Source organism: Anabrus simplex, chromosome 10 (genome assembly GCF_040414725.1).
Source record: "Anabrus simplex isolate iqAnaSimp1 chromosome 10, ASM4041472v1, whole genome shotgun sequence".
NCBI classification, from domain to species: domain Eukaryota; kingdom Metazoa; phylum Arthropoda; class Insecta; order Orthoptera; family Tettigoniidae; genus Anabrus; species Anabrus simplex.
Genome location: NC_090274.1, coordinates 118,060,994 through 118,133,082, shown reverse-complemented (window position 1 = coordinate 118,133,082; position 72,089 = coordinate 118,060,994). Strand labels below are relative to the sequence as shown.

At 39.1% G+C, this 72,089-nt stretch overlaps 2 long non-coding RNA genes across 2 annotated transcripts; one reads left to right on the top strand and one right to left on the bottom strand.

Moving 5' to 3' along the window:
• Positions 1–40,286: 40,286 nt before the first annotated feature.
• Positions 40,287–43,291, bottom strand: LOC137502435 (uncharacterized). Its single transcript, XR_011018796.1, has 2 exons — positions 43,165–43,291; positions 40,287–40,505 (listed from the first exon to the last, which is right to left on the bottom strand). It is a non-coding gene; the product is annotated as an uncharacterized lncRNA (long non-coding RNA).
• A 323-nt stretch (positions 43,292–43,614) lies between these two features.
• Positions 43,615–53,809, top strand: LOC136881930 (uncharacterized). The gene is made up of 3 exons (XR_010861048.1): positions 43,615–43,745; positions 50,418–50,547; positions 53,713–53,809. It is a non-coding gene; the product is annotated as an uncharacterized lncRNA (long non-coding RNA).
• The last annotated feature ends 18,280 nt before the right edge of the window (positions 53,810–72,089 follow it).

Here is a 72,089-nt window from a genome sequence, read left to right as displayed (position 1 = left end):
ACCGGAACACTTGTAGGAACAGCGCAGCAAGCAAGAATTCAAGAATGGCGCGCCAGGAGTCAACAAACGAGTATCCGTCAATGGATGACCCCATAAGAGGAACTCCCTCCTGGCCATGTTACCGATTGGGTGAATTGTAGAGCACTGAATAGACTGCGCTCTGGTGTTACGCGGTGCAGGATCAACCAGAAGAAATGGGATTTCGAAGTGGACAGTACCTTGTGTGTTTATGGAGAAGAGCAGACCACAGACCGTTTGCTGCAATGTAGTTCATGCCCATTCAGTTGCACAACAGAAGACCTGGTTAAAGCGAAGCCAAATGCACTTGATGTCGTATGGTTTTGGACCCACATGTAAATGTGGTTCTTCGCCACTGAATAATTTATATTATGTTTTCTGTTCTTTACTCATATTTAAGACTTATGTATGCTTCTGACGCGATATAAATAAATACCACGCTGCCAGGAACAACATGGGTTGACGCTACTTACGATTAGTATCACCGTGCGGCGAACAACATGGGTCTAAGTTGCCTGTGATCAGTACCACTATGTGAGGAACACCATGGGTCTTGGTTGCCTGTGATCAGTACCACTATGTGAGGAACACCATGGGTCTAGGTTGCCTGTGATCAGTACTACTATGTTAGGAACACCATGGGTCTTGGTTGCCTGTGATCAGTACCACTATGTGAGGAACACCATGGGTCTTGGTTGCCTGTGATCAGTACCACTATGTGAGGAACACCACGGGTCTTGGTTGCCTGTGATCAGTACCACTATGTGAGGAACACCACGGGTCTAAGTTGCCTGTGATCAGTACTACTATGTGAGGAACACCACGGGTCTAAGTTGCCTGTGATCAGTACTACTATGTGAGGAACACCACGGGTCTAAGTTGTCTGTGATCAGGACTACTATGTGAGGAACACCACGGCTCTAGCGTGCCTGTGATCAGTACTACTATGTGAGGAACACCACGGGTCTAAGTTGTCTGTGATCAGTACTACTATGTGAGGAACACCACGGGTCTAAGTTGTCTGTGATCAGTACTACTATGTTAGGAACACCATGGGTCTAGGTTGCCTGTGATCAGTACTACTATGTGAGGAACACCACGGGTCTAAGTTGTCTGTGATCAGTACTACTATGTTAGGAACACCATGGGTCTAGGTTGCCTGTGATCAGTACTACTATGTGAGGAACACCACGGGTCTAAGTTGTCTGTGATCAGTACTACTATGTTAGGAACACCATGGGTCTAGGTTGCCTGTGATCAGTACTACTATGTGAGGAACACCACGGGTCTAAGTTGTCTGTGATCAGTACTACTATGTGAGGAACACCACGGGTCTAAGTTGTCTGTGATCAGTACTACTATGTGAGGAACACCACGGGTCTAAGTTGTCTGTGATCAGTACTACTATGTGAGGAACACCACGGGTCTAAGTTGTCTGTGATCAGTACCACTATGTGAGGAACACCACGGGTCTATGTTGCCTGTGATCAGTACTACTATGTGAGGAACACCACGGGTCCAGCTTGCCTGTGATCAGTACTACTATGTGAGGAACACCACGGGATTGTACATTGCCCATGATTAATACCACTATGCAGACGTGCAAACATTCAAAAGTAAAAAATAAGGAGATTTTTGCGGCATATCCCACACATTATGACGTAATTTTGAAGCATATTTCATACATTATACTACTCCATTATGTAATTTCTCATATTAATTTGTGTTTAAATACTGAAGTATTGCATGTACTTTATAAATACTCAAATACTGTATGAATCTGAGCTTTGAAACACATGCATCTTCATTATTATTATTATTATTATTATTATTATTATTATTATTATTATTATTAGTATTATTATTATTATTATTATTGTACCGGGCGGTACACCTCCACACCGTTTATTTAAAAGTTGCGCCAGTTGAAACTCCTCTTCTGGAGGAAGTCTGAACTTTATCTACGGTCTTAATTTCCAAATTTCTCAGAAGATGTCACTACCTGGAAATTTTTTGAGTTTGTGAACTGTGTCATTTTCGACGTACTTTTGTTTTGCTTGTATTAAGAAGTGTGAACTTTCTCTTCTAGAGGACACTACTGAAGATCTACAATAGTGCAACCTAGTGCGGAGTCAAAGAACTATTTTGTTGGAGAAAATTTAATTTCAAGAGTTTGTTCCTTGTTAAATTTCTTTCTGTTATTGTTTAAGTTGGCTATATTTACCCCTTTCTTCCCCTTGTTTTGAATGTATCCAATCCCGAATTTCTTCAATTAATTTCTGACCAATCTGGTGTATCTTTCCCCAACTTGAATCTGTTGCGGGGTCCTACCCAATAAAATCTTTGTGGGAGGGTGTTTTCTTTCCCCTAACGCCTAGAACTTTCTGCGAGAGTATTTAAACTGCTGATTTTAGGGTCTCCGGGCCACTTCTGTTCCATCTTTCAGTGTATTAAGTACATAGCAGGAGGCGGGAAGCGCCTCTTCCTTCGGCAGCGGTCTACAACAAGGTAATGGCCTATTAATAACTTCTTTTCTTGCTAGGTCGGCAGTTTAACACTCGCGGCGGGTTCGAAGCGTTTCCATCATGTAACCTTTTCCTAAAATGTAATTACTCTTTTCATCTATTTTCTGTTAAAACTACATATCGGGATAGAGAGTGCTTAACCCTCTCGAGCTCCCACTCACATCGTCTTGAGGTGAACTTATTTTTCTCAACTAATTCTTCCGTAATGTAATGTAAATTGTTATTTTCTTAAGTCACCTCTGTAGTATGGGATTAGCCCTTGTATCAACGGCCTAGTGCCAAGTAGGTCTTTAACAAAGTGTATTAGGAGTGCAAGTTCGCCTCCCCTCAAATTGTATTTTAGAGGTCATGTATTAACCTTCTTGTCATTTAATAGACCTCAGTAGGTTGGGTATTTTACCCCTGTGTATATGTCCTTTGAGGACAGCTTAAAGGTGGAGTTTGGTGTGGCCTGGGAGAGGCCTAAATTTGAGAGCGAGTGGCTCTTTTGAAAATTGTATGTTGTATGCCTCGAGGAGGCTTTTCAGTGTAATTTGGAGCAAGGGCTCCTAGGTATGAATGGGGTTTTCTGCCCCTCTGTTAAAATTGTGTTTGGGGTAAAACTGAGCTGATTGCCCAAGAATTATATTTCTGACTTTTGAAGCCCCAAATGGGGTACCTATGTAAATGTATTTTTCAATCGTGTTTCGGCTACTAAGTACCTGTTCTATTTTTGAAAAGAAAATATAACCTTGTTAAATTTTAAAAGTAATTTCACTTTGTTGCTTGAGACCTATTCACCACCCAGCACCTTCTTTCATGCATAACTACCACAAAACATGGTAACAAGTGGTAGCAGAGCGTGGTTGAATGGGTCTCAATTTAGCCCCTTTTGACGGCTAAACTCTGTTTTGATCCGAACTCTAACCATTTTCTCAGTTGCTGGAAATTTTTTATTGAGGTTTTTCAAAATTTGTCTGTCATCATGCCCGGCCCTCGCGATGTTCTCCTCCTTAACTATTTGCGCAAAGAGGAGTTGATATACGAGTTAACTATCAGAAATGTGCAATCTGGAGGCACGGTTGCTATCGACACTAACAAGCTTAGATACTCCCTTGATTTGCCCATTTCCATCCCCAATTTGGGAGAGAAAGAAATTGATGACTCTCTTTCCACGATCGTCGAGAACATTACTGGGCTAGCATCGGTCGTTAGTTTCTTTGATGAAAATGATCCGTCTCCTAATCAAATTAAGCGTGTGCAAGGCAGACTATATCACTTTTCAAATAGAGTTAATGATCTGTTGTCTCTAAAGGTGAATGACGTTCAGAGGAAGGAAGCTAATACGCTCCTTGAAACTATTTCTGAATTGTCTAGTAAGGTCACCCAATTGCTAACTGGGGAAATTCCTCCCAAATCGGATCAACCCACCATAGTGAATGTAGGTAGCGAGGAAGAGTCTCCTAAGGGAGAAGTAAATAGGAAAACCCCCACTGCTCAAACTATCTCTGCCCCATTGGACAACGAGTCTGAACGCCGTGCATCGTTGAGTAACATCCGTTCTGAATTAACTTCTTTGCCCCTGAAACCTCTACCTACTATGTCACCCGGGTTTAGCAGCTTGCCTCATCCATTGGCAATGTTGCTAAGAGGTATCTCTAAGTTTTCTGTCAACACCACCAGTGAAGTTATTTCATTTTTAAGATTTTTAGTTGAATTTCAGGATCATGCCCTTGTGTTTTCTCTTTCTCCATGTCAAATTTTGCAAATAATCTATCCTTATGCTATTGGTGTTCTCTCAGATAAAATCGTAAGAGCCATTGCCGAGCAATCATCGATTGAGGATTTCCATGCCCACTTGCTAGCTAACTTCATCCCGGCTAGAGCCAGGTCCTCTCTTATTCAGAAATACTATTATCGGGTACAGCGCTTGGATGAAAACCTGGCAGACTTCATCCAAGATATTAAATTTTATACTAGGGTGTTCGCTCTCCACTTCCCTGAGGATCAGATCGTGCAAGCTATTGTTGAAGGGATCTCACCACCCTACAGGTCATATTTGTGTTTCGCGGCGTGCCCGCAAACTTTTTCGGAACTTGAAGCATTGGCCGTCTCAGCGGAAGGGGTCAGATACGCCGATTCCTTGCGTGTGGCAAAAGAACCCCCGCCTTCTTTTAGTAATACTCGGCCTCCACCTCGCCGATCAGTCACCCCTCGTAAATGTTATGCTTGCGGGTCGCCTGACCATCTGCGCAATAAGTGTCCTCTGATCAAGTCTAGTAGGGCAAATAATGGAGCTGGTTCATCACAAGGCTGTTTTAAATGTGGGGCTTTCTCACATATCGCCAAGAATTGTCCCAATTCGAATAGCACCCCCTCCTGCTCAACTTCTGGTATAACTTCCAACAACAATCAAAAGTGACTAGTGGCTTCGGCTGAGTCAACTAATTCTGCTTCCCAAGGCTCAGCCCCTGGCAAAAAGGTCGAGAATTCAGGGAACGATAAGTCTTCGAATACATCTTTTGAATGCCCCAAAGAGTGTCTTAGGATTGCCGCGGATACCCCCGCACCTGTTCCTTTTCTTAAGATTGAGGTAAATAACGAACCTATAACAGCTCTATTAGATTCAGGCAGTGTTTGTTCCATTATTTCGGCTGAATGGTACTCGAAATTGAAATCTGTTTGTAAACTACCTGTCTATGACTCTTCTCCTGTTAAATATGTTTCTGCTAATACATCTCCATTAGAAATTCTACGTTCCTTACTGGTCAAAATTCGTATTTTTAAGTTTACATGGAAAATTAAACTGTTTGTGGCTAAGCACTTGTCTTGCCCCATCATACTGGGAGCGGACTTCATTTCTCACACTGGTCTTGTGCTCGATCTCCAGTCTAGGTCGTGCACATTCAAATTTGCGTCCAATTGTAAAATTCCCTTGTTAAAGTGTAATTCTGCATCATGTTCTTCTATTTCGCCTACCCAGGATGAGATGTTGTTAGACCTTAGACATCTACCTGAGGAGCAGGCTGATAGTATTCGCAAATTGTGTCAGTCGTTTCCCGAGGTGTTCTCTGATACTCTTGGTGTTACTGACCTGATCGAATACAAAATTGAGGTCACGGATTCGATTCCTGTCCGTTTTCCACCATATAGGCTATCTCCACCTAAAATGAAGGCTCTGAAAGAAATCATCGATCAGATGTTGAAGGATGGTATTATTAGGCCCTCTAAGTCAGCGTATTCATCGCCTATTTTTCTAGTCCCGAAACCCCAAGGAGGCTTCAGGCCTGTAATTGATTACAGGGCTCTCAATCGGAAGGTGGTGTTACAATCTGTGCCCCTTCCCGACCTTCATTCTTGCTTTTCATGGTTTCGTAAGGCCAAGTTCTTTACTATCTTGGACTTGAATCAGGCCTATAATCAAATTCCCCTTGCTGAAGAGTCTAAACATCTCACAGCGTTTGCCACGGACTGGAATTTATATGAATACAACCGCGTACCTTTCGGGCTCCCCACGGGGGCAGCTGTACTCACTAGGCTACTAGATAGGGTCTTCTCCGACATCAAATTTGAATACTTATATCACTACTTGGATGATGTCGTCGTGTTTTCGGAGACTTTTGAAGAACATCTAGATCATCTGCGAGAAGTTCTCGATCGCCTTCGTAAGGCTGGGTTAACTGTTAAGTTGTCCAAGGTTGCCTTTGCTAAGCCCTCTATGTCATTCCTAGGGCATATTGTGTCACCCGATGGTGTAGCAGTCGATCATTCTAGAACACAGGCCATCCGTGATTTTAAACCTCCCAAGGACATTAAAGGTATCGCCAGGTTCATTGGTATGGTAAATTTCTTCAGAAAGTTCATTCCTAACTTTGCTAATAGAGCGGCGCCCTTGAACCTTCTTCGTAGGAAAGGCATCAAATTCGAGTGGGGACCTTCTCAACAAGCCGCTTTTGAAGATCTGAAATTAGCTCTCTGTAATGCCCCTGTACTTGCTATGCCTGATTTCTCAAAGAAATTCATCGTCCAAACGGACGCGTCATCGTCAGCTGTAGCTGCAGTCCTTCTTCAAGAGACTGAACTAGGGAGGCGACCCATCGCCTATGCATCTAGGACTCTATCGGCTCAAGAAGCCAAGTATTCCATCTATGAGCTCGAAGGGTTGGCAGTCTTATTCGCCTTAGAAAAGTTTCGTCTCTATCTGGAACATGTCAAATTCGACCTGGAGACAGACAATCAAGCCTTAAGCTGGGTCTTAGGTAGGCCGCGTCGTACTGGTCGTATAGCCCGTTGGGCCATCCGTATCTCTGCCTTCCAGTTTGATGTTAGGCATATCAGAGGTACCGAAAATGTTGTTGCTGATGGACTCAGCCGTATGTTTTCTAACGACGTCGAGACCCATGAACCGGTCGACAGTTCATCACCTTCCGAGTCCATACTATCCGAGGTTAATGCCATCCTAACCGATGCTCCCATGCTCTTTAGGGATATCGAGAAATACCAACGTGAAGATCCGACGCTGGCTCCGATAATGGAAACCCTTTCTTCTGGGGAACATGCTGTCCCTTATGTTCTGAGGAATGGTGTTCTATGTTGCCCTTCGAGGCATGATAAGATGATGAAAGTTGTTGTTCCAGCGGTTCTTGTACCTATGATCTTCAAATACTATCATGAGACCCCATTAGGAGGGCATCTTGGAATCTTTAAAACCCGTGAAAAGATTCGTTAAATGTTCATCTGGAAAGGTATGGACGGTGAAATTCGTGAACTTGTAAAAGCTTGTAAATCTTGTTTGCTCAGTAAACCCACCATGTCCACTAAGGTAGGCCTTTTGTCTTCTCATCAAGCGTCGCGCCCCATGGAACGCCTGTATATTGATTATGTGGGACCCTTCCCCCAGTCAAAGGGGAATGCCAACAAGTTCATCTTTGTATGTGTAGATGGTTTTACTAGATTTTCCTGGTTATTTCCGACTAAGCTGGCTACCGCTCAGTCCACCATTACTTGCCTAAATTCTATTTTCGCCTCTTTTGGTCCGTGCCAATATATTGTATCTGATAATGCTAAGGCTTTTACATCTAATTTATTTCGTAAATTCTGTTTTGACTTATCCATCTCTCATGTAACTACTTCTGCTTATTACCCTCAACCATCTCTGGCTGAACGGGTTAACCGTAATCTCAGGTCCGCACTCATTGCCTATCATCATGAAGATCCTTCCAGGTGGGACACGTCCCTGCATTGGATAGCTTTTGCTTTGAATTGGGCGGTTCATGAATCTCACAAGTTCACTCCAGCTTCCTTGATGTTCAAGTTTGTTCCCAACTCGCCGCTCTCTAACCTCTGGTCTCTGAATGACATTCTACCCGAGATCATAGATCCGGACAACATTAAAGATCTTTGGAAGAAGGCTAAAGCCAATCTTAAAGTGTCTCATGAAAAGGTTAGAGAAAGGTATGATCGTGGACGGAGACCCACCCCTTTGAAGGTAGGTGACCAGGTTATGGTCAAAAATTTTGTTCCCGCGGGCAAGCTTGCCCCCAGATTTCATGGGCCTTGTATCATTCTCGATTTTCTTACGCCGGTTACCTTATTGTTAAGTAATCCAGCCACCGAGAGGATATTTAGAGTTCACCTGTCCCAGGTGAAACCGGTGTAATTTCTGTGTTAACTTGCTTCATATTATTTTGAAAGGATATGAAGGTTATATTTTTTTTGAGTTTCACTTTTAAGGCATTCTGCACCACCTATAATATTTTGTTTCAGATGTAAGCATTTTTGTAAAACCTGTCCCGACCCGTTAAACTGCCATTCGGTCCTTGCCACGGCCATTACCACGCTCCCGTCTCCTGCTCCACTTTACACTGTGGCTTCATAATATTAAATGCCATGGATATCTACACGCCGCTGGCCCCTCAACCTCTCCATAAAGCCTGTACCCTCAAAAAAGATGATGGTCCAACACAATTCTTCCGCCTAGCTTTATGTTTCAGTGCCCCCGCAGCCGCGCGGCGCTGTGCCGCGGCTGGGTCCGAGGACGGGCCCCCTCGGCCCCAGCGAGGACGACATGTGCACGGCGAGCCGGAGCTCTCCTCCCGGCCAAGGCTGATGTGCGGCGCACGACCTGCTAAATGCCCGCAGCCTGTATCTGTTCACCGCGGGCGCGGCGTACTTCAACACCTCTGCTCCCCTCATAGTGTGGGCGAGCGGTATCTCAGGGTACTTAAGGGGTCCGAGCGGCTTCCTTTTGGACGCAAGCTGCAACGGCCGGTCTGGCCATCCAACTTCATCAACATCAACTACATGGACAGTCACTATAAGAGATGACTACACTTGAGAATTCAACAACAATATTTGGTGGACATTGCAAAATCTTTCTTCACTTTTAAGTATTAAAAGTTTATCTTCGGAATTCTACTACTACAAACAGAAAGACTTTACTTCTCCTGCAACAACAAATTTTGAAAATGAATCAATCCAAATTCAGAATATCTTGTAAATGCTTCTGCAATCAATCTTCATATCAACATCTTTACTTGGACCTTGTTTCAAACAAAGTTTATGTTCTTCTGTGTTACCCCTTGGAGGAACTTTTGGGGGGGGGGGAGGTCTGTACCGGGCGGTACACCTCCACACCGTTTATTTAAAAGTTGCGCCAGTTGAAACTCCTCTTCTGGAGGAAGTCTGAACTGTATCTACGGTCTTAATTTCCAAATTTCTCAGAAGATGTCACTACCTGGAAATTTTTTGAGTTTGTGAACTGTGTCATTTTCGACGTACTTTTGTTTTGCTTGTATTAAGAAGTGTGAACTTTCTCTTCCAGGGGACACTACTGAAGATCTACAATAGTGCAACCTAGTGCGGAGTCAAAGAACTATTTTGTTGGAGAAAATTTAATTTCAAGAGTTTGTTCCTTGTTAAATTTCTTTCTGTTATTGTTTAAGTTGGCTATATTTACCCCTTTCTTCCCCTTGTTTTGAATGTATCCAATCCCGAATTTCTTCAATTAATTTCTGACCAATCTGGTGTATCTTTCCCCAACTTGAATCTGTTGCGGGGTCCTACCCAATAAAATCTTTGTGGGAGGGTGTTTTCTTTCCCCTAACGCCTAGAACTTTCTGCGAGAGTATTTAAACTGCTGATTTTAGGGTCTCCGGGCCACTTCTGTTCCATCTTTCAGTGTATTAAGTACATAGCAGGAGGCGGGAAGCGCCTCTTCCTTCGGCAGCGGTCTACAACAAGGTAATGGCCTATTAATAACTTCTTTTCTTGCTAGGTCGGCAGTTTAACACTCGCGGCGGGTTCGAAGCGTTTCCATCATGTAACCTTTTCCTAAAATGTAATTACTCTTTTCATCTATTTTCTGTTAAAACTACATATCGGGATAGAGAGTGCTTAACCCTCTCGAGCTCCCACTCACATCGTCTTGAGGTGAACTTATTTTTCTCAACTAATTCTTCCGTAATGTAATGTAAATTGTTATTTTCTTAAGTCACCTCTGTAGTATGGGATTAGCCCTTGTATCAACGGCCTAGTGCCAAGTAGGTCTTTAACAAAGTGTATTAGGAGTGCAAGTTCGCCTCCCCTCAAATTGTATTTTAGAGGTCATGTATTAACCTTCTTGTCATTTAATAGACCTCAGTAGGTTGGGTATTTTACCCCTGTGTATATGTCCTTTGAGGACAGCTTAAAGGTGGAGTTTGGTGTGGCCTGGGAGAGGCCTAAATTTGAGAGCGAGTGGCTCTTTTGAAAATTGTATGTTGTATGCCTCGAGGAGGCTTTTCAGTGTAATTTGGAGCAAGGGCTCCTAGGTATGAATGGGGTTTTCTGCCCCTCTGTTAAAATTGTGTTTGGGGTAAAACTGAGCTGATTGCCTAAGAATTATATTTCTGACTTTTGAAGCCCCAAATGGGGTACCTATGTAAATGTATTTTTCAATCGTGTTTCGGCTACTAAGTACCTGTTCTATTTTTGAAAAGAAAATATAACCTTGTTAAATTTTAAAAGTAATTTCACTTTGTTGCTTGAGACCTATTCACCACCCAGCACCTTCTTTCATGCATAACTACCACAAAACACGGTAACAATTATTATTATTATTATTATTATTATTATTATTATTATTATTATTGTTGTAACTGCCTAGGCCTCTTCATAAATTTCTAAACTACATTTATGCTCAAAACACTGGCCTTGTTGAATGGGTTTTAAGGCTAAATTTTTTCTAGAATTCTTTTTCGGGAAGCTTTTGTCTGAATTGAGTTTTTGGTCTTGTAAACATGCTAATATACTCTCGCAGTCGGCATTGTTATTTGAAAATGATGAAACAAAAGGCATTACGTTAGAGATTCTGTCATATTTAACCCGTGAGGGGTCGCGTCCTGTCGTTTCAACCATTTCTGTTTATTCTGATCAATACTTCCGCGAACACTGTTTATTATACTTCCTTCCCCTCAATGGCCTCGTCCACACTTCTGTCACTCCTTCAGTGATTGACAATCTGGCTGTCCGGGCGTTTCGTTCGCTCGCGACTCCTCACGCTACCTGTCTCCGTTCTATTCAGCCATACGCGACTCGTGGCGTAGACTTATTTATATTGCAGAAAGTGCACTGTTATCATTCATTGTTGTGAAGGAGCATCGTCTAGACGTGTGTTAAATGAAATTAAACATCATTTTAAAAGTATTTTCCATAAAAAACGTGAATTTCTATTTTCAATTTCATCAGAAAAAGGCAAATCTCATTATTATAATTATTGTGTCAAAAAGATTTGTCTGTGTTTAAATAGTATTATCTTATATTATTGTAATTATAAATAGCGTATTAAGTAAGCGCTTGGAGTTTTATTGATTTCCGGTCGAAACTACCGTACACGACTCCTGATGTTACACTCGGCACGCATCTGTCTTGTCAGTGTCCACTGAACATCACTTCTCTCCAGATAATTAAAGAACTAGGAAAACCCTGGGATTTTTGAAAAATACAGGAATACTAAATCTGTTCACAAAATCAGGAGATAAGTCTCTTTGATCAGGGGAGAGGTAGGAAGGACAAAACTTAGGGAGTTTTTCACTTAAATCTGGGGAGTTGGCACTTCTGCACTATGTAAGGAATGCCATAGCTCTATGTTGCTTGGGAGTAGTACCACCATGTGAGGAACACCACGGGATTGTGCATTGCCCGTAATTAGTACCACTAATTAGTACAAATGAAGGAACACGATGGTTCTGCTTTAACAGTGATTAATACTGTTACGAGGGGCCAGTGACCTAGATCTGGACCCCTCTGGACAACAGACATCATCTCAGAAAGTAAGGCCTTGTGAATTTGATCCACTGATTGTTGTAGATTAGTGTTCATTTTTTCGTCATTCGTTTTAAATTCTAGTCAGTGGATACATTTTGAAGAATATTTGTCATTTCATTTCATTGCACATCCTAACATTGGCGGTCAGCTTGCTGTTAGGTCCCTTATAAACAACAAATATCACCTTAATCTGGTTTTCTTTATCACTTGCATCCTCTAATGATACCTGTACATTTTTGGGGTCCATTTTAAACAACAAATATCATCATATTCCTTGCGTCCTCTAATGACGTCTGTATAATTTTATTTGGATTGGTGAAACCTTATTCTTGATCCCGGGTTTATCCGATTCTGAACAATTAGTAATGATCATAAATATTTAACACAGGTGCTCTTCGAAGGGAGAGGATCAGTTTACTAAAAATGCAGCTTGGAAAAGTTTTGTCATTGAAGTATTTGGCCAAATCTCAAAAGAAATTTAGTGAGTTCATCCGAGGTCTTTATCGACCTAACATCTCAGGATTTCTCTTTTTGTCCCGGATATTGTTTCCTTTCTTACCAGTTTTGGTAATATTTATACCCTTCCTAAGTGTCCTTAATAATTCATAATGTGTAACGTGGTCTGTACGAGATATTCGTAATACTCTTAGTAGACCCACATCAGAAAGGCTTCTTATTATTGTATTTTCCAGTGTCTGTGGTCGGTGTCCTTATTTCTAAACCATATAGCAAGATGGTGGTGTAGTATTTCACCAATCAAAGCCTAGCGAGGGTGTTCAAATAGTTCTTTTTCAGTATTTAACTGATTGTTACAGAGACATTCCATGCTTATTCTAATCAGTTTATAATTTCGACTGATAGGTCTCAATCTCAATTAATATAGCTTCTTAGGTATTTAAAGATTTTACTTCCTTTAAAATTTCGGTATGGTTTAGAAATTGCACCGATTGTTGTTGTTGTTTACTAATAACTATAAATTTTGACTTTTTCACATCGATTCTTAAGCCATACAGTGCACTACTTCTCATATCAGTTGTTATACAGCATCCAAGGAATCGACAAGAAGAACTGTCATCTGATTACCTGATACCGTGATGCACACCATTAATAAATATTCCCTGGCGCACACCTACCAATGCCTCCCTCAATATAAACTCAAGAGTACTGGAGACAAAACGCACCCTCGTCGGTCACCAGACTGGATGCCATTCTTTGCTGATTGTTAACTCCATGAACTCATATAGCAAATGTTAGATTCGAGTATAAGATTTTAAAACGTACGTATATCATTATCAATTCCAGTTTCGTTGAGGACTCGTATAACTTTAGAATGTTGCATATGTCAAAGGCTTTCTCATAATCTGAGAAACAAATATATCACAATGGACATTTCACAATCTTTGAGATAAAATCAGTATATAAGTAATTTCTTCTCTTGTGCGAAGAACACTCCTAAAGCTAAACTGTGTGTGGAACATTTGTTCCCACCAGGTGTCCATCGTATCCTGCTGTGTATTCCTTTCTTGTAGAGTATTATTGCTCTCATAATCTCTTCACTGATAATACTAGGACTGGATTCCGAATTGATTTCACATACACATCATGGCTTATATTGAGTAAGAAGTTTCTCCATGTGACTTACCCACCCTCTCTCCTCCATTCTGACCTAGAAGGTTCAGCAGTGTCCTTATCCTCCTTCTCCTTTCACCTTCACCAGCTCAGTATAAAACAGCAGCCTCCTAAAGCCTTTTGTGGAAGTTCAAGTAATTATAGTTTTGCCCCGCTTTTACATTCCAGCATTTTATGTTTTAACGTCATTTAAAACATTTTTTGTTGGATAGGATGGTAAATAAACTTCATTGTCATGAAGCAGCAGGAATAGATGAAATTAGACCAGAAATGGTGAAGTATAGTTGGAAGATGGGGATGAAATGGCTTCATAGATTAGTAAGATTAGCATGGAGTGTTGGTAAGGTACCTTCAGGTTGGACAAAAGCAGTAATTGTACCTATCTATAAGCAAGAGAACAGGAAGGATTTTAACAACTATCAAGCTATCTCATTGATTAGTATACAAGGCAAAGTATTCACTGGCATCTTGGAAAGGAGGGTGCGTTCAGTCGTTGAGAGGAAGTTGGATGAAAACCAGCGTGGTTTCAGACCACAGATAGGCTGTCAGGATCAGATTTACAGTATGCGTCAGGTAATTGAAAAATGCTACGAGAGGAATAGGCAGTTGTGTTTATGTTTCGTAGATCTAGAGAAAGCATATGACAGGGTACCGAGGGAGAAGATGTTCGCCATACTGAGGGACTATGGAATTAAAGGTATATCATTAGAACCAATCAAAGGCATTTATGTTGACAATTGGGATTCAGTGAGAATTGATGGTAGAATGAGTTTTTGGTTCAGGGTACTTACAGGGGTTAGACAAGGCTGTAATCCTTCACCTTTGCTGTTCGTAGTTTACATGGATCATCTCCTGAAAGGTATAAAATGGCAGGGAGGGATTAAGTTAGGTGGAAATGTAGTAAGCACTCTGGCCTATGCTGACGACTTGGTCTTAATGGCAGATTGTGCCGAAAGCCTGCAGTCTAATATCATGGTACTTGAAAATAGGTGCAATGAGTATGGAATGAAAATTAGCCTCTCGAAGACTAAATTGATGTCAGTAGGTAAGAAATTCAACAGAATTGAAGGTCAGATTAGTGATACAAAGCTAGAACAGCTCGATAATTTCAAGTATTTAGGTTGTGTGTTCTTCCAGGATGGTAATATTGTAAGTGAGATTGAATCAAGGTGTCGTAAAGCAAATGGAGTGAGCTCGCAGTTGCGATCAACAGTATTCTGTAAGAAGGAAGTCAGCTCCCAGACGAAACTATCTTTTCATCAGTCTGTATTCAGACCAACTTTGCTTTACGGGAGCGAAAGCAGGGTGGACTCAGGACATCTTATTCATAAATTAGAAGTAACAGACATGAAAGTAGCAAGAATGATTGCTGGTACAAACAGGTGGAACAATGGCAGGAGGGTACACGGAGTGAGGAGATACAAGGCTAATTTAGGAATGAACTCGATGGATGAAGCTGTACGCATAAACCGGTTTCGGTGGTGGGGTCATGTGAGGCGAATGGAGGAGGATAGGTTACCTAGGAGAATAATGGCCTCTGCGGTGGATGGTAAGAGAAGTAGAGGGAGACCAAGACGACGATGGTTAGACTCAGTTTCTAACGATTGAAAGATAAGAGGTATAGAACTAAATGAGGCCACAACACTATTTACATATCGATGATTGTGGCGACGTTTAGTAAATTCGCAGAGGCTTGCAGACTGAACGCTGAAAGGCGTAACAGTCTATATTGATAATGTATGTAATGTATGTATGTATGAATGGAAGAGTATGTATAGGTACTTTAAGGCAGAAAGAGGTACCAAGAAGCATATTCCAGGAATCATTAATGAGCAACGCCAGTGTGTATGCAAAGATCTTAAAAAGGCAGAAGTTTTCAGTCAGCAGTATGTAAAGGTTGTTGGTTACAGGGATAACGTCCAGTTAGAAGAGGTGACTAATGCTAATGAAGTATTAAAATTTACATATGATAACCATGGCATTTACTATTACAACATTTCAAAACTAGAAAAGCGGCTAGAATTGATACACTAAAGACAGTGGGGATATTGTACCATACCTGAAGTACTTATTTGATTATTGTTTGTATGCAGGAGTTATACCAAATGAATGGAGAGTTGCTATAGTAGGGCTTGAGTGTAAAGAAAAGGGTGATAGACATAACGCTGATAATTACAGGCCAGGTAGTTTGACATACATTGCATGTAAGCTTTGGGAAATCATTCTTTCTGATTATATTAGACATGTTTGCGAAATTAAAGACTGGTTCGATAGAAGGCAGTTGGGGTTTAGGAAAGGTTATTCCACTGAAGCTAAACTTGTAGGATTCCAGCAAGGTCTAACAGATATCTTGGATCCAGGAGGACAAATGGACTGTATCGCGATTGACCTGTCCAAGGCATTTGGGGGTGAATCATGGGAAACTTCTTGCAAAAATGAGTGCAATAGGACTACACAAAATAGTGACTGAATGGGTTGCTATATTTCTAGAAAAGAGATGTCAGAGAATTAGAGTAGGCGAAGCTTTATCTCACCCTGTAATAATTAAGATGGGAATCTCTCAAGGCAGTATTATTGTACCTTTATGTTTTCCTATATATAAAAATAATTTATGAGTAAAGAAATGGAATCCGAGATGAGGCTTTTTGCAGAAGATTTCATTGAGTATATAGTAATAAATAAGTTACAAGATTGTGAGCAACTGCAAAATGACTTCAATAATCATGTGAGATGGAAAGGACGCAGTGGTATGTTGATGAACGTGGTTAAAATTCAGGTTGTGTGTTTCACAAATAGGGAGTCGTTTCATTTTAAATTTCTGCGTTGAAGGGGTGAAAGCTTTTATGGGTGTCATTGTAAGTACTCACTCAATTCGCCACACCCCCACCCCCACATAAAGTGACGCAGAGGGACGATAAAAGTAGATCTTCATCGAAACAGTCAGTAGCTGAACTTCGCTCCCGATACCAACAGACCAAGTTTAGGAAACAACACATTTATTCTGACAGTGATAATCTTAAATAAAAGGGTGTTTATTCAAATGAAAATAATACACATAATAAGAATTGTCTTACCCTCATAATGAAGAAGACAATAATACAATGGGGTACGCTACTTACATATAACATACAGGTACACCAGAATATGTATGGTTGAGCCACGTCAGGCTCTTTCCCTTTTTTGTGGCGACAACAATTCTCAAAGTAAAAATTTATTACCCTTCAGGCACAAAGAAAACATTGTCAAGTAAGAAGTAAGGTGAGAGCAGGTGGGCGAGGTAAGGAATACATACATGGAGAAAACGTTACAAGTACAAAATTTCTATGGTTACCTTCAATATACACAAATGAAGTAAAAGGATGACAGAGCCAAAAATAAAACGAGTGAATGGCTGGGGAAGCCAGAAACAAGAATGAAATTACAAGGGAGACTGGAAATCGGACACCCAAAAAGCATTGTAGATCCACTTATCAAACTCATTCACGCGAACACACATAGAGACCAACACGCAGAAGCCTAGGGCGGAGGTACAAGCGGGTAAAGCTTTTCGTAATAGTTCACAACAAGTATAATAAAAACAATCAATTTGCTCGTGAGTCCGGTCTGGTAAGACAAGCACAGAACCAGGCCAAATGGGGAAACGTGCACCACACCAGTAACAACCTATCACGCAGTCGAAACTCTCGTTATCAGTACACATCCATACCACGCATTAAGAGTGGACATGAATAGTACAGAGTGGACGAGCAGGAAAGCACCAGACGGTGACGGAATCGAGCAAAATATAGAATGCTCGTGCGTACACAAAATTGGTCTCCGCACATGTATACATAAACACGAACCAATCAAACATAACGGGATCTACACTGCCCTTCGATTACGAACAGAACGTACGAGAATGTAAAATAAATGAGAAACAAGTCTGCAATAAAATTAAATTACAACAAGTACGTAACCCCAGAAAACACTTAAAGGAAACCATGGCAAGTCTTGGGAGGTCCAGAAATAGTAAAATAGTAAGTAAAAGAAAATAATTACCTGATGGTTAATAAGAACAAGAAGTCTCTCGAAGGAATATAGAGTTTCGCAATACTATATTTAAATCGGATAAAATATCTTTTATAGGATAGAAAAGCCATATCAGAAACCCCAGTCGCCATTTACTTTTACAACACTGAACAAGAATAAACAAGAGGGCAGATAAAAAGGACAAGACTAGGCAGAAATAATGAATGACGAATCTGAGAGCGAGAGTCGCCAGACGAGTTGTTCGATAATGCAGACCTGCTCTTTGGATGATCAGCCATACTGAGCCGATACAAGGCGCGATACATGTCAAACAAGGAAAATACGAGGGTTGGAATTTAAATAGTGGCAACGCTGCTGTGGAGACGCTATGCAACAGAATCTAATATTGTCGCTGATAGCACACGTTGGTTACATACCTACCTTACTTCAGAGCTCTTCGCACATCACCTGCGTGCGCACGAGCGAGAGAAACACAGTCACGTGTGAGCTACCGGTCTAACGTAACGTTGTCCCTGTGTTTTTCAAACATGAACAACGGAGTTGGATCAAGATTGAATGTGCCAGAGGTCGCACAGCACGACAGTGTCGTCAAGGTAACCTGCATTGCCTTACGGAACAGTGGCACGTTGGGCAAACTGTGGCGGACATTCATCGGGCAGGTCGTCCTACGAGTGAGTCCCGCGTTACTGGACAGTGATCGAAACCAGACGATTCGTGACCATTCGCTTCAGAACTGCTGCAGAGGTTCGACAGGCAGTAGACCGCTCCATTCGCACCATCAACAGAACAGGCTCTGCTAAATGTATACTACGACTTCCACTTTGCTGGCAACGGGTAACTACATTGAAGGGCAGTACAGGCTGCTAACATGTAACTCTTTTGTATCTGTTGTAAATAAATAGTTGCCACTATTTCAGTTCCACCTTCGTAGCATAATGAATAGTAAGGTGTGGTTGAGTATGTAGGAGTTAATATAAGAAAAGATCCTCATTGGGGCATCACATAAATCTGATTGTAAATAAAGGGTACTGACCTCTACACAACGTTTTGAGGGTGTGTAGTGTTTGTAGTAAGGATGTAAAGGAGAGGGCGTATAAGTCTCTGGACATACCCCAAATAGAGTATGGTTCCAGTGTATGGGACCCTCACCAGGATTACTTGATTCGAGAACTGGAAGAAGTCCAAAGAAAAGCAGCTCGATATGTTCTGGGTGATTTCCGACAAAAGAGTAGCTTTTCAAAAATGTGCAAAATTTGCGCTGGGAAGACTTGCGAGAAAGGAAACGAGCTGATCGACTAAGCGGTATGTTCCAAACTGTCAGTGGAGAGATGGCATCGAACGACACTAGTAGACGAATAACTTTTAGTGGTGTTTTTAAACGTAGGAAAGATTACGATCGATATATATATATAATAAGAGTTTTGTCTGTACATTGCTCGGAATTTAAAAAGGGCGGTATTTCCGTATCAGCCGTGCCCACAGTAACAACGAAAAGCACATTTTACTTTTCTATAATTTCTGTCTGTCTGTTCTGTCTGTCTCTCTGTATATATGTACACGCACCACGAGAAAACGCCTGAAGAGAATTTAGTGATAATCGGTATACAAAGTCGGGTAATGATTCGCTACAATTTAGGCCATAAATAATTTTATTCGCGCTGAATGAAATGGTAGTTTAGGGGTAGGCCTAAAATTTGATTCCCAATAACTATGTTATTTGTGGTCGTATCGATAAATACTACATAATTAAAGTTATTCAGTATTATATTTCCGAGCATTTATGTCTTATACGTTGTTACCATACCGGCTATGATCAGAGATATTCATGAATGTGGATTTTTGTTACTATTTCCTTATCAGCGCCGAGTTACGAGAAAAAGGGTGAACAGGATTTAATGGAAATCGGTATAAAAAGTCGGAATATACGGAACCACAGTCTATGCTATAAGTAATTTTAAAAGTCACCCTAATATCACAGAGTCGAAAGAGAACAAAATGTGAAAGCCTACAACATAGAAAACTCATAAAAGTGATCGACAAAAACATTACGTTGACCATTGTTTGTTGTGATGTGCTTTGTCTTCTGTTGCCACTCACCTCCAACAGATAGGATTACTGCTGCGTACCGAGTATTTTTTAATTTGCCTTACTTCGCACCCACACAGATAGGCCCTATGGCGACGATGGGATAGGAAAGTGCTATGAGTGTGAAGGGAGTGGCCTTGACCTTAATTAAGGCACAGCAATCCACGCAATAAAATCTTCAGGGCTGCCGATAGTGCGGTTCGAATCCACTATCTTCCGGATGCAAGCTCACAGCTGAGCGCCCCTATCCACATGGCCAACTCGCTCAGCCATACCAGTGAAACAGTCTGCCTAAATATTGGCGGGAAGTAGGTGGAGAGTTAGGTAACTTTCTTCTTTTGCATGCCATTCCCCTGTTTCATAAATTTTTCCGATACTACTGGTACGTAACCCACTGGCTCATCATAGCATTCGAGCTGTTCAATCCCTACTCTGAGGCACTGTTTGGAGTGAGAAGTGTGCATATTTAACGGAATAATGGCAGAGAAGTGTTCACGGCTGTCTGCGGCCAAGTCAGTCCAGCCTTGGAACTTTGGCCTGTTAGATCGGCAGCGTAGTACTGATGGTTAAAAGTGAGAAAATGTACAGATCTTCATTTGATCGAGTGTTTTATGTGGTAACATTGCTTTTAATCGCTACAATCCTACTGCCGTTTTTGTAATGACGTATGTTGGCTTCAGTTCGAGAAACCACAAAGTCAGTCTTTCTGAGAATCCCGTAGCGAAGCTCGGTTACATCAGTTAGTACGAAGATAGAGTTGGAATTCAAGGGGAGAAATTGTGGCAAATATTCATTTATATGAAGAAGCGATAGGGATTTGAATAACTTACCAAGGGAGATGTTCAATCAATTTCCAATTTCTTTGAAATCATTGAAGTGAAGGCCACCTCGGCGCCTGCCCTAAATGCAGATCAGCAGTGATTGATTGATTGATTGATTGATTGATTGATTGATTGATTGGTTGATTGATTGATTGATTGATTGATTGATTGATTGATTGATTGATTGATTGATTGATTGATTGATTGATTGATTGATTGATTGATTGATTGATTGATTGATTGATTGATTTCCATACTCTTATCAGCATAAAAGTTTGCGCCATAAGTATAATAAAAAGCATAGTCTGCGCTAATCTACCGAGATTATCAAATGGCTACAGGATCCGTATTTCCATAACCTTACTGCGATAATGAATTTGAATAGCACCAAAGTGTTGCTTTAGCTACTAACAATGCCGAGAAATAGAAAACAAAGTGTGGTCTAAGCCTTGGTCTTGACCCTCTTCATGTAATATCAAATATTATTCCAGTCAAAGAAACTTCAGTGAAATTCGTGAATTCCTTCCGTAGATGTAATGAACATTGATGTATATACGGGAGCTTTATTCTGTGTTTTCGCTGTACATTATCTCTGTAGAAAAAGCCGATTGTTGTCCCATTTACAGTAATACGATCAGACGTGTTTTATCAGACAGCTCCCTACAGCTCAATTAACTAACTTTCACTCATCATACACATTAATATACGAATAGTAGGTTTAACCTGTGTTTTCGTAGTTCATTGCCTCTGGCTATTTCACCTTCCTCTCGCTGTTAAGTACTTCCATACGACCCTGTGACATATAATGTTGAAGTCTGTACAAGACCCTTGCTATTGTACACGGCAGGGAATTGATCACTAAACCGGGCGAAACCGCGCACGACAGCAGGTTGTGTGCTCTGGAACTGAAACTCCCTCAGCTGTGTCTATCATCGCTCCTGCGCTCAACTTTCTTAATTCTTAAGATTGCACATATTAAGAAAGTACTGCTACATAAGACTCGTATGAGTTAAAGGGGTACTTATGAACTTGTGTAGCAATCCGGGGTTCCCCAGTGTACATCCTCGGTTATTCCTCCATATCCTCGGTCGTGAATCATGTGGACCGTCCTCATCTGCATGCTGATGTAATGGTCCTGGCAGAGTCGCAGTTGGTGGCATGGAGATGTTCATATCCAACTGTAGTTGCAACGGCGTCATTTGTATAAACAATAATAATTATTACAAGTCTCGAAGTAAAATCTGTGCGTAAGATACACTGACTATTGTATGATATTCACTTTAGTTAATGTCCAGATTCGTAATTTATAATTTATAATTAGTTCGACATCTAGGGGCTTAAATATTTACAATGTATTTCTTATAGCGCTACGTGAATTGTTTATTTTACGTCCCGCATTAGCTACGTGCTTATAACCCATGCCAACAGATTCAAATTGTATATTTCCGAACCAAAATTCGAAGTCACATGTTTATACGATAATTTGTTCGACTGCTAGGGGCTTAAATGTAACCAATGCAATTCTTATGGCACAAGGCGTTCTGTTCAATTTCACTTTTCGCATGAGCTACAAATCCATGCCAACAGATTCAAATGGTATATTTTCGAACCAAAATTTCAAGTTACATGTTAATCCGATAATTTGTTCGACTGCTAGAGCCTTAAATGTAACCAATGTATTTCTTATGGCACTAGGCTTTCTGTTTAATTTCACTTTACCGCATGAGTTACATGCTTATAACCCATGCCAACAGATTCATATGGTATATTTCCGAACTGAAATATCAATTTACATGTTTATCCGATAATTTATTCGACTGCTAGAGGCTTAAATGTAACAAATCTATTTATTATAGCACTAGGCGTTCTAATAAGAACCCATGTATAGCCGAGCCTATGTATAAGTGCCATCTTTCGCAATCACCCATGGTCGGTACCTTTCTCTATAAGAGCACATGTATAGCCGTCATCTTGTGCAATCGTCCATAGCCGCATTTTTCCTCCATAACAGCCCGTGTTATGTGCAATCGCCCATCGCGTCACCATTCTCCATAACAGCCCGTGTATAGTTGCCATCTTGCACAAGCGGCCCTAGGCCATCTCATAAGAGCCTGTGTATAGCCGCCACCATTCCCAGTAGGCCCCTCAGCTAGCTTTCTCCATAAGAGCTTGCGTATAGCCGCCATCTTGCGCAAGCGCTCCTAAGCAGTCTATGTGTAGCCGGCAGCATGCGCAAGCGTCCCTAGGCCTTCTCATAAGATGCTATTTATAGCCACCATCTTGCGCAACCCCCCCTAGACCGTCTTTTAAGAGGCTATGTATAGCCTCCATCTTTCGCAAGCGCCCGTAGGGCGTTTTTCTATAGCCGTCATCTTGCGCAAGCGGCCCCTAAGTCGTCTAGTAAGAGCCCATGTATAGCCGCCATATTGCGCAAGCACCCCTAAACCGTGAAGCTGTGTATAGCCATCACCTTTGAAATTGGCGTCGGGAAGGAAATCTTGTCGTAAAACTTAGGATAGTTCCTTCAAGATGGCGGATGTGAGTGGTGGGGTTGGATATGGGATGATGTCATGTAAAAATACTCACAAACGATCAATACTGGTGATAAAAGCAGTGTGTTCTGGGTCGCCGAGATGAATAGCGACACTCCGGATGCTATTAATTTTGAATTTCAACCCCAAAGGCATGGGGGCGGTAATTGGTAAATAAAGTTCCTATCACATCATCACCAAAAAGCAAATAGCAGAAAATCGCATGACTTACTATCTGGAAAAGACGGGTATGATATCCCTAGCATTACCACGGGAGAGGGTGACATGTAAAAATCATGGAAAACGAACAATTCGTGAAATTCTGGACGACGTTGAAGTACACATTCAGCCTCGTTTGGCACTGGGGCTGAGGAAGGTTGGAAAGTCTCACTCGATTCGCTGTTCCTAGGCAGATTGGTGACAGTCCCAGAAACCGTTGTAAGTGTGTACATATATCACTTATATTTGTTTCAAAAGATCAGCTGATTCCCACAACAAGCACCAAGTTTAGTTAACGCGAAACTAATCTAAAAATAAAACTTCGCATAAGAATTACTACAAAATTCAAATAGTATGCAAAATAGGCCTATCAAAAACGTGACAATAAAGTGATCCACATGAAGTTAGGTGCAGCTAGTGTAATGTGACACTTGAGTACTTTAGTGTTCATAATAACAGGTCGGGCCTCTAAAATTCATATAACATTTATGCTTTAATTCGTCAACTTTGCGGGCAATGCTTTTTTTTCTTAGATCACGACCTGGGCCTGGTAATATTCAGTCGACGTAGTAGAATACTGTATAAAAATTTTGCTTTTTCTGTGGCACTTTTTAACTAAATCCATTTCCATTCAAGTGTTTCTTAAAGTGGCCAGTGCCTCTCAAAGCGCCTCATGTAAATCGACTATTAGGAGGGCTGTTTGTTAATTTGTGATGTTATTCTTTGTTGCAGACCCGGTGCACACAGTATAGAATATCCCTTGGGTCACTGGCAGAACAGGTGAACATGAGGTAGTTGCAGCTAAGAGAAACCACCAGAGTGCTGTGAGAATTAGAGGGAAGTCTAAGGGCCGATTGCATAAAAATCGCTAACTGTAGTTCAGTTTTGATCGAAGATCAGAAATGAACTTCGTTCTCTTCCCTGTGTGAGTTGTATAACACTAACCTCAGATCACTGAACCAAGTTCAGTGTTGAACTAAGGTCGACGAAGCAGAGTTGACAACATCGCTAAATAAGAGAGATATTTGCGATTGTATCGAATCGAGTTGTATCGAACTTGCGATTTAGATAGGAACGATCGACAATTCTAGACGCCATTTGACATTCATTTGTCTGCGATACGTAAACAAAGCAGCAAAATGGAGAAGCAAGCGTGTAGTAAGAAGACGCGTACTGCAAATTTTAAGAAAAAATATGCTTATAGATATTGCGTTAGAACACAAGGGAATCATAGAAAATAAAAAGACCGACAGCTCCACTACCAAGTCTAAGGAGGAAGCTTGGAAGCGTATAGCACTGGAGTACAATTCCAGGAACGTGGTCCAGCGGGAATGGAAGTCTCTCAAATTGTGTTACGAAAACATGAAGAAGAGGGCAAAACAAGCAAATGCCGAAGATAAGGTACAGTTATACAAAACGGGGGGTGGTCAGTATGTGCCGTCTTCCTTAGACGAAAGTGGGCAAAAACTTATTGCTGCACTTAAGCCGCAGTTTCATCCCATCGTCAGCGAGTTCGACGATGATGTTGGCTTCCATGCAGAAGTTACCACCGAAGTGAAGGACATGGAAGTTTTCAATGCAGATCCCGAATGTCCTTCAAGTTTTTTAGTGTTAACTGAAGGTGAGGAATTTCAAGTAGATGAGCGAAATGGAGAGACGGTGTGCAGTTCCAATCCAGGACCTTCAACTTCACTGCCTGAAAAGAGGAAGAAAGAAGACATAAGGGAGACTTTTTATAAGAGGAGGCTCGAGTGTCTGGAAGAAGAGCATGCAGTGAAAATGAAGATATTGAACTTGGAACTAGAAATGAAAATGAAAGAATATCAGAAAAATGAATAAGCGTTAATAACAAGTCCATAGTGTAATTAAAAGTTCAGAAAGTGTTAATAAATTATAGTGTAGGCTAATTAAAAGTTCAGAAATACCTGAAAGTGTTGTTAATCAGCGCAGTTCTAAGTGATGTGTTTTCCCTTCCATTTCCCTGATTTACAGCATGTTCAGGCAGTTCCTGATAAATCATCCTTACTCTGAAAACAGCATCATCAACATCAGGAGTGTCCAAGGTATGTAATACAAATGTCGCCACTATGATAGGTGGAACTCGAAGTAACTTTACTGCTAGTTTCATTTTTAAACACGGATATCGCCTTTTGACAACACCGAAAGACCGTTCGATTACTGATCTTGCTCGTTCTGCACGGCTTTCTTCGTGCATTGTAGGTGTAAGTGGTAGACTATGCACTATCTCCCACGAGCACACCTTGGGGAAATTCTCCAGCTTCAAATTGGGCATGAATTCTAGAATTCCTAAAAATATTGCTGTCATGTGCAGATCCTGGCCACCTGGCAACAATATTTTGAAAACGAAGTTCTGAATCGCAGACAGCTTGTACATTTAAGGAAAACCAACCATGGTGACTTCTGTATATTTCTGCATTATTGCCACCAGGTGATATAATTGGTATATGTGTACAGTCTATTGCACCTAGTACTCCAGGAAAGTTGCAAATGTTATAGAAGTCTCGCATTACCCTTCTTACTTCACCCTCCTCAGTAGGCATCTTGATGAATTGAGGTTTCAGAGCTGCAATCTCTCTAGTGACTTTGTGTATAGTCCTACTTGCAGTTCCTTTATTTACATTGAATACATCTCCAATTACTATTTGGAAACTTCCAGTTGCGTAAAATCTTAGTGTGAGAAGGATCATGAACATTGGATTCAGTGCATGATTTCGTTTAGTTCGTGTTCTTAATTGTAGATGTAATCATTGTTCTAGTTCTTCAACTGCACGTCTTCCTAGTCGAAACCCTATTTTAAATTGTCGATCATTTAGTTCTAAAAAGGGATTCTTTCTATGTTGAAACATGCGAGGAGCTCTTTGGAGTTCATACTCTCCATTCTCGGATGAAACATCAGAGTAATCTGAAATCTGAAAATAACATAACCTATAGGCCCTAAACATAAAACAGTAAACAAACAACTTGTTAATAGTAGGATCATTGTTCAAATAATTACAAATAGCATTACTTACCATTTTACTTTAATCAATAGTAGGCCTATTTGTTCTTTTTCTTCGTTATTATGTTATAGACACCTAACAGATTTATTTCTCACAAAAATAATAATTATATTCCTACTGCTGAACTTAGTTCAACCAGGTTAATCTGAGAAAATTCACCAGTCAGATTTGATCTTCCATCAATGAGACATGACCTTGGATTAATGTTTATACAACCAAAATTCTAAGTTCAGCTTGACTGGAGATCAGTTTCAGGTGGTTGAACTCAGATTAAATTTTATGCAACCGGCCCTAAATGAAAGGGAGAATAACCTGAGGATGTGGGAAGAAGTACTGAAAGAAAGATGGTGATAGAACAACGGGAGGGGGCATTGGACAAGAAAGTCAAGGAGATGGAGAAAGCACGTAAGGAAGGTGATGAGAAGGAGGTGGAGACGGAATGTAAGTTTAGAGAGAAGATTGTCGAGCTGCGAGAGTAGGCATGTGAGGAGAGGGAGAGCCTTTCTCGGCAAACAGAGCTTAAATCTGGCGCCCAAATTCCGGACATTTCAGTAAATTATATTTATTTTTAATTTAATTTAATATTTATCATTTATATTTAATGATATTGCAAATGACGCCCAAGAGAGGGTGCCGGCAACTGCTCTCCCAGTACTATCTAGGTCACATGATTCTTGAGGGGACTCTAAATTGTGCAGCTGAAGAGGGATATATCAATGTGTCGAGTTTTCTTCTTGCGAGAAATTCATGAGTGGACTAGAAGTGCACCCCATTGAATCATGCTGCTGACAGGAGGCTGCTGCATGTTGTGAAGGCTCTGGTAGAAGAGGAAAAGAATCAGTGTCGAGAGGACTGTCACTCCCTTGTGACATTGACGTGAAGAACGGCAACCGCATTGGAGGAATGTTTTCGCTGCTCTTGTCAGCCAAAGAGGGCCATGAGAAGCTGGTGAGGTACCTCGTACAGGGAGGCGGTATGAGTAGGGAATTGCTGAGCAGTGCTCTTGTACCAGCTGCTCAGTGGGGTCACTTTGAAGTAGTGAAGCACATCACAACTCTAGACCCCACTAGTCTTAATGTTAAGGATACTGATGTTTACACTCCACTACACCCGGCTGCACAGTGTGTTCACCTTGAGGTATTGAAGCCCCTCAGCACACTAGACCACTGAGTAGTCAATGTCAATAGTCAAGTCAGTAGACAGTCGTCTGGCCTTCCTAAAGTGTGTGGTCACTACGAGGTGGTACACTTCCTAGAGCAGGGCTCAAAAAGGAGAAAATACTTGGAACACTCAAAGTTACACACGACTACAGTAATTTCCCTCTATCTGCAGTAGGCCTACAGTTGCCGGCTACTCCCCAGAGGTGGGGTGGGTCCTTTTCTCCTCTCTCTTTAGGATCAGTGCTACAACGATGAGGAATACTGCTATAGAATGGCGCCTGTAAGCAGCTCAAGAATGCACAGAAATATTTTATCTCGGCTATTTTATTCAGGTCCTGCAATGATACTTCCAGGCGTATCTGAATTATTTTTTAAGTCTTGGTGGAAGTTGAGATGGAAGCAAGTGGTCGTGTGTGATGTTTATACCTATGTAAATAAATTATGGTAAGGTAATAAAACTGTTAAATGTGAGTTTGCATTGGTGCCAGCTCCCAACTTCCTAGTGATTAAATTAGTAGCTCGCTGCTTTACTGTTGAGCACTGTGGAGCGCATGGTGTTTTGATACACTGGGAGTCGAGTGCAGAGCGACTTAGTACAGCACAGTATCGTCTACGTGAAGTGGTGAGCCGCTCTAATGGATGTAGTCATTACAAAATGAAGATAGTGTGGATAGTCAGAACTGTAGATCATCATCCAGGTAAGTAGATTTATATGAAATAACTACCCTATCTGTAGCCCAGTATTCATCCAAGAAAAGTCCTTGAGAGCTGTTGTATATATTTGAAATTTGTAGCTAGGACTCTCATGATGAGGCACAGTCAAAAAAAGTTGTAATACTGTACTTAAGTGATCCATCACGGGCGCTCAGCAATACAGTCTTCTTTTGTAATTAGCAAGTTTTGCCACCCCACCACTACACTCATACTTTCAGTGGGTATTAGAAATATTCCTCTATTTAGAAAAACAGAGATTCTCTTTCATAAACTGGGGAAAGCTCAAGGTTACATAGCAATTTTATTTCGTCTCGTTTATTCAGGGCCTGCATTGATAGTTCCAAAATTCCGTGAATTAATTTTTAAGTCTGGGTGAAAGTGCAAGTGGCTGTGAATGAGGCAGCCCAAGGTCCATTTATCAGCCTTCAAATGAAAACGACAATTTGAGATTAATTACTTCAATAATCTTTGCAGTAAGTGTTTGGCACGCATGCTTTGAGTGTCCTCATCCAGAAGCAACTCTGTTCAGGCACACCCCCATTTTAACCACATACCACCCCTTAGATAAAGTTCTGGTGGACGGAGGATAACAGTTACGATACCGTAGTTTCAGTGAAAGCGTAGATGAAATCGTAACATGAAAGCGTAAGATTGTTCTACAATCAGTACCCTTTCCCGACTTGCATTAAAGTTTTTCTTGGTTTCAGAAGGCTAAGTTCTTTACCATCTTAGATCTCAACCAAGCCTATAATCAGATACGTATGGTGGAGGAATCAAAATATCTGACTGCCGTCGCTACCGACTGGAATCTGTATGAATACAACCGCGTGCCTTTCGCGCTCTCCACTGGCGGTTCTTACTAGGCTGCTAGATAGGGGTCTTCTGCGATATTAAATTGTAATATCTGTACCATTATCTAGACGATGTAGTTATTTTCTCTGAGACCTTTGAAGAACACTTAGCTCATCCAGAGGAAGCTCAAAAACGCCTTCATAAAGCTGGATTGACAGCCAAGTTGTAAAAGGTACCTTTTGTTAAACCATCTATGTCCTGGTTGGGGCATATTGTGTCACCTGATGGAGTCGATCATCCCAGAACGCATGCAATCCATAAATTCAGACCTGCTAAGGATGTTAAAGGGGTTGCTAGATTTCTTCAGCAAATTCATCTCAAACTTCGCTAATAGGGTGGCACACTTAAACCTTCTTAGCAGGAAAGGTGGGAAGTTTGGAGGGGGGCCGTCGCAGCAAGCAGCGTCAGCTGATTTGAAATTGGTTCTGTGTAATGCTCCGAGCTCGGCTACGCCAGATTTCTCCAAGAAGTTAATTGTACACAGAGACGCCTCTTCATCCGCGGTCGCTGCGGTTCTTCTTCAGGAATGTGAATTAGGAAGGCAGCCAATCGCCTAAGTGTCTAGAACCTTGTCACCTCAAGAGGCCTAGTACTCTACATACGAGTTAGAAGGACTGGCCGTATTATTCCCCTTAGAAACATTCCATCTTTACCTTGACCATGTTAAATTTCAATTAGAGACCGATAATCAGGATCTGAGCTGGGTTTTGCCTAGTCCCCGTCGTACCGGGCGAATCGCCCGTTGGGCGATTCGGATTTAAGCGTTTCAGTTTGACGTGCAACATCCCGTGATCTGAAAATGTGGTCGCAGATGGATTAAGCCGAATGTTTTCCGGCGATTCTGATGTTGTTGACTCGAACGAAAGCCCTTTGCCATCTATTCCCACACCTCCTAATATCACTGCTATTCTCACTGAAGCCTCTTACCGAGCTCGATAGCTGCAGTCGCTTAAGTGCGGCCAGTATCCAGTATTCGGGAGATAGTAGGTTCGAACCCCACTGTCGGCAGCCCTGAAGATGGTTTTCCGTGGTTTCCCAATTTCACACCAGGCAAATGCTGGGGCTGTACCTTAATTAAGGCCACGGCCGCTCCCTTCCCAGTCCTAGCTCTTTCCTGTCCCATCGTCGCCGTAAGACCTATCTGTGTCGGTGCGACGTAAAGCCAATAGAAAAAAAATGAAGCCTCTTAGTTACTGTATTTCATGATATAGCTAAATACCAACGTGAATATCCGGCATTGGTTCCTATTATGGAAACCCTTTCTCGTGGGGAACATGTTGCCCCTTATGTTTCGATGAATAGGGCTCTGTGTTGCCCTTCGAGGCACGATGAGAAGATGGAAGATGTCAGGGTAAAAGTTTATCTGGAAGGGTATGGACAGTGAGATTAGTGTGTATGTGAGCATCTTCAAAAGGCATAAGAATTCAGTCAGTAGTATGTAAGGATTGTTGGTTGCAAGGATAATGTCCAGATAGAGGAGAAGGTTAATGCTAAAGAAGTATTAAAATTTACGTATGATAACAATGACATTTACAAAAAGATACAAAAGTTAAAAACTAGAAAAGAGCCTGGAATGGGTAAGATTTCTAGGGATATACTAAAGACAATGGGTTGGGATATCGTACTATATCTGAAGTACTTATTTGATTATTGTTTGGTCCAAGGAGCTATACCAAATGAATGGAGAGTTGCTATAGTGGTCCCTATGTATAAAGGAAAGGGTGATATACATAAAGCTGAAAATTACAGGCCAGTCAATCTGACATGCATTGTATGTAAGCTTTGGGAAGGCATTCTTTCTGATTATATTAGACATGTTTCCGAAATTAATAACTGGTTCGATAGAGGAAGTTCGGTTTTAGGAAAGGTTATTCCACTGAGGCTCAACTTGTAGGGCTCCAGCGAGGTATAGCAGATAGCCTATATTGGGTACAAGTCAAATGGACTGTATTGCGATTGACCTGTCTAAAGCATTTGATAGATTGGATCATGGAAAACTACAAGTAAAAATGAGTGCAATTGGACTAGTCAAAAGAGGGACTGAATTTCTAGAAAATAAATCTCGGAGAATTAGAGTAGGGGAAGCTTTATCTGACCCTGTAATAATTAAGATGGGAATTCCTCAAGGCAGTATTATTGGACAATTTAGATTTTCTTATACATATATAAATGATATGAGTAAATATGTGGAATCAGAAGTAAGGCTTTTTCCTCCTTATGAGACCGCATTGATGCGCTGCATTTGCCACATAAGTGGGTTTCTTCTTGCGCTTTTTGCGGATGACTTTATTCTGTATAGAGTAATAAAAACGTTGCAAGATTGTGAGCAACTGCAACGTGACCTCGATAATGTTGTTAGACGGACAGCAGGCAATGGTATGTTGGTAAAAGGGGGTTAAAAGTCAGATTGCGAGTTTCACAAATAGGAAAAGTCCTCCCAGTTTTAATTACTGCGTTGATGGGGCGAAGGATCCCTTTGAGGATCATTGTAAGTATGTAGGTGTTCTACCCCATTACCGACTTTCAGCAGCAGAAGTTAAACATAGGCAAGAAAATAAAGGGCAACACCAAAAATAATTCATTAATGTTAAACACTTACCGTTACATAGGTTAAATCCAACAGTTACCCAGAGACCATGAGCCCAAAATAACCCTTGGTATGGCAATAAGCTGTTTTAACACTACCAAAGAAAACAAGATGTTCATTGAGAACAAGGTATATATTATTTATTCAATAAATATGAGTAAAAAGGTAAACATAATTAGTGTAAAATTAAGGAATGAACGCCCTCGAAAAGAAACTATAATCTACATAAAATGCAAAAAGGTGGTGTATAAATTTAAAATGTTCGGCCGAACGAAAACGAAATAATATATTTTCTATATTTTTAAAAACCTCCAAGAAATTGAGCACTTAGTAACCTGTTTTACAATTCAGCAGAAACCTTTTCTTTGCTTAATTTATTCTCTTCTATAGTTTCAAAGCAATATAATTTTCTATCATTATACTTGAACAACACCGACCTCCATCACAGAGATTGCACCAGAAAACGTAGTTAAACATACAACCCAACGGAAGGGTAGAATAAAACAACCCCAGAAAAATAATGAAAGGAAATTAAGAAGGAAGGAAAACAAGGTGTAGAGACCACATACCCATATGTTTAAGATTAAACGCAAAGACCAAGAGCACCCCAAAATAATAATAATCGTAGTGGTGATCAACCCAACCGGTTGCTATAGTAACGTAAACACGCCATGCGTCCATAGCAACCACCAATATCAAAACAAATACAACAATGGTACATATACAAGAAGACAAGAAACCCCAAAACCATAATTAAAAAAGAACACTACGAGATAAAAAAAATTAACCGGAATTAGAATGTGGCAGAAAAACATATCACTGAAATTCAGGCGAAACCTCTCGTGTTCTATAATTTATAACCCGAGTAGTTACATTTCCAATTACACATGCCGAAAACATTAAATAATTATAAACCAATTTGCCTTTTCCAACAAGAAGAAAAAATACGAAATCCTAAATCTTATTTGGAAGTAACCTTCTTAAAATTCACTACTCACACCTTTCAGAAACAGTTAGGCGACATTATCAAGATAGAATAAAGGAACCCGATTTAAAGAATGCCCTAAGTAAAATCAAAAGAATGCGAGGATGGACGCTTTTAGAAGTTCACACATCCGAAATCTTGAGACACGCAGTTTTGTACACCATCTTCGATAGAATCCAGAAGCCAAAAGGAATAGAATTGTGAAGAGACTTACAGGTTGGTTCAAGCTGCAGAAACACGTTACTTACGTAGAGGCACTACTACTTTACCACATCCAGAAGAAAAGGAAATAGATCAGAGGACGTTCAGTTTGAAGAACGGTTAAGGAACTTTCTGAGGGCAAGCCCTCACACAAATTACACCTATCCAGGCTTCATATCGCATTTGGAAACCAAATGCCGGAGCGGAGTAAACACACGTCCTTCTTCCATCTTAGACAAGGCACGACACATCGCGGCACGCACACAATAAGCAGCATGGCCTCGCCGAGCGGAAAAGAGTGAGTCATAGACTTGTCCACAAGGAGATACTACAACTTAGGGCACGTAATTTTACCAGACCAAGTTTAAGGATTCCAAGAGAAAGCATTCAAGTTATATAATCTCATGGTGACAATGATGGAGATGGAATCAAATAAACAACGTGGGCAAGGCCACGTAGAAGGTACTAGTAGAATACAAGGCGGAAATAATTTCCGAATAACACAAATTTCAATAGCACGAATGCAGATTAGAAATATGGTTAGGGAGAGCTAAAACTCGTCACCAACGTGACAGTGTTAATATAAGGAAATATCTTCATTGAGGTAATCACATAAATGGGATTGTAAATAAAGGATACAGATCTCTACACATGGTTATGAGAGTGTTTAGGGATTGTAGTAAGGATGTAAAGGAGAAGGCATATAAATCTCTGGTAAGACCCCAAATAGAGTATGGTTCCAGTGTATGGGACCCTCGCCCGGATTACCTGTTCAAGAACTGGAAAAAATAAAAAATAAAACGGCTCGATTTGTTCTAGGTGATTTCCGACTGAAGAGTAGCGTTACAAAAATGTTGCAAAGTTTGAGGTGGGAAGAACTGGGAGTAAGAAGACGAGCTGCTCGACTATGTGTCATGTCCCGAGCAGTCAGCAGAGAGATGGCGTGGAATGATATTAGTAGACGAATAAGTTTGAGTGGCGTTTACAAAAGTAGGAAAGATCACAGTATCAAGATAAAGTTGGAATTCAAGAGGACAAATTGGGGGCAAATATTCATTTATAGGAAGGGGAGTTAGGAATTTGAATAACTTACCTAGGGAGATGTTCAATAAATTTCCAATTCTTGAGAAAATTTTTAAGAAAAGGCTAGGAGAACAACAAATAGGGAATCTGCCACCAGGGCGACTGCCCTAAATGCAGATCAGTATTGATTGATTGAAAGCATGTAAGTCTTGTTTGATTAGCCATTGTGGATCGATTAGGTCGGACCCTTCTCTCAATCTAAAGGGAACGGGAATTCATTTATTCTTGTGTGTGTGGATGGTTTCACACGGTTCCCTGGCTGTATCCGACTAGGATTGCCACTGTTCAGTCCACTATGTACTGTCTTAACACTATGAAATTGCGTATGGCTTTTAGTGCCGGGAGTGTCCGAGGACAAGTTCGGCTCGCCAGATGCAGGTCTTTCGATTTGACACCCGTAGGTGACCTGCGCGTCGTGATGAGGATGAAATGATGATGAAGACGACACACACACCCAGCCCCCGTGCCAGCGAAATTAACCAATTAAGGTTAAAATTCCTGACCCTGCCGGGAATCGAACCCGGGACCCCTGTGACCAAAGGCCAGCACGCTAACCATTTAGCCATGGAGCCGGACTCTTAACACTATTATTCCATCTATTGGACCCCGGCAATATATGGTTTCTGTTGACGTTAAGGCGTTCCCCTCTAATTTATTTCGTAAGTTCTGTTTTGATCTCTCTGTCTCACTTGTAACGATGTCTGCGTACCACCCACAGCCATCTCTAGCTGAGCGGGTTAATCATAATCCTCAAACTGCCCTTATTTATTTCCACCAAGAAGATCATTCTCGTCGGGACACATCCTTAAACTGGTTATCATTAGCCTTCCACTCGGCCGTTCATTAGTCCCAAAAGTTTTCACCAATTTCTCTCATTTTTAAGTTTGTCCCAAATAAGCCTTAGTCAAATTTTCAGTCGATCAACGAACTTTTGCGAGAGACAATAGATCTAGAGAATATTCGGGATTTATGAAAAAGATAGAAATTACATTAAGACCTCTCGCCAGAGAGTAAAAATGGGGCATGACCGTGGAAAAAGACCCACGAATTAAAAATAATTGGAGATCAGGTTATGGTATAATATTTCGTTCCCGCGGGCAATCTTGCCCCAGATTTCATGGATCTTGCATTATACTTGATTTCCTTACTCCTGTCACCCTTTTGGCGAGTAACCCGAGAAAAGGAAGGATTTTAGGGGTCCACCTGTGTCAAACAAAACCTGTGTGAAGGCTTTTGCTTTTTCATTGTAAGCCACCAAGTGATGATGTAGCTCACTTAATTAAATTTCCTTCCTTAGCATCTTATTAGTTAAACAAGTTAGAAGAAAGAGGCATTCTGAGCTGTGGGTTATGAAACATATTGTATATATTTAAGTGACATCCTAAATTAACTTTCACTTTTTGTTTAAATCCCGTTTTGTAAACCTTCCATTCAATGATTTTATTACCATTCTGCCATTGAGGAACCTGCCTCCAAACCTGTGTCAGAATCTCCGTGCACTCATCCTCCTCACCTGCACCACATGTAACACTGTCTGCTAGTCAGTTACTATTGCCCCAAAGTTCAATGATACAGTGCCCTACTTTCACCCGAGGTCACGTCGTGTCAACCAAGGAGAGATGCCAGCGCGTGGTATGGACCCACCTCGTTCCGGCAAGGACACCGTCTAAACTGCCTCCTTTGGGACTATCATCCTTGGGCGGGGTTTGGGTGCTGTACTTCAACTGCCTAATCCATTCTTGGCTCGAATAAATTCTACTTGGTACCTTTTAACCATCGCCTTGGTTGCCCATCACAGTATACGAGAGGACGGTATCTCAGGGTACCTTGGGGGTTCGGGCGACCCCATCCTCACATCGTCAGCGGCGGCCGCTCTTGCCATCGTCTCCGGGCGCAACAGCCCGAACTTCTACTACTTCACAAACACTATCTAAACTACTTTACTTCAACAAATAAACAAGAAAGGACTCTCTTTCAAGTGATACTCCAATTTGTATGTTTTCTCAAAAATTATGTATGGCAAAATTCAAGATTTCAAAGCTGTTCATACCGTTTTAAAACCTTAGGGTTTGGCGGTTTGTACCGGTGGTAAACCTTCCCCGTCCAGTTAAACTGCGTGTACCGAGCGAGATGGCCATGTGATTAGGGTGCACAGCTGTGAGCTCGCATCCGGGAGATATTGGATTCGAACCCCACTGTCGGCAGCCTTGAAGATGGTTTTCCGTGGTTTCCCATTTTCACACCAGGCAAATACCTTAACTAAAGCCGCGACCGCTTCCGTCCCATTCCTAGACCTTTCTTGTCCCATCGTCGCCGTAAGACCTATCTGTGTCGGTCCGACGTAAATAAATAAATAAATAAATAAATAAATAAATAAATAAATAAATAAATAAATAAACTGCGTGCCATCTATATAGTCATCTATGTATTTGAACTTGAAATAATGTTATGCAAGACAATTGGATTTTCAACTATTAGATGTATCTTCCATTGGCCTAAGTGCCCCCTCTGCCGGCATTAATGACAATTAATTCTTAAGGTATATCTAGTTTTCAGAGGTAGCTCACCTTAGTTTTGAAGATTGTTGTGTCAAGGTTGTCAACACTTCTGCCCTCTCCCCTCTCAATCTCCTGTATCTATCAACCAATTAGGATTTTTTAAAATATTTTCTCTAGGCAAATATCATTTATGGTGCGCACAGGCATCCAGCCTATCTGTAATGAGTTCAGTAACTTCCCCTCGAGATACTGGGCGCGTTAAGGCCGTATCGTCATTGTTATGGCTCCAGTTTAGTGTGTGCGGCGTATACTAAAGTGGCAGAGGTCGCAGATCGGCGTTTGGAAGGCCCAGCAACACAAGATAATAGCAAAATTTTCGTAACATGTGGTAGCTCCCGGAGATAGCTTGAGGGGAAGGTTTCAAAGCTCTTTTATTTCACGTAAACTTCCAAACTCGGTGGTTTAAGTGTAAGATTGTTGAAAGTCTAAGTACCCTGTTTTATTTCCTACTGGGACATATGTAATGTAAGGGGACAAAAGTGATTACCCCCTGTGACTAATATTCAACTCGGTATGGGGTGACTTAACGTTTCTTATCCTCCAAAATTATTAACAGGCATAATCATTTAGTCGGCCTGGCGCAGAATAGCCTTAGCCTATGTATCTTGGGGCTATAAGCCCACTTACGGTTTTACAAGTTTTCTAGAAGGAGTGCAGGTTTTTCGCCTCCCTGCATTTTGTTTTTGGCCGATCGTTATTAACCTTTTCATTCTTATAATATGGCCATTAGTATGGGCACGCACTGCCCATCTTTTTGTTTCCGGAAAAGATCATGAAAATAATTGAGCAGAAGTGACTGTAAATACCTCATTTGAAGATTGCCATTGTATAACCTTGTGCGCTGTAAGTAATGTATGCCTCTGAGAAACTGGACTTTATTAGAGTTCGGAGCTCAGACACTTAGGCTATGGAAGTTAATGGAGCAAACCTGCTCTTATAAATTAGTGTACCTGTTTCGGGGCTAAAAACTGCTCATCCCTCGTATAATATCATGCTGATAATTCTCTCTACAATTGTCCCTAATTTTGGACTTCATGTCGTTGATGTTGGAGCTAACGTGTTCATTATTATATTGTTATTGTTTATTCAGATCTTCTGTTTACCAAATTTTAAAGAAGAGAAACAAGAAGGAAGGAAACAATTTAATGATTTAGTGCATTATATTATACTCTTGTCCAATCCTTGTCCATGCATTCAGCCCAGCACCTCCTTACACCTCTGTGGTCCACGATATCACATGAATAATAATAATAATAATAATAATAATAATAATAATAATAATAATAATAATAATGGATGGTTCATGATGTGAATTACTGCAGTCACGTCCTAGTTCGTGAACCATGGGCAACGGCTGAGTGGCCTAGTAAGTGGTACTGAGGGTCGGGATAACAGTTGCTATGGAACGGGAATGACTTCTTGGACATATTCTCTGTAATGGCCCTTCTTGTGCTCAGACGGCTAGGACTACACAATCCACCGTTGGTCCTTCACCCGTTAGAGGAGAGATCCTCACTTGGAATATGTGTAAGTAGGGTAGCATCCTGCTTCATGAATTTACAGAGTTCAGAAAACTTTAAGCATATCTCGGACCTATGGGAATAATGGAGACCCACTTTCATTTGACAGACGAGGGACTCCTTGGAAACAACTTGGCGAAAGAAATGGAATTCGATGGGAAACTATCAATAATAATTTTGCTTTCTGAAGAAAGAAAGTAGAACTGGCCGATTCAGCAAAGTGGATGCATCTGGATGTACTAGGAGTAACTCATATTCGGATAAGAAGAGATAACGAGAAAGAGACAGGAGATAATAAAGGTACTTTGACGGGTGTTAAAAAGGGAAGGGCAGAGTAGGACTGTTTATCACGAATACTATTGTATGCTGCATAGTTTCTAGCAGGCACGTAAATGAGCGAACGATGTGGGTAGATTTGACTGTTCGGGGATTTAGTGTGAGAATTGTGTCCGTGTATTCACCATGTGAGGGTGCAGATGAGGATGAATTTGACATTTTTTTATGAAACATTGAATGACATCATAGTCAGGGTCAACAGCAAGGAGAGGATAGTGCTAATGGGCGATATCAATACGAGAGTTGCAAATAGAACTGAAGTATTCGAAAGGGTGATTAGTAAATGTGGGGAAGATATGAAAGCTAAAGGGAATGGGAAGGGTTTGCTGGACTTCTGTGTTAGTTTGTGTTTAGCAGTTACGAATACATTCTTCAAGCATAAGGCTATTCACATTTGGGGCTAAGTGTACCAGAACCATAAAATAGACTAGGAATGTATGCATTTTTCAGGGATTTTTCGGTGATAAAGACCACTATCTGATCTGTCGTGAACTAAGTATCTCTAGGCCTAGGATAGAGAAGGCGAAATCTTTCTCCAGATGATTAAGAGTAGAAAATCTCCAAGAAGAGGAAATTAGACAGAAGTACATGGATTTGATTAGTGAGAAGTTTCGAAGATTGGAGAGTAAGCACATTCAGGATATATAAAGAGAATAGCTGGCATACAGGGGTGCTGTAGTAGAAACAGCAAGGGAATGCCTAAGAACAACTGTGTGTAAAGATGGGAAAAGGCGAACATCTTGGTGTAATGATGAAGTGAAAGCAGCTTGTAAACGTAAAAAGAAGGCTTATCAGAAATGGCTCCTAACAAGGACCGAGGAAGACAGGGATTTGTACGTAGATGAAAGAAACAGAGCGAAACAAGAAGTTGTTGAATCCAAAAAGAACTCGTGGGAAGATTTAGGTAATAACCTGGAAAGGCTAGGTCAAGCAGCAGGGAAACCGTTCTTGACAGTAATAAGAATCTTAGGAAGGGAGGGAAAAGAAATGAACAGTGTTTTGAGTAGAGTAATTCAGGTGAACTCATAATAGGGAACCACTGGAGAGGTGGAGGGAATATTTTTAACATCTTCTCAATGTATAAGGAAATCATCCTGGTGGTGTTGCGAACAGCCAAGCTCATGGGGAGGAGAAAAATTATGTTGGTGAAATTACGCTTGAGGAAGTGGAAAGAATGGTAAATAAACTCCATTGTCATAAAGCAGCAGGAATAGATGAAATTAGACCTGAAATGGTGAAGTATAGTGGGAAGGCAGGGATGAAATGGCTTGATAGATTAGTAAAATTAGCATGCAGTGTTGGTAGGGTGCCTTCAGATTGGACAAAAGCAGTAATTGCACCTATCTATAAGCAAGGGAACAGGAAGGATTGCAACAACTATCGAGGTATCTCATTTATTAGTATACCAGCAAAGTATTCACTGGAATCTTGGAAGGGAGGGTGCGATCAGTGGTTGAGAGGAAGTTGGATGAAAACCACTGTGGTTACAGACCACAGAGGGGGCTGTCATGATACGATTTTCAGTATGCACCAGTAAATGAAAAATGTTACGAGGTGAATAGACAGTTTTGTTCAGGTTTCGTAGATCTAGAGAAAGCATATGAGAGGGTACCGAGGGAAAAGATGTTCGCCATACTGGGGGAATATGGTATTAAGCGTAAATTATTAAAATGAATCAAATGCATTTATGTTGACAATTGTGCTGTAGTGAGAGTTGATGGTCGAATGAGTTCTTGGTTCGGCATACTTACAGGGGTTGGACAAGGCTGTAATATTTCACCTTTGCTGTTCGTAGTTTACATGGATCATGTGCTGGATGGTATGAAGTGGCAGGGAGGGATTAAGTTAGGTGGAAAAGTAGTACGCAATCTGGCCCATGTTGACGACTTGGTCTTAATGGCAGATTGTGCCGAAAACCTGCAGTCTACTGTAATATTTTGGAAATTGAAAATAGGTGCAATATATATTGTCCCATTTTCCGGGGTCGCTCAGTCGGCGGAGCGAGAGTCCCAAAGGGTGGACCGTTCGCAGGGCCAATTTATTGTTTCGGGACAGACCTTCAGAAATATTTTTATTTGCAGGGCCATATGTGACTGGATAGGTGACATAACATGAAAAAAATCAGAACAAAATAACAATAACATTTATTAAAATATAAAACAGTCTGGACAGTGCAGAAGAAAAAGAAAAATAACTATTTGCATAAATATAACTCAAATCGACTGCTTCTGGTTTGCAAAATGAATATAAGTCCACAGCATGCTCATTGGTTCCATTTGATTCAACCTGTCTTCAATTAAACACCATCCGAAGTCATACTCTAAGGTCAAATCCTCCATTTATGGAACTGTAACATTCGACCAATCATAATGTTAGCGACAATGTCGTTATGACCAATAGTGCTACATTAGATCATGAAATTACAATATTCCCTTGTGGGATAAATTTTTACAAATTATTTCTACCTCCTAATAAAAGTTTGGGTAAATTCCCATAAATTAATTCTCATTAAATTGCCATGTTCTTTCTCCAAAATTATTAATTATTTTTATTCTTAAAAATTTCATTTATCTTGCTTTGGAGAAATCAGTAATACTTTTTTTTTACTTCTAAAATCTTTTTCCAATACTCAGAAAATCTACTTACAACATAACTGGAAAATCTTTTACAATACCACTGGAAATTCTTTGATGACTTTCTTTGAAAATTCTTTGACAAATTCCGTAGGAAATTCTTTGGCAAATTTCCACTCTTTCATAGATTACGTTCGACCGTATTCCTTTTATAAACCACATTAAACGATTTTTCACTGACTAATACACTGTGGATAGATAGAGTGTCACGTAGCGTAACGCGCAATCAACGTAAACAAAAATTCCACTGGACAATAAATCACATAAGAAAAATCACTAAAAGGATTGACACTTATTGAAACACATGGATAAGCTGTCACACAATAACACAAACTCCCCCAATTATTTATTTACAGATTATATCACATTGTCAAGGTTATTATTATTATTATTATTATTATTATTATTATTACTATTATTATTATTATTATTATTATTGTGTCTCCCTTCAGAATTAGATAGAAGACCCTCGCATTATTTGCAGATAATAGCAATGACTCACCATGACCTGTGGTGAATGAAAAAAAAAATAGGATGAATAAAATTCGAAGAATGCATTCATAACCTCAGGGAAAGATAAAACAATTATCGAGTCATTACTTTACATAATATAAGTTGTTGAGCGAAAGTTTATTATTATTATTCCCTGAATAATTAATTATATCACCATAAATCACAATATCCTCACGACTAACTTGTACCCTAGTGGTCCCATGTTGTCTAATAGCATCATAAAAATTTATCATCACAATCGTCGCTCATATTTAATTCTCAACAACCATTTCAAATTGTTCCGACTCATTATTATTATTATTATTATTATTATTATTATTATTATTATTATTATTATTATTATTATTATTATTATTATTAATATATCCCTGATTATTACTCCTAAAAGCATCTTCTTGATGAGCTGCGTACTGTCCAATTAATTGCATCCTTATCGTCATTCTTCTTCTTATTATTATTATTAGTATTCTTATTATTAGGCTTCATTCCCCCGTAATTCATTTCGAAGACCTGAATTACTCGTAACCTCGTGAAATTCACTAACAACTGGGGTTATCAATCACTGAATCAACACAGCAATATTCCAAGAAAATGCAAAAAAAAAAAATGAAACTACTGAATCAATGAAACCATGATTACTCTACCGTCACCACCCTTAAATATCATAGTCGTCGTGCAGTATTAGATTGTAGTCAGTTAAAAACCACACTGTTCACTTTCTCCACTGAAACTGTACTGGTCGACGTCTTTCTAGAAAGCTTCCCTGACCATCCAACATCTTCACTAATTTTCATTGGTCGTCAGCTATTCTGCGGCGTGATTCGTTCTTCAAGTTTGGAGCAGATCTTTCTAGAATGTCACTCCCCTTGGCTTCCGGCTCGCTAGGTGACGGAAACCCTGTGACGTGTGGTGACCTTGATCGCCTGACCCAGTTCTCTCTCGTCCGCAGCGGAACGGCACGGTAATCAGCTGGTGCTTGCTAACGCGTAGACCCGTATTGCATTACGAAAATCAAACCATCCTTTCTAATTTCTATAAAACACCATTTGGACGGGTACAATATATGGTATGAAAATTAGCCTCTCGAAGACTAAATTGGTGTCAGTAGGTATGAAATTCAACAGAATTGATTGTCAGATTGATGATACAAATTTGGAACAGGTAGATTATTTTAAGTACCGGTATTTAGGTTGTGTGTTCTCCCAGGATGGTAATATGGTAAGTGAGATTGAATCAAGGTGTAGTAAAGCTAATGCAGTGAGTTCGCAGTTGCAATCAAGTGTTCTGTACGAAGGAAGTCAGCTCCGAGACGAAACTATGTTTACATCGGTCTGTTTTCAGACTAAATTCGCTTTTCTGCAGGGAAAGATGCGTTGACTCAGGATATCTTATTCATAAGTTAGAAGTGACAGTCATGAAAGTAGCAAGAATTATTGTTGGTACAAACAGATGGGAACAATGGCAGGAGGGTACCGTACCGTACTCGGAATTGGGAAATAAATGCTAAGTTAGAAATTAACTCACCGGATGAAGCTGTATGCGTAAACCGGCTTCGGTGTTGGGGTCATGTGAGACGAGTGGAGGAGGACAGGTTATCTAAGAGAATAATGGACTCTGTTATGGAGGGTAAGAGGAGTTGAGGGAGACCGAGGCGACGATGGTTAGACTCAGTTTCTAACGATTTAAGGATAAGAGGTATAGAACAAAATGAGGCCACAGCACTAGTTGCAAAGAGAGCGGATCGTAGCGACGTGCCGGTATTGTAAATTCACAGAGGCGTATAAACTGAACGCTGAAAGGCATAACGGTCTATAATGATAATGCATGTACCGTAGCCTATATATGTATAAAAAACCGTACCTACGATTTTATTTCCGTTAGTATACGAAGAATTGGATCGTAAAGTTCAGTGAGTTGATCCCTCCTTCCATGGCTATCCACATACGTTAAGACTTATGGACCTGCTTTCGTATCCTTTTTTTTTTTTTTTTTTTTTTAATTTTTTTTCCTCACCCGGAGATGATCCTTCTCCCTTATACATCCTTTGAGCCAGACATAGCGGGACATTGCACCCTGTGCCGCCAGTGCTCTTTTCAGTAGGTGTCGTATACTCTGTAGTTGTCACTGGCAATACATCCTTTCCTAAATTCGCCTGTTCTACTGACTGTTACAAATCAAATTCGTTCTTCAAGAGTTCGTTTAAGTGATTAAACAACATTCAAATATACGGTTTTGTTTCGAAATGGCTGGTATGTTGTTATATGAAGCACGTATTAGCCAATTGTACAGCTTATTCCGCTAAGTGCGTTACGGATTTTCTTCTTTGAGGAATTGTTTTTTCTATCATTTTACACTGTGTCCACAACCTCTTACCATATTGTCGGTAATGTTCAAGTTCAATAAATTACTTTTGCGAAATTTATAGATCTCAGTTGAGAACGGTAAGAAGTTAATACTAATCCTTCTCATTTTCAGCCTTCCATATATTTTTAATATTTTATGTTGTTAAGTTTCTTAAATTTTATTTTTAATGAAGCATAAAAAAATGTATGTGCATATGTAACTAGCTTGCTTTTTGAGAACTCCCAGCCTTTGCGTTGCTAGTGCTGGCAAGTCGTGTGTAATAGCAGTATATCGTATAGCGGTACCTATCTAAATTTAATGGAATGAGGATTATTTTCTGAAGAGCAACGCAGATGAAGAAATGCGGATGGTAATTTCAAAAAGAAATTACAATATGTAGTATATAATTTTAATGATTGTTTTGCTGTGTCATTTACCTCTGTGTGCAATTAATAGTGACGCTGTGAATGTTAAGTAGTTCTTTACACTGTATGCTGCGACATTTGGTAGTAGGGTTCGAAATTTTGAGAGGTTTCCATTTAGGATATCTGTATCTTGTTATATCAGTGTTGTTATGGAGATTCTTCTGTGTCACATCATAACCCCACAGCAGCTATATCCGGTATTTATTCGTGATGATTTAGGTAAAAAAAGATTTTCAGGGGCGAGTGGCGGTGAGTTAGCATGGTGTCGAATCCCAGGATCGGCAGCCCTGAAAAACATTTCCATGGTTTCCGCATTTTATCATTAATTAACCTTAATTAATGCAGCTGCATACCCAATCTTGCCTTTCCCTTGGACTTGTTAGGCCTAGTGCAAAATTAATCAGTTAGCAGGAATGGAAGAACAATCTTCAGGAATAAATTCTGACTGTGGAAACTGTAAAGGGTAGTTACTTGAAAGTGAAACCAATAATATATTAATAGAATAACCTGTGATGGCCAGAACAAGTAAAAACGGCACACTTCAGTATTGTCTCCTAGGTTGAAATATACAAAACACAATTGAGCATAGTTTCCTGTGTTTACATAGAAATCTGTTCCCTGGCAATGCATACAAGTCGACTCAATTAGCCACAGAAATAAAGCTTGTGTTACCTGTAGGAGAAATTGTAGTATTCATTGTTAGTGCACTATGTTTACATCACAAAGTGACTAACGAACACTGCTATTGGCTGAAATGAATTCACTGAGACAATACTCGAGGTATTCAACACAGGCAGTTTTCGTACCACCTGGGGAACAATAAAAACTGCTAACCATTTAAGCCAATTGTTTGACACAGAACTCCCTTCAAGGGGCGCTCTGGTAAACACCACTCGTTTGTGTCATGACATGCGCAGAAAAATAAAGAAAGGACACTGAAGTAAAGGTTGGTGGCATTGTTCGATGAAATGAACTGATAGTAGCATTGTATAAATTTTTGTCTTCAGTTCAGCAGATTCTTCTTCATTTTCCATTTCCATTCTTCTGGGTTGAAAAGTGAATCAAGAACCACTCCATGCCTGCCATGTATTCCGGTTTTTTCGTAAAATGTGCGGATTTTGAATGTGTTTTACGGTTGTACGGATGAACAATTATTGTACGGATTTTGAATATCCGCGCTTGGTTATGCTTTCTGGGGTAAAATCGTATTTGTTTGACTTTCTATAGTAGCTGGTAATACAACATGCAGTGTTTGAAATTCGACCGGTATATGTATCGATAATCACATTATCGATTATCACCGTGCTTTTGTCAAATACAGTAGAAACGGTACGCGACACTCCGCGAGATATCGAGGGACAGCCATTAGAGGTCTATCTAGCGGAGTGACCTGAGTGTTACTGATTCTGTCATAAGAACACTTGTATTTGTTTGTGAAGTTTTTGGCGTTATTTATGCGTTTGCATTGAGCGGGCATAAGTAAATTGTAGCGTGTGTCATTCCTTTATTTCTCCTCTCAATATGAGTGGGAAGACACGTGCTGTGTTTGGCTGCAATAACTATGTAGTGCGGAAGGATTCGCGGTCTTTCTTCCGTTTCCCTCATGACAAGAAAATTTAAGTACATATTGTGTTTGCACATATATATTCTTCCAGTTAAAAAGATATTTCTATAGTACTTCCTAAACATCTGACCTGTGCGACCCACATTTTAACTGGCTTATAATATAATAAGCGTATTTTTTTGTAAAGTGCGGCAGTTAACCTTCAATACCGATGTGTTGTTGTAAGTGTGATCTGTGGGTTTGATTTGATTCAAGAAAATACATACGCATGTGTGTGTGGCTGGTTGTATTCTAAGTTACACCATTTGGAATGCAGTAATGCGTTGTCAAGCACTGAAGAAAATATGGGTGATTTAAGAAATGTACATATTTTGTACACACAAGATGATGATGCAAATGTGCCTTACCCTAATATAATTGCATTATGGCAAGTATTGCTTATAGGGAAAGTTTGAATGTTTTTGAAGCTAAATTTATAGAGTTTCTTTCTGTTAATACGCTTCAGGTTAAAAGGAAAATTGTGCAGCTCTTGAATGTAAATTCATTGAATCATGTCTGTAAGGAATGTACCGATATTTTTCTTGATAAGTGTTTTAATGTGATGATACAATGCTTTTAAATGAGACAAAAGACAAATCTAGCTGTAAACGTTCAGGCAGGAATGCTAAAGCTAAAAAAGTAATGCATAAGTGAAAGATCAAGTCCTTTCACAGCAGTCCATTTCACATCTTGATTGTATGTCTAATGTCAGTTTTTAAATAATAACCTGCTAAATAATTCTTCATTCATTTATCCAGAATTGCTTTAGCAACTTTAAATGTAATGTCTTAGTAACACTTTCTTTCTAGACGTAATTTATTTATCCATTTTTGTATATACATTTCAATTGATATATGAATTTAGCGCGAATTTTCGGTTCGCGCCACTAGTAGCGCCACTTGCGACTTGTCTCCCTTTTTAACAAGGCTAAATCCGGATGTTTCGGGTATTGTCTCTACTGTATTTGCTTTTGTCAGCTGTTCAACCTCAACTGCTACTTCGTTGAATGAGATGTTCTCGAACAAGTAGCAGTCTACTGTTTTGAAGAAAAGAAATCCGTGAAAAGTAGCAGGCTGTGAATTTATAAAAAACAACTTTAGTAACTGCGTCGTGCTTCGTAGCAGCTGAAAGGCCTTGTTCCTGTGCGTTTTTTCGTTTGTAACATTGACAATAGTTCTGAAACTCGTGGAATTGTGTGACGAATTTCTAAGCGAGTTAGTAATGTTCGTAATGAGTTCAACTAAGAAACGATATTAACACTCTTTTCGGGAGGCATATTCTGCTTAATTTCCTTCTTTTATACGATCACGGAAATTGTTCCCAGTGAAAAGAGATAAGCACTCATCAAGATGTAACTATGTGCAAGTATTTTATTTCAGGGGTGATTATAACATACATTAATACTTCGATGCATCGTTTTTCAGGGCGCAGGGGGAAAATGACGGCGGATGCGGGAAAACGATAAATGCGGGCAACTTAGAAAATAGGGGGAAAGCAAAATAATAAAATACGGGTACTGTATTGGGACATCTTTCGTTATGTAAATATTATTATTATTATTATTATTATTATTATTATTATTATTATTATAAAAACAACAACAATAACGGCGCGTCGCCTCCGGAGCCGGGTGCAGGTCTTACGGATCGTTGGAATTAACCCAGGAAAGTTAAAATCTTCGACCCAATCCAGACCCCTTCAACCAAAGACCAACTCGTGCTAACCATTTAGCTCATATCGGTATGAAAATATTGCAACCATGATATAAGTCTACGAGATGAAAATAAAAAGGGTGACTTTTGTGCCGTTTCGTTTCACATTTCCTTAAACATTTCGTAATAATGAAAAACCTTTAAGATCAGTACTCTTATTGCAAATTAAAGATATGCGTGGATAACCTACATTTAGGAAAAGATTCCGTAGACCCTTTCCGAACCATAGGTTGGATACCCAACATGGCGTGGCTCCCGCAGCTCAGCTCAGACGATTGACCAGAGGTTAGAAATTCAACGCGGCACATCTCGAATGATGTCAGAGCGGCTTGTGCGAAGCTGCCAACTTAGGAACTAGTTACAAGATTAGGCTATGAGAAAAGATTATTGATCTGGCTTGGTTAGGTCCTGTTTTCAAGACCGTTAGGCAGAGGGCAACAAAGCGCTCAACAGGCATCTAGAATTCCACATACTCCACAAGGTACGATACGATTAATCACCCTGTGACTAATTAAAACGTGTCTGGCGCACTGCGTGTTTTTCTCTTTTCTTAGACGACGTTGTCAGCCCTAGTCAGCCTATACCAACAGAGAAAATGGTGAAAAATTCAAGTTTTGCGTTGTCTACGTTTTAATTCTTGTAAACAAGAATACTTCTAGGGGTCGATTAGTGGGCCGAGAAGAAGCGTTGGCACCAGGAGGCTCGTAGTGAGGTTGCTCGTGAATGACGTGCGCACCGCACTCCAGCCTACAGTACCCTTTTTCAAGACTACCAACTCCGAATCGCAGGTACATTCTCGCGTAACAGGTTGCCGCAATTATATGCTAAGAGTATTGAGCAGTCCCTCTAAATGCAAAAAAAAAAAAAAGTTTGCGTATATTTTTCTTACATACGATCGAACAATGCGGGAAAATTTTGACCGAGGACAAATATTTTTCTACGATCAATGCGATAAAACGATAGTTCGAGAAACGATAGATGCGGGGAAATTTAACATTGGTTTATATGGAATATTTTTGGGATCGAATAAATTCAACGATGAATACGGGAAAACGAGAGTTCCGGGAACGATGAATCGAGGTTCGATTGTTTTTGACTTGTATTAGTATTGTTTATATTCTATCCCCCTCTTTGCCGTCCTTTTTCATTATGTCTCAGGACTGTTACGCATGCGCGTGTTCCTACCTCTACTTTTACTCCACTCTTCGCTGTACTCTCTTTCCTCATATCCATTCACCCCTTTCTAGACATTCCCTGATGTATTTCTCTTATGACTTTCTCTGTAAATACTCACTTTGGAAGTCTGTCCTCTTCCATTCCCATCATGTGTCCATACCGTTTCACCTTACTGGTCTCTATCTTGCCCTTCAGCTCAGGGAATCCAATTCACTCCCGGATTTCTATGTTTCTGATTTTAGCCCTTCATGCCCTCCCTATTACTTCTCTATGAAATTTCACCTTGGCCTCTCGCATTCTGCTTCCGTCATGTTTTGTTGTTGTCCATGTGCCTGAAGCATATGTCAAGATTGGTGTGTAATACATTGTATGCACAATTTTCTTGCATTCTTTCCCGACGTCCCAGTTACAGACTATATTTCTCACACATTGGTAAAACCCTTTGGCTTGTTAAATTCTCTTTCTAATTTGTTAATTTATTTTCTCATCTTCTGCAATTAATCTCCCCGAATACTTGAAGCTTTCCACAACTTCTAATGGTCTTCCATTTCCTTCAATATCCCCACTCCCTTCTCTATTACCTCTCCTCACCACTACTATCGTACACTTTTCCACACTTATTTTCATTCCATATTCCTCTATCTCGTGATTCCATACAGTATCTTGTTCTTGTACTTCCATTTCATCTTCTCCCCATATTACTGTGTCAACTGCAAAGAGCAAGGCCTTTGCCTCCTTGGTTCTCCCTTCTTGTTGTGTGCTTTTGTGGATTACATCCATGGTTGTAATGAAGAGTAGAGGGGATAATTTACATACTTGTGGAAGTCCTGTTTCTACTTTGAACCAGTTTGTTTGTCCTATCATAGTCTTCATACTACTTACTTTCCATTTATGGCTTTTATAACTGGTTCTTCTCTTCCTGACTTCTTTTTTATCAATGAATCCAAGACTACTTGCTGTGGTAAACTGACATAATGCCTTCTCAGTATCGATATATATCATCACTGAATCCTGCCTAAACTCCCATCTGTTCTCCATCATGTTCTTTAGGTTCAACAGATTGAAAAAATTAAAAATTATGTTTACACTAAATATGGACTACAACATCATACGGAAGTAAAAAACACATAATAACTAGTGCCGAGAAAAACAGAGTTGAAACCTTTGAAATGCCATGTTATCAGAAATTGTTGAAGATCAGATGGATAGAACATGTCTCAAATAAAGAGATAGTGAATCAGCTTGATGAGAGGAGAATGGTTTGAGAGAATTTGATCCTGAGAAGGAAAATTTTGATAGAACAGATGTCAAAGCAGCGTGAACTTGTTCAGTTAGTTTTGAAGCTAATTGGAAAGGATACAAATGGTAGGAAGGTTCCAAGATATGGACCAGGGGTGTTCAGAGTGATATGCAAACAGAATAGTCATTGAATTTTCAAGAAGTCTTGTGCTTTTCGATCACAAGCAATGTGCATTTTTACAAGAAAGGTCTTCTGGTTGTGGTTTAAGTTCTGTATAAAACTGTATGTTATATAATAATACAATATAAGGTGTCATGTAAAACTAGGGGATCTTGATATCAACAGATATGTTAAATTATATTTCCTATGGAAGTGATCACTGTATTAGAAGTCTTATAAAATTGGAGGTCTTTAGCTGTGATCATAGTATCAGGCATAGAAAACTTGAGGTCTTCTAGGTATGGACACAATATCAACAGTCATGAAAAATTTTGAGTGTTTTTGGTATGATCATAATATTGATTGTCATATAACATTAGAAGCTTGTTGTTTAGTATGTTGACAAATAGCAATGACAGCAATAAGGTAATATACTTTTCTGGCTTATGTTTCAGTGTAAGGTCATTGGAAGTAATCAACAATCCCAGTATCTTCTAACTACTTCAGTAGCAGTGTGAAATGGCCATGGAGGTAAAGATCAAAGAGGAACCAACCTGGCTTGAAGGAACAACAACTGCATCACTTGTAAGTCTCATTCCAGATAACTTTACAGAGGTCATTAATTAGCCCTTAGTAGCTGAATAAGTTTGGCAGGGCCATAATTTACTATGTGCTTCCTGAATAATAACACCAGCAGTCACCATGTGCTGCATGAGCGTCTATGTGTAGTATGACTCTGTTTTGCTTGTTTGTCTGGGAATACACCACAGTGTGCTACAAAAAGCTGCCAACCCTTAGGAACTATAAACCACACTATTGATGTACATCTATGGGTCAAACATGTGACAAAAACATCATTCATAGAGCAAGGAAAATGGTTCTGGTGGTATAAGCCACCAGATACGGGCTGCCGAGTGGACAGTTGGCCTCTAGCATTTACTAGGGAGATGGCAGTGCATTCTATGTTTGATAGTGGCATAAAGTTGAATGAATGTTTCAGGCTTGAAGTTGAAGGAGGCTTGGTTAGGTCCAGCTAGTGACAAATTTGTGATTAGTAGTGTCTCAAGATTGAGGCTTCAGGGCATTTCAAGTGTTAAATACCCGTTGACTGACTGTTGTTAATTGATTACCTCTGTTGGTTATTGAAATGGATTTCTGGACGGTTTGATGTCATTTCCTTATTCTGCATTGTTTGGCAATGGAATCCTTGTGGGATTGACATCATTTCCTATCATATCAGCCAATTGCAGTGCTAGTAGTTGCTGAGGTAATTGAAAATGGTGGGTGCTAGATTGAATTAATTTATGGCCTGTAGGTCCCTTGCTCTTATGGAGAACATATTTTGTCCTCCAAAAGAAATTCCAGGTCAGATTTGCATCATTTAAACTTCTTTACCATGATGACATGAATGTTGGATGAGCACTTAGTAAAACTCTGCCTTGGAAGTTTACTGTGAGTATAGTTTGCCTAAAGCAAACACCCTAATGAATGCGGAGATGCAGTGGAAAATATTGGAGAAGATGCAAGATATTTTCATCATCTTTCCTTGCTCAGTCTGTTGCTACTCTAATCACAGTCCATTGCAATTTTCTGTGTGTGTGGCTTTCAGTTCAATGGCTGATAGCTCAGGGGGTAAATGGATGACATGCTAATTTCATGTCTGCGAGTGTGATTCGGGTTCAGTCTAGAGGTATTTGAACAAGCTCAATTATTCCAGCATATGTCTGTAGTTTTACTGGCATGAAATTGTATTCATGCACATCATTCTGGCACTTTAGGGTCTTTGAAAACCTTGACAGTTTGAAGAGAGATGTTCAGTGAATAACCGTGACCGACAGTGATAAAATATATTGCAAGCACTGTGAAGTGCTAATTTATAGATGAGATATAGCCCAGTAGTTACTTAAAGCTAAAATTCTGCAATTAATGAATGCTATTCTCAGAATAAATGTGTGATTTTTGAGTTCTGAGTTACAGGCACTACAGAAGAGAATGGTGTCTGAACATATCCAAGATGTGAGTGTACTGCTGTTCAAGATCTCTAACTTTGGTATTTCTTGTTATGTCAGAGTTGAACCTGGCATATGAGTGCACTCCTGATCAAGAACTCTAGGTTTAATATTTCTTATAATGCTACTGCTTCAAACTTGTACAGATATGAAAATTATGTTAAAGAAATGTTTGCCAATGACAGAAACTGTTAGTGAGTATGTTAAGGTTGGGGTTCAATTAGTCTGTACTTCTTAAGAAGAAGTTAAATCACTAATCTTTCATCAGTGTTTTTGAGACTGGATACACCAGTCTGCTAAACAAAATGTCAATACTGGTGTGATGTACTCTGGGTTATCCTCACATCCACAATGTGCTGGAACAATGTGTGTTAAGGAAAGAGCAGATTTTCCTATGGCATCCGAGAGATAAAATAGCTCAAAATCTGAATGTACGTTCTCTCAAGATAATTATTTTGTTCAGATGTTGAACCCATTTAGAAAAAGAGAATACTGATTAGCTCATTTTATTTCACAAACAAAGGACAGACTCTATGTTACAGTATTTAGAGAACCTTGTCTAAGGGCTCTACAATACATGATTTCTGAGAATTTTTTAAAAATATGCACCTTCTTAGTTGGCTCTGATAGTTTGATGACTTAAGGCACATTAAACACATTTTTTCTCTCCTCCTTGTCATTATTTCCCTCTCCTTTTTCATGTATCCTTTTCATCCATTTCTTAGTTCAGTTACTGTTCTCTTCTATATTGAGTGGGTTAAGTCGGTTCTATATTGAATGGGTCAAGTCAGTATATTCTAGAACTTTATACCGTAATTTACTTTCATTAATAGGTTTACTTATATTAGAACATTAGCTTTTGATCACAGTCCCTCCCCCTTTAGTGCTGACAAGGTTTTATGAATCCAAGTGAGAAATTTAAAGGTCTCATAGTAGATCATATAAGATCTTCTGAAACTGAAGATAAACACTCCAACACTGCTGACTCTTCACTGACAGTGTCCTAATCCCCACAGTTCTTCACAGAACACTACATAACATGATTGTAGTAGTAAAATATTTCATTTGTGGTTGCTTTGAGTTTGGGCTACATCACATCTTTCGCTGGTGATAAGCCTGCTTCTGTCATGTTTATTTTTTATTTTACACGTGGCAGCATTTCAATATGCTGTTTGAAACAGAACTGTCTTAATGCTTTATGTAGCGCCTGTGAGCTCGGCAAAACCAGAGTAGAGAATGTGATTCCAATATTTCAAGGTATTTTAATCTGTCAGTAAACAAACTCTAAGCTGAGAACAAAAAATGATTTAGAACAGTTGTGGCACTTGTAATTGATTCAAACAACTGTAATGATTTGATTGATATGACTGTACATATGGAAACAATTCATATAATTTAGTGTTTATGCCTATGGCTGCTTCCTTCCAAATTCTGTGCCAGATGACACCAATTCCATCCCTGGTAGTATATATTCTGGTATGGCTAGAAAACGTTTCTCTTTTTATATTTTGTACTCAGTCTCATTCTTTATCTCACATAAGGAGTGAGGAAAAATAGTAACATTCTATGTACAACTTGTGGTTATAATAATCCTCTGCTTGTAGTAATCTTCCTTATATATTAATGAAATTTTGAAAGTAACTTCAATACTGGCATTTAATGTAGTAACATGCTCATTTGTTTGTGACTATATTTGTAGCTATATGTTATGATTGTACCTAATATATCTTATTTTCCACAGGAAAATATTGATTGTATATCAGAAGTGATAACTCTGAAAGCAGAAATTAAATCAGAGTTAACAGAGCCAAGGTCAACACAGGAAAACTCTCTTCAGGTAATGTACATAATTTGATAAGCGCTCGTCAGGTAATAAAAATGGTTAGAAAATGGCTCAACAGATATCAGTGTTTGACCCTTCATTTCAGTGCACACTATTGATAGTCCTACGGAAAATATACTTTTTTTTAAAATTGACTGTTTACTTACCTAATTTTCATTTTTCCGTCAAGTTCTTCCCCGATCTTGCAACATGAATTGTGCTGCAGTTAGGATTGCTCCAAACACCTCATTTGGGAGCTCTTATCAATCCTACTAATACTTAGGACTTTGTAAATATTTTCCAATGCAAAGTAGCTGTAAGATACATTCTTTTGTTACTGTTACAGGGTATTTTACTAGTTGCTTCCAAGTGAAACACCTTTGTAATCTTATTGATTACATTTGTTACGGATTTTCCATGGAACAGGCAGAGGTGAAAGAAGGTGTGGGCTGGAATGGTTCTATCTTTGAAAGTCAAAGATAAATTTAAAACTTTGTAATAAAGGTTACATTTCTTTTCAGAAAATTAAATGTTAAAAAACAAAATTCTTCACTTGTGAAAGAACAAAATTTTAGGTACAATAGCAATTTTTATACCAAAAATAGAAAACCTAAGGATCGGTAATTTACAGGTTTTTTGAGCTTCAAGCTCCAAATTTACAAGATTACAACATCAAAAATGTTGTGTTTAGTTAGCTAAGGAGAGATATCTCCCATGACACAAGTTTCATGAGCGCTTGTTCCAACAGTTACAATTTATGGCCTTCCAAATGCACCACTCAGTATTATGCCATATTTGTTTTACTTGCTAGATAATAATCAGAATTATTATTATTATTATTATTATTATTATTATTATTGGAATACACATTGCCTTTCCAGCATGCAATTCAATAATATTACTAGTCATTTTTTGCTAAGTTGGACATAGCCGGTGACAGTCTTCATGTTTATCGTACATTCGTGAGGCAAGTTTCTATTTCTTTATTTTTCCTTCCTTTCCTTCTTTCTTTCTTTCTTTCTTTCTTTCTTTCTCTGACTGGTTCATTCCTAAATCGCTGACACCAGTATGAAGTCATGGCTAAATTATGACCAAACAAATAATTAGAAGGGTACTAAGTCAGTCGGTGAAATCCATATGAATGCAAAGAGCAGTAACTCCAAGATATACCACTCGGCCTCTTATATTTGAGCTATCTGGCCTATCAAAACTGTCACAGTATTACCCAGAAATCTATTACAGAACTTCAGAAGACCTTCTACAATTACTACCAAGGAAACTGTGCCCGCAAACTCTTATGGCCTATACAAAGCAACTTTGCATAATACCTTAACATTCCTGGTCTCTCTAGGTCCAGCCTACAATTTACAATTTAGTTAACACAGGGGTATATAGTACCCATACTACTGGGCCTTTGTGAAAAGAAGAACAAGTTAAATTACTGGCCCAAACTCAAAAATGTATGGAGGCGTACACTTGCACTCCTTGAAAACCAAGTTTTCAAACCCTACATGGGCTTGTGGCCCGATGAAGCAGAGGCTAATCCCACACTACTGAGGTGACTAGAAGGACAAGTTACTTAAAGATTTACAGGAAGAAAACAGTTACAGAATCGTAGTCACCTCAAGATAAATTGAAGGGAAAATCGGGAGGGTAACACACTCTCTATCCCCGAATTACCGTTTAAGTCTTAATGAAATTTTACATTAGCAAGAAGAAAGTTTACATTTCAAGAAACTGATGGTTACACAGTTAAGAATTAGAACCTTCCCCTCCGGTCAGTTTGCAGAGATAGCTACAGAGATAGAAAACTCGTGGCCATTACCTTAGCTGATGTTCTGCCTGCCGAAGAATGAGGCCCCCGCCTCCTGCCTTAACACACACACTCAGTAATTCAACGATCTATAAGACAAGGTGACTTGAAAAAGCTGCAGCTTTTATACCTAAGAGGAGGGTTTGAGGGGTCTCTGGACTATATCCGGACACACCCTCTCATTTTTATTGGCAGATAAAATAAGTACAAGGAATGTTTGAATCGTTGAAAAAGCAATACAGAAAATTTATGCTTGATTAACCCGATGAGTGCTAAACCCACCTATAGACGTGCTGACACGGCCGGTCCACCAGTGCTACGCCAGTCTATAGACGGTGCTCGAGAATTTTAATTTTTTGAGTTTCCCGGTTCACTTTCGAGTTTGAATTTGATACCTGACATGTTCTGCCATCTGTTGGACATTATGTAGAACTAACTTATCAGAGATTATAGCTTCAGGAAGTAACTTGCAGAGCTTTTTGTAGACATCTGTGGAGTTCATCTGTGATGTAAACAAACATGGCAGAACAACAACTGATTTGCTCTTGTAGCGATGTTATTTCGGATCACAGAGTCTTTCAGTTATTAACCACAGTGGAAAGTGATGATGGAGATAATCATTTTAAGGAATATTTAAGCGATTTTGAAAGTGAGAGAGAAACAGAGCCTCCTTCTAAACTAAAGAAGAAAATCATGGTGTGTACAAAAGCTACTTTATCGCTAATTTCGTGGCGGAGGGTTTACTTTTCTTCACCAGAGCTTCAGGTAATTGTGACAGGCTCTGAGGGCCAAATAGTGTTTGATGAAAACCCGAAAATCATTGATTTTTTAGAAACCTTTGTGCCAGTGGAGTCGGTGCAGATAGTTCAACAAATCGGCATCACAAACAACCAGTAGAAAAATATTCAACTATCACCATATTCCAGGTTTGGAAAGTATTTTAAAATATCAACTTATGTACTTCTAAGAAGTTACATGTCTTAGTTGCCTACAGATTTTAGGAAATAATATTATTTTGGGCTCCTTACTTTGTATAAATGTAATGGACCCATGGGCTCATAAGTGTAATTTTGTTTTCTCTCAAAATAATATTGAACATAAGTGTAAGATTTTCCATTTGCATTTAGATTTATAAACAACCAATATTTATAAACATTTTAAGCTAATCACCCCACTGATAAGTTAAAAATTGAGGCTTCTACATTTTTTTTTACGTACAAATGAAAAAACTCAGGACTGAGGTACCAAACAGTCAACTGGTAACTCAGCACTTAAAAGGTTAAAGACCAATACAGGCGGGATGAGAAGGAAGTGTTGCAAACCTTGAAGTATCAGAATAAATGAAAGTCAATTCAGATTGTTGTAAACAACTCACAGAGTGAAACTAATGTCCACTGTTCCTATAGAACCCTGTACACAAATGATAGAGGCTGTCACATCAACTAGTAAAGACATACACAGCAACATGCAGTTGTGAACCTTTTTCCACTTCTTCAACAAAAATAAGAAGACTGTGGACTCACTGTACAAATACAGGTTTAATAACAATAACAACTCCATCAGTCACACAGCTGTACACTGTAAGATAACAATACAAGCTTCTACATGAATATTCAATGTCATCTTTCAATGATTAAACTACTTAAGGTTCATAGTAACCATTCTGTGACTTCAAATCGATTTGCCTTAAACCACATTCCATTCATACTTTGAACTTGTAACTTTTTATTCATATAAATATAGACAGATTGGCTATTTTTATAAATGTTTTAATGATATCAACATTAACCTTTATTACTCTAATGCATATTTTTTAAACCGTTTTAATTGTGAAAGTTGTTGTTTTTGAACTTACAACAAGTTTCCTCATTTTTATAAATTTTATACACTTTTGTAACATTTTTGAATTAATGTACATTTCAATACAGACAAGTCATGAGATTTGTTACATGTAATGTCAAAGCCAACCAGGCTCCCTGTAAGTGAAACAAGTACCTCGACCTAAAGATAAAGATCTGTAAAATAAGTAAAGACATAGCTTATTTAAAAGAATGTATGACTAAAATTGATACTTAGATTTTTGAGACATGTTCAGATGAAAGGCTTACCTGCTGCCAATTTAACTAAAACCCGAAATTGAACCAATGAAATCTGATGTAAGGATGAAATCAAAACATTCTATGGAAAGAAGTTGCAATTAAATTTACAGTTATACAAGACACGCTTAGCATATCCCCATTAGTATGGGGTTCCTTTCAGCTACATGTAGATTACAAGTTAATTGTTACCTTAAGCAGGAAACAAGCGATTTTAGGTTATAAACTTGCTTACTTAAAAGAAACTCAGCTGCAATTACCCAAAAAGAACGTAGAAAAAATAAAACGCATCTCACCTTTTTACAACTCACCAGCCATAGTTAATATGATAAACATAAACTTCTCGGAAAAAAGATATTGACCTGTTAAGCAAAGGCTTAAAGCATAATTGGCCCAGCACATGAAAAGCAACATTATCGACATTACAGCAGAGGTTGAATCGAATATTTCGAAACTCCTCTTAGATTTACAGAATGATACCAGGTATGAATTAAAAAAGGGAATTTCGGACAGTCACCGAGGAATTAAATAAAACTTCTGATCCGAACCACACAAATGTAATTCCAGGATTAAGAAGCAAAATTAATGACAAATAACATCATTGTAACTAAAGCGGACAAAGTTGGGCCACAGTTATGTTAGAAAGCAAAGAATATATTACAAAAACAGAATTTGTTTTGCAGATGCGACATTTTCAATAGTCAGCAAGGAACCCAGAACCAGAATTCAACAAAACTGGAAAACACTAATAAGGAATTCAACTTTCTTATTCAATGAGCAAGAGCAGCAAAAACTCTTCCACATGAACCCTATTACTGCCATGGCCAGAGGCTTACCTAAATTGCACAAGAAAGACACACCCATGCGTCCCATCATCAATTGCAGAAATAGCCCGAAATATAAGACTTCAAAGTATATTCACTATTTTCTCAAAATACACTATAGATTTAATAACAAATCCCCATTAAATAACTCGGTTGACTTTAGTGATATCTTAAAGAAATTTACCTTACTACCCAACACATTATGTGCTCCTTTGACATATCACACATGTATTCTAATGTGCCGACAAAAGAAACAGTAGGCATCAAGGACAATCTTTCCAAACAGGTGATCTTAGCACGTTTGAAATAGACGAGATCAGTAAAATTATGTACTTCGTATTAAAGAAGAACTATTTTACCTTCTACAGCAAAATTCATCACCATTATGGCCTAGCAATGGGTGATCCATTGTCAGGCATCTTGGCTGACATATACATGGATTTATTAGAACACCATAAAGTAACATAAAAAATAAAGAGTCTCAGCATGCATCTTAGATAAGTAGACGATACTTTTGCAATAATCGACAATAGTCTTAACAATAGTCATGAAATTTTAGATTTTTTTAAACAAATTCAACCAAAATATAAAGTTCACCAAGGAGGACGAGGTCGATGGGTACATTAACATTTTAGACATCTTCATATCCGTATTGACGAACTACACAATTATAAATAGGAAAGGAATTCCACCTTATCAATACTTATTATACTACAGTCTGGCTCCATGGCTAAATGGTTAGCATGCTGGCCTTAGGTCATAGAGGTCCCTGGTTCGATACCCAGCAGGTTCGGGAATTTTAACCATAATTGTTTAAATTTGCTGGCACGGGGCTGGGTGTGTGTGTCGTCTTCATCATCATTTCATCCTCATCACGATGCGCATGTCTTGTGCGGGTGTCAATTCAAAAAGACCTGCACTAGACGAGCTGACAGTCCCATTTCATTTCATTATACTACAGTACCAGTTTCGACCCCCAATTTCGGGTCATCCTCTGCTGAACAATACAATCACATGTGATAACAAATGTTTGAATACGTCCAAGTGGGGCATGTCAAATCGTGAACTGATATGTGCGTCACTATGTGTGATACTGCAAGTATATGTTTCTAATAACTAGGGCTCGGATGATTAGGAAAAGTCATACTTTTTCTTTGTCTCTGTTTTCTTGCCTGATTGTATTTTGGTGCAATCAGGTGATCATCGTCGCAATTAAGTGATTTTTATTTGTCATATATATGCGTATTTTGGCTGTTTATTTTCATAAGGTCATATTTTGTGCTATTTTTGTAGAAACGTCATATTTTGGGGGTTTGGTGACTCCTGTAGCTGTGCAAATTCGTCGTCAACTTTCCAAATTGGAATTAGTATTTACAAAACTGCTTTTCTGTATCACATCTGCAGTTAATACAAGTGGAATACTCTGACTCTTCTATGAAGATTCCGCAGGAATTGTTTTCCAACCATTTGTCAGAAAGTCTGGCAGTTTTAAATTGAACTTTTGAATTATATCGAATGCAATTACTCGTTTAGAAGCTGCTAGCTTAGAAATTCATGCTACTATTGAAATTGTGAGAAGTGTTGAACTTTCAGCACAGCAAACATATGGAATAGTTGGCGTCAATGTTAAACGGAAACTTCAGGAGATGCTTAATTCAAGTGACGGTTTTCGCCGAGTGTGGCAAGATAAATGATGTTCTTAGAGGAGAACGTACCAGTACATTTCAAGATGAGTGCATACTCGACAGCAGTGATTGAATATTATTTAAATATGCACTAATAACGTCTTGTGACGAAGAAAGGAGCTTATCTTCTTATCAGAATGTGTTAGGTGATAATCGGAGGTCTTCCGTGCCTGATGCTTTGAAGATGAATCTTGTCATACCGGTACACTTCAATACCATCCGCGGAGAAGAATGAAAATGTTAGGTGAGTTTGCACTATTTGCCCTGCCACCGTACCATAGTGTATCTAAAGACATCTACTTAATTCATTTCGTGTTGCTCAATTCAAACTTCAATGCATTTGAGTAATATTAATGTAATCTGGGCTTAAACGTTCCAGAATATTTTAAAAAATATATTGATTTCTAGTTTTCTCGTAATTCAAACCACCAATGAAGGGTGTAAACATGTTTTGACTTTTCAGTTGTTGTGTGATCTGATAATCTTAGCGAACTTAGTACTTTATAGGTATGTATTCACAAATGTTTGTTAGGTGAATCGAGTACAATGGACTGAATAACTTCTAAACACGTAGGCTCTATATTCGGAAAATTAATATGAAAGTAAGAAAAAAGAATTTACTTAACAAATATGTATCAAAGCAATTGCTGTTTCGATTTATAACTTATTTCAAAATGGCCAAATTAACATTAATAATTTTTGGGTCATATTTTGAAATTTTGACGTCATATATCGTCACTTTTGAAGTCATATTTACTTGCTTATAGCTGCCTCTGTGGATCAGTGGTAGAGTGTCGGCCTCCGGATCCCAAGATAGCGTGTTCGAACCCGGCAGAGGTAGTCGGATTTTTGAAGGGTGGAAAACGTCCTTTCGACACTCCACATCGTACGATGTCGGCATGTAAAAGATCTCTGGTGGCACATTTGGTGTTTACCAGACAAAATTCATTAAATCTCAGCCACAGACGCCCAACATAATTTAGGTTTACTCGCTCTGCCATCTAGTGGGCCTAGAGAAAAAACGGAACTTCAAAATTGGCGTCAAATTGAAATGTCCGCACACGGTAGCTGAGGCCATACGATTATTATTATTATTATGATTATTTTTATTATTATTATTATTATTATTATTATTATTATTATTACTTTGGCGTAGGGATGTGGTGACCCCATCGCCCAGTGGGAAACCACTGCAATCAGCTACCCGATTATTGGCGGGAAAACCATAATGTTCGCGGGGTATGAAGGAAATGCCTACTCCCAGTTTTGAACAACTAGGATGAAATAAGGCAAAAAGCCTCCTTCACAATACATCTTTCATCACCCATCATTCACCATTCATCACCTTGCCAGATCACATCTGGCATTGTAAGCCCTGACTTCGGTCAGAAATGTATTGATCATTGATCAATCAGCCTATTATGATTAGTCGTCTAATGAAATATCCACCGGTTTGGATACACATGATCATCAGATCCAAACAAAGACACCATTCGGATACGGTGGGGTGTCACATGGAAGACCAAGGCGAGTCGGAGCGCCTGCAACCCATTAAACAACATCCGATCAAGAGGAAACTTAAATTTAATAAATCAGAACAGTTCTCATATTTCGCTACAATGAACATAAATTCATTAATGAAAGTGGGCAAATTAAAACATCTCACAGACGTCTTAGATCAACATAAGGTACTGATAACTGCTCTTCAAGAATTGCGTAATACGGATCAAGACCCCCTTGAGTCAGGGGGATATCGCCTATACAAGGGTCCCCCAGGTGAAAGAGTTCTAAAGAGTGTTCCTCAGTTTGGAGTCGGCTTTTTGGTTCATACTAGTATCTTGGATTCAATTGAAGATTTTTCTTCCACCTCCCCCCGAACGGCATTGATGACAATCAAAGTAGAGAATAAAACGTACCCATTGATAAACGTCCATGCTCCAATGAATGAAAAAAACAGGACCAACAGGGAAGACACAGACAAATTTTGGGAAGAACTAGACCAACTATTATCATCCATTCCCGATAACCATATTAAAATCATGCTTGGCGATTTCAATGCTAAAATAGGCCGTGAGAAAAAGTATCGTCATGTTGTAGGTAAGTGGCCAGCTCATCATCTAACTAACAAGAATGGTCAGAGATTGATCGATCTTTGTATTGATCATGGGCTACTTTTGGAAACCACACGATTCAAACGACGACCACATAAACTGATGACTTGGAAGTGCCCTAATGTTAAATTAGGGGAGTTCCAAATTGATCATGTAGCTATGGATAAGAACTATCATAAGGAAATTTACAATGTGAGTGTCCTCCGTGGAGTGGACATAGATTCAGATCATTATTTGTCCAAAATTAAAATTAACTCCAAAAAAGAAATGCATTCTCTCCAAATGTAATAAGAAGAAGACATATGACCCTAGCTATCTCATTCATAATAAATTATATTATGAACAATCTAAAACCTATCTAAGTGTTGATTTGGGAACGGTAATTAACAAGCTAAAAACCATTGCTGAGGAAAACGCTCCCGTTAAAAATAGGAAAAAACATGCTTGGTTGAATGAGGAGTGCGATGCAGCGATTCAACACCGACACAAGGCATGGTTGATTGATCAACAACGGAAAACAGAACAGTCACGCGAAGAACTTGTTACTGCTAGACGACATAGGCTAAAATCATCCGAAGGATTAAGAGAAATTATCACACGGAGATGTTACACTCTATTTGTAATGTGAAAATGGGAACTAACATTTACGGGACATAACTGAATTTTAACATCAAAGCATCTAAGAGTATTTATTTATTCATCTGTCATGTCGACTTGTGTACCCAGCCGTTATCTATATTATCGGCCATTGTTGGAACTGTTTCCTAACTGTGGAAGTTACCAGACCAATTTAATTGAAGTTATTTATCCATTATTGTCAGGCATTTGACTGGACTATGGGATGCGCTGAATTATCATTTGTAACTTCTGCGCACCTTCGCGGTGCACGCGTTGAATTATGGGACTGGCTACTCGCCTAGGTCGGTGTGAGCTCAGTAGTCTGTAGCAGTCTGCTCGCCGCGACTCTCCAAGATGGCTGTGTTGTGTGAAGCTCCCAAGCGGACGGCTTGGCAAGAAGGGAAAGCTATTATAATGGAGCTTGACTCCGGTGGTTAAAGAATAATGTGAGGGCTAGGCCCTGTTATCCTTTGAAAGTTATCCAGTGTGCTCCAACATTAATATTTTGTTAATGTAACATGTAAACTTGGTGCAGTGAGTTAACCGTTATCGGTATGAAAAGTTATAAGTGTCTTGTAAGTTTGGATATCTTAACTCCAAGTAAGTACTGAAAATTATAATTTATTGAAGGGATCCCGTTCGTTCAGGCACTAGTGTGAGTAATTTCATCGTGGACATGAGCAACATTATAAACGCAACTTTCGGTATAGTGTAACCTTGTAAGCAAAATTTGATATATATTTGAACTGAATCCGTTGGAAAAAGTAAATTTATGTAATGTAGGGAGCTCGGGATCGCTAATTATGCATCTATGAGGTGATATTTTGTGTGAGTGATTTTATCTTATGCTTTGGTCGCTGTGCATTATTGCCAACTGTTTTTCTTGATGTTCATTATGATGATGAATATTATTATTATTATTATTATTACTTTTTTTGTAATTTATTTCGGTGCGTGTTTTCTCCCTTAATTTTTTTCCTGGTCTGTGGTATTTGCTGTCTGATTTTTGTCCTATTGCCTTCGTGGCTGATTATTTGTACGTGATTATTATTGCATTGTTACGGGCCTTAATTAATGACACTTCATATTCGCATCGTAGCGCATTCCACGGCCCCCTCTGTTCTAAAGTATGTAAACAGCAGGTGTATTGGTTAAGTAAAGCTAATGTAAACTGGTACTATCACCTCTTGGATAAATAATAATAATAAGTATTATTATTTTAATAACTTAAAATCTTAAAATTGAAATTTGCTGGTCGAAATTAAGTTTAATATGGGGGCTCTTTGGTTGTCTTATAATGTGTCTCCCTTTGTTTGGGTTCCTTGCTTTTGTCTTTATTACGTCATGTCATCCCTTCTTATCTAATCTGAAGATACGCAATTTTTTTTGGGTGGCTTTGATTATTATGGGATCTTGGCTTCGCGTCGGTAACGGGTAGCGCCTGTTGGGTGCTTCAGTGTTCTTTAATTATTATTATGTGCGCACCGTTAATTGTAAATTTCCTTTAATATACTTCATTTTGTTGGGGTTGCTGTGCGCTATTATTTTATTGTGTTTTCATCTAGCTCGTTTCTTTTGTGTAATGTTAATTCGCGGTTGGAGCCACTAATTTTTTTCTTTTCCGTGTGTCCTTGTGTGCGTCTTGTAATTTAGCATTTTTGTAGTGTAGCAAATTTCAATTTTAAAGAGATTTTATATCGCGGGCCCGCATATCGGTTGCAACAAATTTTTAAATAATATTATTTTCTGCATGTAAGGTAATGAGTTATTTATGAATTTTCAAACCTTAATTTTGGCGGAAGCCTATGTTAATGTGAGCTTCATTTCACCTTAATTTCAACTTTATTTTAAAATATTGTTTCTCTCATTTAGTTTAATTGCATTTATAAATTTTAGAAAAAGAAATATATATTTTTATTGTTCTTATTTTATACCATTTTCAAATTACATTTACTTAGTAAATTCTCTTCATTTTAAATTTATCTGGTGTGTCATTTAGTAATTAGCAATATTTACCTGGCAGCCTGTCAAGGTTATGTAAGACCCTGGCCTTTTTATTCTCGTCTTTGCCCTCCACGCTTCATATTTTTTTATGCTACTGCCCTTTGGTAAGTATTGTGCTTGTTTTCTTCTTGGTGTTTGTGCTTTTCATTTGGATGTTTTGATTACTAATTGGTAAGGTTGCAGTAGTGTTTGGTAGCAGAGCGTGGTTGTTGTTGTTGTTCTAACAACTTGATAAGTTGCCCGGGTCAGTGTTGCTGGCTGCTAAAAGTGACCAACCTTTTAAACTTAAAAATTGTAAAACTGAAATGGATCCAAGTAATTGTGCTTAATATGTGTTTCATGTCTGATCGAGACTTGCTTGTTGCTGCCCTCTTGTACTTGGAGTATGGCGTGGCTCTGTATCTGTGCACTTGCTGCTTGTTTTGTTTACCATGTTCCGTGGTCATGGAATCCTGTTGGTTTTGGGGTCTGCTCATACTGTACCTGCCATGTAGGGGTAAGTTGAAGACCATTCTCACTTTTATCAATAATTAATTTGAAGTATTTACTTAATCTGCTTTCTGATTTAATAATTGAAAGTTTCTTCCACATTTTACCTTAATGATGTGATGTTCTTTGACCTTGTTATCTGCAGCTTCTTGGTATACTATAGGTCTTGCTGGAATTGCAGTGCCTGTCCTTGGTGGGATTTACTTGGATTAATTTGTGTTGGGTTTTGGAATTGCTGTTGTGACCCTGATTTAAATTCTAAGTGATGTTTTTATTCCAGTTTCATCCATGGTCCAGAGTGTGTGATATGAAATTGTATTGTAATAAAATTTTCTCTTGCAGTGACTGTGTACCCACCTCGCTGTTTGGCCTGAACATGTGAAATTGATTTACAATCTTGACCCATGGTGACACTCTCCTTCCACCTTATTTTACTGTCCTGCCTTGACCAGGTTACGATGTGTCATGTGTTATTATTCTGAGTTTATTTAATGTGGTGAGTTCTCATGTTGTTGGTCATTCTTGCTTATGTAGGCCTATATTGCTTCGTATCTGGGGCATGTGCTGTGGGATTTCTTCCTATTTTGCCTTATGTGGACTTGTGCATGTTCCTGTTCTTGATATGGTGTTGTTGTAGGTCTGTATTGAACTCGTGGATGATTATGTCATGTGATTATGGTGTATTGATGAGAATCTCACTTGGAACTGTTGTGTTTAATGCTATTTGTGTAACCTTGGGCTGTCTTCTTATTGTCATGTACTCTGAAAAGCTGTTCCTGATTGAACGGTGATAGGCTACGTCTGTATGGTTCATCTGAGATGGTATTATCTTTTTAATTTGATGTGTCCATGTCAGGTAGCTCTGTCAGTTCTGTTGTGGAGTGATTAATTTCAGTACCTGATGTTATTTATGTCTTAGTCCTTTTGGTACTACTCATCACCTTTTATTCACCTTCTTCTGCTGTGCGTATGAACTTCACTCATGTGGTCTTGTTGTAATGAGGTGTGGTCTTGATTTCTTTGTAAATCTGTGGTTTATTTGACCTGGTTAATTGTAGTCATTGTGTATTAGCTTCTTCCCCTTGCATATTTTCTGTCAGGTGTCTGTGTACTAAACTCTTACTCTGGGTTTCATTCTCTGCTGCTCATTAGGTGTGACTAGTGTCACTTATGTGTGTGATCTTCTGGTGCTGGTTAATGATATCAGTTTTGGCCATGTGCTTGAGTGAATTTTCATTCTTCCTGATTTTTCATTGTTAGTCCTGGTGGGTTGCTGCATGTGTTGATTCTTGGTCATCCTTATCTCTTGTCGTTATACCTATGTGGTGTTATTGGTACTTCATGGCGGTTGTGTGGGTTCATTTCTGAGTTCTGGTGTGGAGTACAGCTGGCTTATAGCTTAAGCGACCCCTTCGTTTTTACTGTGTCTTCATGTTGGGATTTTGGTTGTGAGTTTCGCAATTGTTGTGTTGTTACTGGTGCTGTTTGTTATCTAATTATTGTGGAACCTGTTCTGAAATTAACCTTCTGCAGTAAATCTTCCTTCCTGTTCATTTTCGGTGGGTTGTGGGGTTGTAATTTGTAAATCTTGTCATTTCCTCAATGTACACTGTCCTGATCATATCTTCATTTGATGTCTAGTGGTATGAGCGCTTATGTCTCTTTTGATTTGTATCCGTGGATCTGATGTTGTATGTGATTCGATATTATTATGAAGAATTTGTGTACAAGGAATTTTCCTTGTACCTGGTGCTTGTCACTGTGTAACGTCTTCCGTTTTATCTTATTTACATAAGGTATTCCTTTGTTCGTGCCTTCCGTAGTTCCTCATCTGGTTTAGTTAGGTAACCCCTTGTAATTCTGTCGCTTCTGGCACTACCCTGCATGTTTTTGCAACACTATATTGTTGCCTGGTTGTCATCTGACTGTTCTGGGTTCTATTCCAATGAGTATGGGATCATTTGGGGTTAATCCGGAACTGTCGCTAAAATTCCTTGTCCGTCGTTGGTGGTATGGGCCCCAACTGATTGGATTGAAGGTTCTTCTCCATCAACGTATGCGCTTTGTCATTGTGTAACCTATCACTTCTTCATCGTTTATATTTTATTATATCCCGTGTATTCCGACTGGCTGGTAGGGTGTCTGTGGTGATTGGCCTAATCACACAGGGAGGACTGTTGTTTTGCCACCATATTATTAGTCCTGGGTTATCCAGAGGTTCTTCTGAACACTTGATGGTTGTGATAATACACCTGTGCTCAGTATATTCAAAGATTATTTATATGGAGAGGTAACTTTCCCTGAATTTTGGCCCTTGTTATGCTGTGTTGAGCTGGTTCCGTTTGATGTAATGTCTTTTCCATGTCTTGTCAGTTGTTCTCTATTGTCCTAACTGTAATTGTTGGCTCTCATGTGGTTGTTGGCCTCGGTAATGGTTGCATGGTGATCTCTTGCGGACACACATTGTGTACACCCCTCCACCTATTACTATACCGGTTAAGTCTCCAGATATTGCCATGGCTTGCTTCTTATTCATGGTCGATTGTCCATGTGGTTGCTGCGTTATGGTTATGGATGATTGGTTGCTGTAACTCTTTTGTCTCTTTTTTCCCCTAATCTTCACGTTCTGGGTTACCTGATTTCTGTACATGGTTTGTCAGTATGTGCTCTGCTGCCTCCATTTAGTAATATGCTTTTGCTTTGTTACTCCTTGTACCCCCTGGTCATTTATCTTTCCTGTTCTTGGTCTTAAGGATCTTTCTGGTATGTGTACTGTCCTGTGGAATTATGTAATGTGTGGAAGAATGCTAGTATTACATGTAAAAGAATGTGTAAACTATAATGGTCTTCGACCTATCAAATTGTTGAGTCTATTGAATTTTACTTAACTTGCTGGGGCTAAAACTGCTGTAACTTGCCACTGGATTCCATGAGCCACCTTAAATATTCAAAATTACATTTCTGGTCTCTTGTGATTAGTCTCGATACTAGTATATTGAAGTCTTGGAATATTTCAGTTGAGTTATTTTCCCTTTTCTTAATATGTAAGTCTTATTCTAAGGTTGGATGGGTAATACTATAACTCATGAATTGGTAATTCAAAAATTTGTGTATGTTTGCTTACTAGTCAACAAAAGAATGTAAAATAACCTCGTTATTTTGGTAATTCTTCAAATGCCGATACAAAATACGTGGTCTGGTATAATAACGTTAACGGTGTTACTTATGTGTTTAACTCGGGTGCAAAATTTGAACTGTTATCTCTAGTAAATTTGGACATGTGGAACTTGCGTAACTCCTCGAAACATAATGATATATTACTAAGGTGTCCTGGAAGCCTAGTTGGAAAAATTTTGTGGTCCCTAACATTAGTGGTTGAATCATTTCCGTTTATTATGGTCTGCTATGTACACTTGGACCCTCTCTTTCTGCTCCTGTGTGTGGTGTTCCAGTTATTTGCGCGCGCGAGCACCCATGCATCTGCTGATCGGAGATCTAATGTGTGTGATATCTATGGTTCCCTACTGCACTCGGTACTGGTGTGATCAATGTGCCGAATAATGTACTGTCAACTTCTGTGGTGCGTGATGAGACGCTGGCCCCGTTGCATCCCATTCTGTTCACACTCAGCATGTTTGTCTGCTAGTATTGTGTGAAGGTCAACATTCCTGCAACCAAGTAAGACCATTCCTTGTTATTTGAACCTGAAAAAAATTTGGTGTGTCTCTTCCTGTATCCAACGTATGAAGATTTGTTTGGACATTGAAATTATACCTATGGCATGCTATCCATTGTTTTGGACTTGCGCCTCCCCTGTGTTCTGGCTTCGGGAGGGGAGGACTGTAATGTGAAAATGGGAACTAACATTTACGGGACATAACTGAATTATAACATCAAAGCATCTAAGAGTATTTATTTATTCATCTGTCATGTCGACTTGTGTACCCAGCCGTTATCTATATTATCGGCCATTGTTGGAACTGTTTCCTAACTGTGGAAGTTACCAGACCAATTTAATTGAAGTTATTTATCCATTATTGTCAGGCATTTGACTGGACTATGGGATGCGCTGAATTATCATTTGTAACTTCTGCGCACCTTCGCGGTGCACGCGTTGAATTATGGGACTGGCTACTCGCCTAGGTCGGTGTGAGCTCAGTAGTCTGTAGCAGTCTGCTCGCCGCGACTCTCCAAGATGGCTGTGTTGTGTGAAGCTCCCAAGCAGACGGCTTGGCAAGAAGGGAAAGCTATTATAATGGAGCTTGACTCCGGCGGTTAAAGAATAATGTGAGGGCTAGGCCCTGTTATCCTTTGAAAGTTATCCAGTGTGCTCCAACATTAATATTTTGTTAATGTAACATGTAAACTTGGTGCAGTGAGTTAACCGTTATCGGTATGAAAAGTTATAAGTGTCTTGTAAGTTTGGATATCTTAACTCCAAGTAAGTACTGAAAATTATAATTTATTGAAGGGATCCCGTTCGTTCAGGCACTAGTGTGAGTAATTTCATCGTGGACATGAGCAACATTATAAACGCAACTTTCGGTATAGTGTAACCTTGTAAGCAAAATTTGATATATATTTGAACTGAATCCATTGGAAAAAGTAAATTAATGTAATGTAGGGAGCTCGGGATCGCTAATTATGCATCTATGAGGTGATATTTTGTGTGAGTGATTTTATCTTATGCTTTGGTCGCTGTGCATTATTGCCAACTGTTTTTCTTGATGTTCATTATGATGATGAATCTTATTATTATTATTATTATTATTATTATTATTATTATTATTATTATTATATTATTATTATTATTATTATTATTATTATTATTATTATTATTATAACTTTTTTTGTAATTTATCTCGGTGCGTGTTTTCTCCCTTAATTTTTTTCCTGGTCTGCGGTATTTGCTGTCTGATTTTTGTCCTATTGCCTTCGTGGCTGATTATTTGTACGTGATTATTATTGCATTGTTACGGGCCTTAATTAATGACACTTCATATTCGCATCGTAGCGCATTCCACGGCCCCCTCTGTTCTAAAGTATGTAAACAGCAGGTGTATTGGTTAAGTAAAGCTAATGTAAACTGGTACTATCACCTCTTGGATAAATAATAATAATAAGTATTATTATTTTAATAACTTAAAATCTTAAAATTGAAATTTGCTGGTCGAAATTAAGTTTAATATGGGGGCTTTCTTTGGTTGTCTTATAATGTGTCTCCCTTTGTTTGGGTTCCTTGCTTTTGTCTTTATTACGTCATGTCATCCCTTCTTATCTAATCTGAAGATACGCTATTTTTTTGGGTGGCTTTGATTATTATGGGATCTTGGCTTCGCGTCGGTAACGGGTAGCGCCTGTTGGGTGCTTCAGTGTTCTTTAATTATTATTATGTGCGCACCGTTAATTGTAAATTTCCTTTAATATACTTCATTTTGTTGGGGTTGCTGTGCGCTATTATTTTATTGTGTTTTCATCTAGCTCGTTTCTTTTGTGTAATGTTAATTCGCGGTTGGAGCCACTAATTTTTTTCTTTTCCGTGTGTCCTTGTGTGCGTCTTGTAATTTAGCTTTTTTGTAGTGTAGCAAATTTCAATTTTAAAGAGATTTTATATCGCGGGCCCGCATATCGGTTGCAACCAATTTTTAAATAATATTATTTTCTGCATGTAAGGTAATGAGTTATTTATGAATTTTCAAACCTTAATTTTGGCGGAAGCCTATGTTAATGTGAGCTTCATTTCACCTTAATTTCAACTTTATTTTAAAATATTGTTTCTCTCATTTAGTTTAATTGCATTTTTAAATTTTAGAAAAAGAAATATATATTTTTATTGTTCTTATTTTATACCATTTTCAAATTACATTTACTTAGTAAATTCTCTTCATTTTTAATTTATCTGGTGTGTCATTTAGTAGCTAGCAATATTTATCTGGCAGCCTGTCAAAGTTATGTAAGACCCTGGCCTTTTTATTCTCGTCTTTGCCCTCCACGTTTCATATTTTTTTTATGCCACTGCCCTTCGGTAAGTATTGTGCTTGTTTTCTTCTTGGTGTTTGTGCTTTTCATTTGGATGTTTTGATTACTAATTGGTAAGGTTGCACTATTGACGAAGCATTTACTCAACATAAGACAAGAGATTACTATAAAACATTTCGGCAATACCAAACAAATTATACTCCCCCAACACTCCTAATGAGAGATACTAATGGAAAACAGGCACATACTAATCAAGATAATGCAGAAATTTTAGCTAGATACTTTGAGAACTTACTTACAGTGAGGAACCTTCAGAATACCTGCAATATGACACACATCCAAAAAATAGGATACCTTTAGAAAAGGTTACACCGCCCGTTTATAATGAAGTACGAGCAGCAATTGATTCCCTTAAAAATTATAAAGCACCGGGAGAGAACCAAATCGTCGCAGAGGTATGGAAGAATGCTAATGACCAAACCGTTCATAATCTACATAAACATCTTGTAGATATTTGGAATACTGCTACAATGCCTGAAGAGTGGAATATGGCAATAATTCAACTATTGCATAAAAAGGGCGATAGATCTGATCCAAATAATTATCGGGGAGTATCATTATTGGATATTAGAGTACATATAAGATTTTATCTTCGATTATCTATAACAGAATACAGG